General features: G+C 47.4%; 2 protein-coding genes across 3 annotated transcripts; one reads left to right on the plus strand and one right to left on the minus strand.

Moving 5' to 3' along the window:
- The first annotated feature begins 5,226 nt into the window (after window positions 1–5,226).
- LOC143770651 (guanylate cyclase activator 2B-like) lies at window positions 5,227–18,022 on the plus strand. 2 transcript variants are annotated; one of them, XM_077260500.1, is made up of 3 exons: window positions 5,227–5,446; window positions 5,569–5,743; window positions 16,968–18,022. In XM_077260500.1, exons 1-3 carry the CDS (start codon window positions 5,258–5,260, stop codon window positions 17,024–17,026), a joined length of 423 nt encoding a protein of 140 aa, XP_077116615.1. In that variant the 5' UTR covers window positions 5,227–5,257; the 3' UTR covers window positions 17,027–18,022. The 2 variants fall into 2 exon arrangements, with proteins under 2 accessions (XP_077116615.1, XP_077116614.1); XM_077260499.1 differs by having other exon boundaries at window positions 5,239–5,446; window positions 16,965–18,019.
- A 7,678-nt stretch (window positions 18,023–25,700) lies between these two features.
- Window positions 25,701–43,124, minus strand: GUCA2A (guanylate cyclase activator 2A). Its single transcript, XM_077257417.1, has 3 exons — window positions 43,017–43,124; window positions 38,583–38,784; window positions 25,701–25,853 (listed from the first exon to the last, which is right to left on the minus strand). The coding sequence occupies exons 1-3, from the start codon at window positions 43,077–43,079 to the stop codon at window positions 25,789–25,791; spliced, it is 330 nt and encodes a 109-aa protein (XP_077113532.1). The 5' UTR covers window positions 43,080–43,124; the 3' UTR covers window positions 25,701–25,788.
- Between the last annotated feature and the right edge of the window lie 28,965 nt (window positions 43,125–72,089).

The following is a 72,089-nucleotide window of genomic DNA, read 5'->3' on the forward strand; positions in this document are numbered from 1 at the left end:
TACTTTGCACTTCCTAATCACCATGACCTTGACTAGACGAGATAGTGAACACCATGTGCTCTATGTATAACACAACATATGTCACACACCGGGAATGTGGAGCGTTCAGGAGACTAATCATGCTATAAAACTAATGATGGTATGCAGTGCCGTAGTATACGGAACAACATGTCAGTGACCCATGTGCCCCTGTTCCTGAATGCTGGAAAGGGCATCAACAAGCCTTTCTGTCTGGGCCAGAATTTGTAGATAGGGGCTAGGGAATTAAAACTGAAAGTTAATCCTAAGTCAAAGAAAGTCAGTCATTTTGTCTTGACCACCTATAACCATGTACAGATCTAAAGATTCGCTTCTATTCATCTAACTGCACACTTTAGTGAGATCGCTAGTAATGAAGTGATGGAGGACAGGGCAGGACAAATCAAGGAAAGCTAGACAAGTCATCTACACCCGGAATTAGATACAGGAAGTAATATTTTCAGGTGCAACCAATTGCTGGATCTAATGAATAACCTGCAGACATTGGGTGGCCCACGATTAGAAACGTTTTTGCAGATACACAGGAATCATGTGGCTGCAGAGTCAGAGAGCCAACTGTCAGGATCACTACAGTCTATGATGCCGATTGCACATTTGAGAGCCGTGCATGCAACACATGAGCAAGCAGTGCCACATACTACTCCAGTCTTGGCGATAATGTGATTGTTAGATAATGCTGGGCCCTATCATAGCTATATAAGCGCTGCAAAATATATAAAAAATACATATATAATATACATGATAAGGTACCCCATTTTGGCAGAGTTTCCAAAACTTTTTAGCTATATTTCAATATATTACCTCCGGGCTTTCCTCTTCCAATCTATCAAAAGCACAACACATAGTATCTACACATCACTGCTGGATTCAAGTCTTTAGTTGTTTTTTTTTTTATACTAAGGCCTGACTATTGATGAGGATAGCACTGCAGCCTTGCAGCACTGGAGTCCTGGGTCCTAACCCACCTTGGACAACATCTGCAAGGAGTTTGTATGTTCTCCCTGTGTTTGCGTGGGTTTCCTCCGGGTTCTCCGGTTTCCTCCCACATTTCAAAGACATACTGATAGGGAATTTAGATTGTGCGTCCCATCGGGGACAGCAAAGATAATGTGTGCAAACTGTAAAGCGCTGCGGAATGTTAGCGCTATATAAATAGATTATTATTATTATTGAAATATATACATTCAATTTCTCAATAGAAGCCCTTAAATATAACACCACAGTGCCGACCCAAACTTCATGAATATAACATGAAGCCACAGTGTCACATGCCCTCCCTTGACATAATGTGAAGCCACAATGTACACACCCAAATGACATGAAGCCACTGAGCTCCATCATTATAGTATGACACCACTGTGCCCCCAGAGTATAACATGAAGCCACAGCATGTCCCTACTGTAGTTAACATGAAAACCACAGTGCTGTCATGCAGTGTGGGAAGACTAAGTGCAACATGAGGGGAAGGAAGCCCAAACGCTAGGGAAAGGGAAATGGAGACCCCTAATAGCACCCTTCCTCCCCTACTGTCCCTAAATTGGTTCCACACCAATCGCCGAGCAGGAACCTAAGCCCTGTATATCCCTAGAGCTAGACTCTGAATAGGGAAGGTGGGTGAGCACTGGTCAGTCCCGAATATACACTAAAAAGTCAGGAGACAAACAAGGAGGCAACGTATCTTGAGCAGACTCAGACAGTTGACACCAAATGTCCTCCAAAAGCACCAGAGAGGAAGTAAGCCGCGACTGCTATAGCTCCAAGCCTTCACAAGGGAAAATGTGAATATCACCGGCATCTCCCTGAAGCAGACTGGGAGTCTATAAACACCCAGGGCCATGTATGTCAATTAGAGCCGAAGGGAGGTTGCCAATGGGTCCAAAAGTCAGGATTAAGAAGGCGTCTGCAATGCCAAATGCAGAGACCTTCTGCAGCCAGATGCAGAGTTACTGTCTGTAGCATTTTACACACCCGTGACAGTACCCCCCCTTCTACGAGTGGCCTCTGGACACTCAGGACCAGGTTTCTCAGGGTAGGAGGTGTAGAATGAACGAACCAGCCTGGGGGCATTCACCTCTGATGCTGAAACCCACATCCTTTCCTCTGGCTCATAACCCTTCCAGTGCACCAAGTATTGTAGGAAATGAAGTTGGAGGCAATAATCTACAATCCTCGAAATCTGAAACTCTAGATTTCCATCAACCATTATTGGGGGCGGTGGTAGGGGTGAGGACTCAAGATGTTCCACATATTTCTTGAGCAGAGACCTGTGAAAGACTTTGTGGATCTAAGGGGCCTGGGGTAGCTCAAGACAAAATGCTGCTGGGTTAATGATGGCGGTTATATTACAGAGGCCAATAAATCTAGGACCCAACTTCCAGGAAGGAACCCTCAAGCATCATAAGACCCTGGTACAATATACATAACCACTTAGGATAGTGATGAGATACTGATAGAAGTGTACACAGCCATTATACATATAATATACATAACGACTGAGGATAGCGATGAAATACCGGTAGACGTGTGCATGACCATTATACATATAATATACATAACGACTGAGGATAGCGATGAGATACCGGTAGATGTGTACATGACCATTATACATGTAATATACATAACGACTGAGGATAGCGATGAGATACTGTTAGACGTGTACATGACCATTATACATATAATATACATAACGACTGAGGATAGCGATGAGATACTGGTAGACGTGTGCATGACCATTATACATATAATATACATAACGACTGAGGATAGCGATGAGATACCGGTAGACATGTACACGGCCATTATACATATAATATACATAACGACTGAGGATAGTGATGAGATACCAGTAGACGAGTGCATGACCATTATACATATAATATACATAACGACTAAGGATAGCGATGAGATACCGGTAGATGTGTACACGGCCATTATACATATAATATACATAACGACTGAGGATAGCGATGAGATACCGGTAGACGTGTTCACGGCCATTATACATATAATATACATAACGACTGAGGATAGCGATGAGATTCCGGTAGACGTGTACATGGCCATTATACATATAATATACATAACGACTGAGGATAGCGATGAGATACCGGTAGACGTGTGCACGGCCATTATACATATAATATACATAACGACTGAGGATAGTGATGAGATAACGGTAGACGTGTGCATGACCATTATACATATAATATACATAACGACTAAGGATAGCGATGAGATACCGGTAGACGTATGCACGGCCATTATACATATAATATACATAACGACTGAGGATAGCGATGAGATACTGGGAGACGTGTACACGGCCATTACACATATAATATACATAACGACTGAGGATAGAGATGAGATACCGGTAGATGTGTACACGTCCATTATACATATAATATACATAACGACTGAGGATAGCGATGAGATACCGGCAGATGTGTACATGGCCATTATACATATAATATACATAACGACTGAGGATAGCGATGAGATACCGGTAGACATGTGCACGGCCATTATACATATAATATACATAACGACTGAGGATAGCGATAAGATACCGGTAGATGTGTACACGGCCATTATACATATAATATACATAACGACTGAGGATAGCGATGAGATACCGGTAGACGTGTGCATGACCATTATTCATATAATATACATAACGACTGAGGATAGCGATAAGATACCGGTAGATGTGTACACGGCCATTATACATATAATATACATAACGACTGAGGATAGCGATGAGATACCGGTAGACGTGTGCATGACCATTATACATATAATATACATAACGACTAAGGATAGCAATGAGATACCGGTAGACGTGTACATGACCATTATACATATAATATACATAACAACTGAGGATAGCGATGAGATACCGGTAGATGTGTACACGGCCATTATACATATAATATACATAACGACTGAGGATAGTGATGAGATACCGGTAGACGTGTACATGACCATTATACATATAATATACATAACGACTGAGGATAGTGATGAGCTACTGGTAGACGTGTACATGACCATTATACATATAATATACATAACGACTGAGGATAGCGATGAGATACCGGTAGACGTGTACACGGCCATTATACATATAATATACATAATGACTGAGGATAGCGATGAGATACTGGGAGACGTGTACACAGGCATTATACATATAATATACATAACGACTGAGGATAGTGATGAGATACCGGTAGATGTGTACACGGCCATTATACATATAATATACATAACGACTGAGGATAGCGATGAGATACCGGTAGATGTGTGCATGGCCATTATACATATAATATACATAACGACTGAGGATAGCGATGAGATACCGGTAGATGTGTACACGGCCATTATACATATAATATACATAACGACTGAGGATAGCGATGAGATACCGGTAGATGTGTGCATGGCCATTATACATATAATATACATAACGACTGAGGATAGTGATGAGATACCGGTAGACGTGTACATGACCATTATACATATAATATACATAACGACTGAGGATAGTGATGAGCTACTGGTAGACGTGTACATGACCATTATACATATAATATACATAACGACTGAGGATAGCGATGAGATACCGGTAGACGTGTACACGGCCATTATACATATAATATACATAATGACTGAGGATAGCGATGAGATACTGGGAGACGTGTACACAGGCATTATACATATAATATACATAACGACTGAGGATAGTGATGAGATACCGGTAGATGTGTACACGGCCATTATACATATAATATACATAACGACTGAGGATAGCGATGAGATACCGGTAGATGTGTGCATGGCCATTATACATATAATATACATAACGACTGAGGATAGCGATGAGATACCGGTAGATGTGTACACGTCCATTATACATATAATATACATAACGACTGAGGATAGCGATGAGATACTGGTAGACGTGTGCATGACCATTATACAAGCCTCACCAATGCCTGCTGTAAATATGTGGAGAAATAAGACCGATGAGGCGATGACACATGCAGGACTGAGAAATCTCTCAGGAAATTAGTTGGGAAACGAAGCTGTCACAGATGGCGACCTTTGCCATCTTCTGCCTGTTACTTGGATTGTGATTATAGGAAGGTGGAGTGGCAGTGACAGAGAAGACTCTTATCAGCACCTAATAGACTCATCCTCATCTGTGTGACATGTAATGGCTTTCCAGCCCACTGGGCAAAGACATGTTAAACAGTTTATAAGTAACTTTCATCAGAGTGATCTGAGCAGCGCAGACACAAGGTATTATAGGCAGAGAGCACACACACCGGCCAACATGAGGTCCGTACTGCTGCTGTGCGCCCTTCTTCTCCTGGTCCCTGGATCTCCAGCACGACAGATACAGGTCAGTATTTCGCTGCACACCATTATAAACACAGAGTGGGGAGCCAGAGCTCTTATACATAGATGTAACACACACACCTTGGATATTATAGCATGACATAGTAGACACTTGTTGCTTTTCAGGTCGGAGAGTTCACATTTATGTTGGATTCAGTGCTGAAGTTGAAGCATTTCCTGGACGGATTCGGGAAGGACATGGAGGCAGCAGCCAAAGAAGCCTGCCATAGTCCAGTACTCCCAGAGGAATTTCGTCAGGTGTGCGCCGAGGACAATCCTGCAGACATCTTCATCAGTCTCAGTAAGCACTATTCTGTATAACACTGCTCACAGTATGCAATCATGGACACTGCACAATGGTGTCATACCTTGTAACAATGTCAGCAGCATAATTATAACCATGAACCCCATAACGGAGTCAGACACAGTCATAAAGAGAGCACTGTATACGGTGTCAGCTACTTCGGTCTCCTCAGCGTCTTCTGACTCTCTGTGGGGTCTCAGTGCAGAGGGAGAGATGACATCACTACAGCGCCCCCTCTGTGCACAGTCAGAAGGCGCTGAGGACGCCAGAGGAGTGAAGACCAAAGTGTCTATTGGATTATCTTTTTATGAATGGAGCATTATATGGGGCCCATTATACTGTATGGAGTAATATACGTGGCCCATTATACTGTATGGAGTAATATACGGGGCCCATTATACTGTATGGAGTAATATACGGGGCCCATTATACTGTATGGAGTAATATACGGGGCCCATTATACTGTATGGAGTAATATACGGGGCCCATTCTACTGTATGGAGTAATATACGGGGCCCATTCTACTGTATGGAGTAATATACGGGGCCCATTATACTGTATGGAGTAATATACGGGGCCCATTATACTGTATGGAGTAATATACAGGGCCCATTATACTATGTGGACTAATATATGGGGCCCATTATACTGTATAAACTAATATACGGGCCTCGTTATACTGTATGGAGTAATGAATGGGTCCCATTATACTGTATACTTACATGTATTATATCATACAGTACAATAATTACCTCAGAATAGTAATATCACATGTACCCCAATATAATACCTGATACCCCTCACATATATTATATCATGCAGTACAATAATTACTTCAGAATAGTAATATCTCATGCACCCCTATATAATACCTGATACTCTCACATGCATTATATCATACAGTATAATTACCTCAGAATAGTAATATCACATGTACCCCTATATAATACCTGATACCCCTCACATATATTATATCATACAATATAATTACCTCAGAATAGTAATATCACATGTACCCCTATATAATACCTGGTACCCCTCACATATATTATATCATACAGTATAATTACCTCATAATAGTAATATCACATGTACCCCTATATAATACCTGGTACCCCGGCCCTCACATATATTATATCATAGAGTATAATTACCTCATAATAGTAATATCACATGTACCCCTATATAATACCTGATACCCCTCACATATATTATATCATACAATATAATTACCTCAGAATAGTAATATCACATGTACGCCTATATAATACCTGATACCCCTCACATATATTATATCATACAGTATAATTACCTCATAATAGTAATATCACATGTACCCCTATATAATACCTGGTACCCCGGCCCTCACATATATTATATCATACAGTATAATTACCTCAGAATAGTAATATCACATGTACCCCTATATAATACCTGATACCCCTCACATATATTATATCATACAGTACAATAATTACCTCAGAATAGTAATATCACATGTACCCCTATATAATACCTGATACTCTCACATGTATTATATCCTACAGTATAATAATTACCTCAGAATAGTAATATCACATGTACCCCTATATAATACCTGATACCCTCACATGTATTATATCATACAGTTCAATAATTACCTCAGAATAGTAATATCACATGTACCCCTATATAATACCTGATACTCTCACATGTATTATATCCTACAGTATAATAATTACCTCAGAATAGTAATATCACATGTACCACTATATAATACCTGATACTCTCACATGTATTAGATCATACAATACAATAATTACCTCAGAATAGTAATATCACATGTACCGCTATATAATACCTGATACTCTCACATGTATATTATACAGTATAATAATTACCTCAGAATAGTAATATCACATGTACGCCTATATAATACCTGATACCCTCACATGTATTATATTATACAGTACAATAATTACCTCAGAATAGTAATATCACATGTACCACTATATAATACCTGATACCCTCACATGTTTTATATTATACAGTACAATAATTACCTGAGAATATTAATATCACATGTACCACTATATAATACCTGATACTCTCACATGTATTATATTATACAGTATAACAATTACCTCAGAATAGTAATATCACATGTACCCCTATATAATACCTGATACTTTCACATGTAGTATATCCTACAGTACAATAATTACCTCAGAATAGTAATATCACATGTACCCCTATATAATACCTGATACCCTCATATATCATACAGAACGCAACTAGTAATGTCACACGATAATCCTCACCTACCTTATACAACAGACACGTAGAGCGCATGGGGATCACCTTGTGACGTATACAGTGATGACGTTTTCAGATCATCCATGACGTATAATACACAGTGATGACGTATCAGTTCACTCGCGCTGTCATACTTCCCGCCTTCGCCGGATTGATGTCATGCGCACTCACTCCGTTCTATGCTTTAGACTCTGATATGCGCAGACTCAGCCCCATGCGGCTCTCGCGCATCACATTGTCACGCACACCTCACTTTTGTCCCTGGAGCTCATTGGTCGGCTGGCCACTTTTGCAAGTCGTGATTGGCTGAAGTTGGCGCCAGATTCTGCGCGTTATGTCTCGACTCTCTGCAGTGGCGTCTGCACTTCAGAGTTTATGCGATGTGCGGTCAGCGGAGCAACTCATCAGCCTGTCCTGTCCGACACCGACCCGTGCAGGTGAGGAGAGCCGGGACTGCCACGTGTTCCTGTACCCTCAACGTCCCCTCACAGCACAGCCCCCCAATGTCCCCTCACATCACAGCCCCCCAATGTCCCCCCACATCACAGCCCCCAATGTCCCCCCACATCCCGGCCCCCAACGTGCCCTCACATCACAGCCCCCCAACGTGCTCTGACATCACAGCCCCCAATGTCCCCCCACATCGCAGCCCCCCAACGTCCCCTAACATCACAGCCCCCCTAACGTCCCCTGACATCACAGCCCCCCAACGCCCCCTGACATCACAGCCCCCCAACGTCCCCTGATATCACAGCCCCCCAACGTCCCCTGACATCACAGCCCCCCAACGTCCCCTGACATCACAGCCCCCCAACGTCCCCCGACATCACAGCCCCCCAACGTCCCCTTGCATCACAGCCCCCCAACGTCCCCTGACATCACAGCCCCCCAACGTACCCCCGACATCACAGCCCCCCAATGTCCCCCGACATCACAGCCCCCCAACGTCCCCCGACATCACAGCCCCCCAACGTCCCCTGACATCACAGCCCCCCAACGTCCCCCGACATCACAGCCCCCCAACGTCCCCTGACATCACAGCCCCCCAACGTCCCCTGACATCACAGCCCCCCAACGTACCCCCGACATCACAGCCCCCAACGTCCCCCGACATCACAGCCCCCCAACGTCCCCCGACATCACAGACCCCCAACGTCCCCCGACATCACAGCCCCCCAACGTCCCCCGACATCACAGCCCCCCAACGTCCCCCGACATCACAGCCCCCCAACGTCCCCCGACATCACAGCCCCCCAACGTCCCCCGACATCACAGCCCTCCAACGTCCCCCGACATCACAGCCCCCCAACGTCCCCCGACATCACAGCCCCCCAACGTCCCCCGACATCACAGCCCCCCAACGTCCCCTGACATCACAGCCCCCCCAACGTCCCCCAAGCAAGTATTTATGACATGTAAAGGTAAAGGACATGATGCCAGGTTTTCTGTATATTTAAAAGCATGAAAATTGTGAGATGCATTTGTATTTAACCCGAGTCAATACTGTGTTGGACCACCTTTCACTGCAATTACTGCTGCAGTCTTTTGGGGTCTGTCTCTTGCACATCTAGGTGACATTTTGCCCCTTCTTCTTTGCACTCTCGCTCAGTGAGATTGGATGGAGACGTCTGTGATCAGTCATTTTCACGTCTTGTCACAGATTCTCTGGGATTTCAGTCTGGACGGTGACTGCGCTGTTCACACACAGGAAGATTCTCTTATCTACACCCTCCATTGTAGCTCTGGCAGGATGTTGAGGGTCGTTGTCCTGCTGGAAGGTGAATCTATGCCACAGTCTCAAGCCTTTTGCAACCTTTCTCAGGTTTTCCTCCAGGATTGACCTGTAGCTTCATCCATCTTCCCATCACCTCTGACCAGCTTCCCTACCCCTGCTGAAGGTAAGCCCCCACAGCAGGATGCTGTCACCACATGTGAAGGTGGGGATGGTGTTTTCAGGGTGATGTGCAGTGTTAGTTTTTCACCCCATATCGTTTTGCATTTACTTAAAAAGTTCTCCTTTAGGGTTCGCTAACATCAGCCTGTAAAAAAAAAAATTGCTCCGAATCTTATCCTGAAAAGTTGGACGAGTGTCCTACGTATGTCACTTTATATGTCATGTGAGTGTGCAATTTTTTTTTCTCGCCTATCATCCAAATGCAATGCATTTTTAACATTTTACATACAGTAACTCTATATAACTTAAAATGTGTTTACAAAACTAATAAAGCAATATTATCTAAGATATAGATAGATGATAGAATAAATAAGTAGATACCGTATATACTCGAGTATACAAGCCGACCTGAGTATAAGCCGAGGCACCTAATTTTGCCACGGAAAACTGGGTAAGTTTATTGACTCGAGTATAAGCCAGGTATGTATTGTCCCTGTTCTGGTATGTTTTGCTCCCCCTGTTGTGTGCGTGGCCCCTCTGTCCTCCCCCTGTTGTGTGTGTGGCTCCTCCGTCCTCCCCTTGTTGTGTGCATGACCCCTCCGTCCTCCCCCTGTTGTGTGCGTGGCCCCTCTATCCTCCCCCTGTTGTGGGCGTGTCTCCTCTGTCCTCCCCCTGCTGTGTGCGTGGCTCCTCTGTCCTCCCCCTGTTGTGTGCGTGGCTCCCCTCGTCCTCCCCATGTTGTGTGAGTGGGTCACCCCGTCCTCCCCATGTTGTGTGAGTGGGTCACCCCGTCCTCCCCATGTTGTGTGCGTGGCTCCCCCGTCCTCCCCATGTTGTGTGCGTGTGGCTCCTCCGTTCTCCCTCTGTTATGGGCATGGCTCCTTCGTCCTCCTCCTGTTGTGGGCGTGACTCCTCCGTCCTCCCCTGTTGTGGGCGTGGCTCATTCGACCTTCCCCTGTTGTGGGCGTGGCTCCTCCGTCCTCCCCCTGTTGTGGGCGCAGCTCCTCCATCCTTCCCCTGTTATAGGCGTGGCTCCTCCATCCTCCCCCTGTTGTGGGCAGGGCTCCTCCATCCTCCCCCTGTTGTGGGCGTGGCTCCTCCGTCCTCCCTCTGTTGTTGGCGTGGCTCCTCCGTCCTCCCCCTGTTGTGTGGGCGTGGCTCCTCCGTACTCCCCCTGTTGTGTGGGTGTTGCTCCTCCGTCCTCCCCCTGTTGTGTGGGCGTGGCTCCTCTGTCCTCCCCCTGTTGTGGGCGTGGCTCCCCTCACACCCCCCCCTCCTCACCCTGCTCGCGCTGTAGCTGCACGTCCCTGCATCTCCGTTGTCCCAGGACCAGCAGCTTCTTCCTGTGTTCAGTGGTCACATGGTACCGCTCGGTAAAGTAATGAATATGCACTCCCCGCCTATGAGAGTAGAGACGCGTCCATATTCATTACTTTAATGAGCGGTACCACGTGAGCGCTGAACACAGGAAGAAGCTGCCTCGCCGGGACAACAGTGATGCAGGGAAGACTTGCAGCGATCGTGTGAGGAGTGGGTGAGTGTGATGTGACAGCCGCCGGCTCCTGTCGCTCCCCCGCCAACCCCCTAGGACAATGACTCGTGTATAACCCGAGGAGTTTTCAGCACAAAAAAGTGCTGAAAACCTCTGCTTATACATGAGTATATACGGTATATAATTTTACAAGGCCCCTATATATAATAAACTTCCTTCCTTTAATGCCTTTCATGTGGCGCCATAGGGTGGTTATCCTTGTTTAACCTAATAAATAATTAAAAAAAAAATACGTTGTGTCCCTTGTGTTTTATGAAACCAGCAAAGGTAAAGCAGACAACTGTGAGCTGACATTACCAGGCTGGGAAGGTCCATGGTTGTAGAACAGCCTGCAGCTGCCCCAGAAGTGGCCCATCGCATTAAATTTCCTGCTCCTTCCGATTGCCCTGGTATGATGGCAATCAGAGTAATGGTATTTGGAGCTGATAACAGCTGTGACTTATCAAAAATCACACCTGGCATCAAGCTCTGTTACTAATGGAGAGGTGGTATCATGATCGACACAGGATATACCAACAACGGGATGGAATAGGGTCTTCCCTCCCTAACAGTAGGGAGCAAGGGATGGGACACCTCCTGACCCAACCTGACCCTTTCCCTAAGCTCCCCTAACACCCTATGTGGGTCCTCCTCCCCCCCCTTGTCGCTGTCACGTTCCTAGTCCCTAATTGTCACTTCACTATTCCCTGGCTGGTGCACTAACTGGTATCAATACAGGGAAAGGAAGAATGACAAGACAGAACCAGGGAAGTTAAACTTAACTACAGCAGGGGATACGGCACCAGGACCACAAACTCCACAAAAACAGCAGATTCACCACTGGTATTTTTAGACTGAGAAGCACTCAATGGCCATGGGTCTTCCGAACTCGATAATATCAGCTGTCTGCTTTAGCTTTGCTGGTCGTCAAAAATGGGGAACCATGTCATTTTTTTCAATAATTTATTTAATTTAGGCGAAAGAAGCTTAAAAAGCTGGACTATAAAGTAAACATACACAGCAATAAAGGGTGCCATTTTAGAATATATGGGGTGTTGTGAAGTTATATAACTGCCAGATATCTACAGTCATGGGCAAAAGTGTTGGCTCACTTAGAATAAATCCAGCAAATAAAGTATTTCTCCAAAAAAATGATTGCAGTTACACATTTTGCTATAGACGTGTTTATTTCCTTTGTGTCTGTATTGAAACAACACAAAAAAAACAAAATTGTTGGCACTTTTCCAAAATTGTGGGCAAACAGTTTTGTTTCAAGCAAGTCATGCTCGTTCCAACTCATCTGCTGCAAGTAACAGCTTTGGGCAATATGAAAGTCACACCGGAAACCAGATAAAAAGGGAAGAAGTTGACTCAATCTTTGCATTGTGTGTCTGTGTGTGACACACTAAGCAGGGAGAACAGATGGAGAAGAGAATGGTCTGAGCATTTGGGAACCAAAATTGTTGAACAATCTGAAGTTTAGAAGTCCATCTCCAGAGATCTTGATGTTCCTTTGTCCATAGTGTGCCACATAATCAGGAAGTTTACAGCTAGGGTTGATCGAATAGCTTTGGATACGAGGTTATCCGAGTAGCTGTAGTGCTTACTGAATAGCTGCATCGGATACCTGGAGTGCTCCTGATAATCAGTTGTTCAGCGCTTCAGCTGCATGTGGCGGCTGTGTGACAGTCACAACACATCCATGGAGATCCTGATTGTTGGACTCCCCCGGAAGAAGGCACTTCAGCCGAAACACTCGTAGGGGTAGTGGCACCACAGGTCTCAAGTAATGACATAACCATCTACATGTTCCCTCTGCCATCTCTTTTTTGCATGTGTTCATGTTCACTGGTGGTTTTAGATTCTTCTTTATTATATCAGGTACTTAAACCATATACGTATGTTAACTATTACTCTTCACATAGGCATTTTGAACTTACCTTTGCACCTCTGATCTTCGGTTCCACATTCTATGGTTACCCCTGTTTTATTATCTTTTTTTTCCTCTGTATAACCCCCGTTCTTAAAAAAAAGAATTTAATAAACTTACTTCTTATTAGTTCATTTTTGTTTGTTCTTTCTTCGTATGTTTCACAAAGAACACACTACCTACAGTCAAATATGGTAGTCGGTTTAAAGATGTTTTGAGGATGGTTTGCTGCCCCTGGTGCCGGCTGCCTTGACTGTGTTCAAGACATCATGAAATCTGTAGATTACCAAAGGATTTTTGGTTACAATCTTATTCCCCATGTCAGAAAGCTGGATTTACGTTCTAGATCATGGGTCTTCCAGCAGGACAATAACGCCAGACATGCATCAAGAAGCCCCAGAAATGGATGGAAACAAAGCGCTGAAGAGTTCTGAAGTGGCAGCAATGAGTCCATTCCATTGATCACCTGTGGAGAGATCTTACAATCGCTGTTGGAAGAAGGTGCCTTCACACATGAGACTGGAAGCATAGAGTGTACGGACAGCACGAGGAGAACGGACTGACAGCAAGTGTTACGTGGGGAAAAAAGTATTTGATCCCTTGCTGATTTTGTAAGTTTACCCACTGACAAAGACATGAATAGTCTATAATTTTAAGGGTTTAGAAGACTTAATACTGGGTGGTAAAACCCTTGATGGCAAGCACAGCAGTCAGACGTTTTTTGATGTTGAGGTTTGCGCACATGTCAGGAGGAATCTTGCTGCACTCCTCTTTGCAGATCATCTCTAAATCATTAACAATTTGAGGCTGTAACTTGGAGCTTCAACTCCCTCCATAAGTTTTCTATGGGATTAAGGTCTGGAGACTGGCTAGGCCACACCATGACCTTATTGTGGTTCTTTTTGTGCCACTCCTTTGTTGCCTTGGCTGTATGTTTTGGGTCATTGTCTTGCTGGAAGATCCAGCCACGACCCATTTTTAATGTCCTAGCTGTCATGATCCAGGTCGGGGTTTGCTTTCTGCTCCCCGATCTGGTCAGGCAGGAGTTAACCACCTCTGGATCCCCTCCTGGCGGACCCCAGCGCTAGTTGGAATGCATCCTTACCTTGCAATTGTAAAATAAATTTTGAAAAGTATTTTTATTTGAGTTATTCTGTGTTATTTGCACACAGGCCTAAAAGGCCCCAGGTGTGTGAATGTGTAGATTTCTATGGGTATGCGTTCTAGGGTTAATTTATATAATTTATACAATGTGATTTTTCTGGATTTTATTTTTGATATTCTATCTCTCAATGTTAAAATTAACCCACCCTTAAAATTATAGACTGTTCATGTCTTTGTCAGTGGGCGAACCTACAAAATCAGCAAGGGATCACATACTTATTTCCCCCACGGCAAAGTACACGAATGACCAGTAATGAAAAAAAAAAAAAATCATCCCCCCTCTCCTGGATGTGAATGGGACTGATAACACTGGTCTACAAAAAAAAAAAAAATTCTGGCATGGACTTTAAACCCCTTTCTGACCTCGGACGGGATAGTACGTCCGAGGTCAGAACCCCCACTTTGATGCGGGCTCCGGGCAGTGAGCCCACAGCTGACATGTGCCCGCAACAGCGGCGGGTGAATGGCGGGTGAAATCGCGATTCACCCGCCACTATTAACTAGTTAAATGCCACTGTCAAACGCTGACAGCGGCATTTAACCTGCGCTTCCGGCCAGGCGGCTGGAAATGAGCACATCGCTGACCCCAGTCACATGATCGGGGGTCAGCGATGCTTCTGCAGAGTAACCATAGAGGTCCTTGAGACCTCTATGGTTACTGATCGCCGGTAGCTGTGAGCGCCACCCTGTGGTCGGCGCTCATAGCACACCTGCATTTCTGCTGCATAGCAGCGATCTGATGATCGCTGCTATGTAGAAGAGGTGATCGAGTTGTGCCAGCTTCTAGTCTCCCATGGAGGCTATTGAAGCATGGCAAAAGTAAAAAAAAAAGTTAAAAAAAAGTGAAAAAAATAAAAAAAATATAAAAGTTTAAATCACCCCCCTTTCGCCCCATTCAAAATAAATCAATAAAAAAATCAAACCTACACATATTTGGTATCATCGCGTTCAGAATCGCCCAATCTATCAATAAAAAAAAGCATTAACCTAATTGCTAAACAGCGTAGCGAGAAAAAAATTAGAAACGCCAGAATTACGTTTTTTTTGGTCGCCGTGACATTGCATTAAAATGCAATAACGGGCGATCAAAACAACATATCTGCACCGAATTGGAATCATTAAAAATGCCAGCTTGGCACGCAAAAAATAAGCCCTCAACCGACCCCAGATCATGAAAAATGGAGACGCTACGAGTATCGGAAAATGGCGCAATATTTTTTTTTTGTTTGTTAGCAAAGCTTGGAATTTTTTTTCACCACTTAGATAAAAAATAACCTAGTCATGTTAGGTGTCTATGAACTCGTAATGACCTGGAGAATCATACTGGCATGTCAGTTTTAGCATTTAGTGAACCTAGCAAAAAAGCCAAGCAAAAAACAAGTGTGGGATTGCACTTTTTTTGCAATTTCACCGCACTTGGAATTTTTTTCCCATTTTCTAGTACATGACATGGTAAAACCAATGATGTCGTTCAAAAGTACAACTTGTCCCACAAAAAATAAGCCCTCACATGGCCAAATTGACTGAAAAATAAAAAAGTTATGGCTCTGGGAATGAGGGGAGTGAAAAACGAATACGGAAAAACGGAAAATCCAACGGTCATGAAGGGATTAATCTCATCTGACCAGAGCCCCTTCTTCCACATAAAAGCCGGATTTGTGGAGTATACAACGAATAGTTGTCTTGTGGACAGATTCTGGCCCCTGAGTTTTGGATCTCTGTGGCTCCTCCAGTGACCATGCACCTGTCGGCTGCTTCTCTCATTAGTGCTCTCTTTGCTTGGGATGTCAGGTTAGGTGGACGCCCATGTCTTGGGAGGTTTGCAGTTGGGCCATACTCCTTCCATTTTTGGATGATAGATTGAATAGTGCTCGTGAGATGTTCAGAGCTTGGGCTATTTTTTATAACCTAACCCTGCTTTACTCCTCTCTACAACTTTATCCCTGACCTGTCTGGTGGGCTCCTCGGTTTTTGTGACTCACACAAACTTCTGAGGCCTTCACAGAACAGCTGTAGATATACTGAGGAGAAATCACACACCGGTGGACGCAGTGTACTAATGTGACTTCTGGAGATGACTGGTCTATCAGGATTTTATTTAGGGGCATCAGACTATAGGGGGCTGAATACAAATGCACCTCACAACTGTCAAATTTGTATTTTTTAAATATTTAGAAAAACTCTTCCTTTACATGTCACAAATACTTGCTACTTTGTGTTGGTATCACATAAAATTCTGCTGAAATACATTTAAGTTTCTGGGTGTACCGTGAAAAAATGTGGAAAAGTCCACAGGGCATGAAGACTTGCTGCACAGTGTCCTATGGCACAGTTTAGGTATACCTCAGGAAATCGTCTTCTGATGTCTGCTTATGTGTAACTCACATCTCATACTTTCCTACAGTAGAAGCTGCCATGGACGAATGTGAACTCTGCGCCCACCCGGCCTGTCCTGGCTGTGTATAACCCCACATTATCGTACCCTATCTGAAGAACTGTGTGCAAGGTTTCTGTGGACCGTTCTGGACTGTGACGTGGACGCAATCTAATGTGGGCTGTTATTGTGGAATCTCATCAGAGCCGTAACGTAGAACCTTCCTATGTGGACTGACCAATCTCATGTGGATCACCAGCTGTAGCCACTTCCCAAAGCTAAATCCTCTGTCAGAAGCACATTCACGGCTGTATCCTCGGCTTCCTCTGTAGCTGTACACTCGGCCTCCTCTGTAGCTGTATCTGCTTCCTCTGTAGCTGTATCCTCTGCCTCCTCTGTCACTATATCCTCGGCTTCATCTGCAGCTGTATCTTTTGCCTCCTCTTAGCTATACCCTCGGCCTCTTCCGCAGCCGTGTCTTTGACCTTCCTATGCAGCTGTGTCCTCGGCCTCTTCTGCAGATGAATATTATATTAACATTCTTCTACACGATTTGTATGTACAGTGATACCAGGCACAATTATGCCCACAGATGTATTTACAGCCTATAAATATAGTGCCCAGCATAAATGAGTACACCCCTATATTATCCGTACAGTAGATACAGCTCTGGCCAAAATGAAGACCACTGCAAAATGTTCAGTTTCTCTGATTTTTCTCTTTATATTTTTGAGTAAAATGTAAATTGTTACTGACAACATGTCTCCGAAGTTCCAAGCAATACATTTTGTATTTATTTTCTGAAAAGGAGAAATGGTCAAAATAACTAAAAAATGCATTGCTTGCAGACCTCAAATAATGCAAAAAAACAAGTTCATAATTGGTGATGAGCGAGTATACTCATTGCTCGGGTGGTCTCCGAGTATTTGTTAGTGCTCGCAGATTTAGTTTTCCTTGCCGCAGCTGCATGATTCACGGCTGCTAGACAGGCTGAATACATGTGAGGACTGCCTGTTTGTTAGGGAATTCCCACATGTGTTCAGGCTGTCCAGAAGCTGTAAATCATACATATGAGGCCACAAAAACTAAATCTCCAAGCACTAACAAATACTCGGAGATCACCCGAGCAATCAGTATACTTGCTCATCACTGTTAATAATCATTTAGAAATAACAGTACTAATGTTTTACCTCAGAAAGAGTTCAGAAATCAATATTTTGTGGAATAACCATGATTGTTAATCCCAGCTTTCCTGCGTCTTGGCAGCTTTCCACCAGTCTCTCACACTGCTCCTGGGTGACCTTATTCCACTCCTGGTACAATAATGTCAGCCGTTCTTCTTGGTTTGATGGCTTGTGACTCTCCATCTTCCTCCTGATTACATTCCAGAGGTTTCCAATGGGGTTCAGGTCTGGAGATTGGGCTGGCCATGACAGAGATGCGAAGTGGCGGTCCTTCATCCACAACTTGATTGACCCAGCTGTGTGGCATGGCGCATTGTCCTGCTGGAAAAACCAGTCCTCAGAGTTGGGGAACATTGCCTGAGCAGATTGAATCAACTGTTTTTCCAGGATAACCTTGTATGCGGCTTGATTCATAAGTCCTTCGCAAAGAACAACCTGCCCAATTCTAGCCTTGCTGAAGCCTCCCCAAATCATCACCGATCCTCCACCAAATTTCACAGTTAGTGCAAGACTCTCCAGGTCTCCGTCTAACCAATAGACGACCAGGTATTGATACGAAGTTATCCTGGAAAAACAGTTGACTCCTTCTGCTCAGGCAATGTTCCCCAACTCTGAGGACTGGTTTTTCCAGCAGGGCAATGCACCATGCCGCACAGCTAGGTCAATCAAGGTGTGGATGAAGGACCACCACATTAAATCTCTGTCATGGCCGCCCAATCTCCAGACCTGAACCCCATTGGAAACCTCTGGAATATAATCAAGAGGATGATGGACAGTCACAAGCCATCAAACAAAGAAGAACTGCTGACATTATTGTACCAGGAGTGGCATAAGGTCACCCAGGAGCAGTGTGAGAGACTGGTGGAAAGCTGCCAAGACGCATGAAAGCTGGGATTAACAATCATGATTATTCCACAAAATATTGATTTCTGAACTCTTCCTGAGGTAAAACATTAGTATTGTTGTTTCTAAATGATTATGAATTTGGTTTTTGCATTATTTGAGGTCTGCAAGCAATGCATTTTGTTTTGTTATTGGAACTTCTGAGACATGTTGTCAGCAGTTTATAGAATAAAAGAAGAACTTACATTTTATTGAAAAATATAAAGAGGAAAATCAGAGAAACTGAACATTGTGCAGTGGTCTCTTCATTTTTCCCAGAGCTGTATATAGAGTTCCCAGCATAAATGAGTACACCCCCTGTATGCTCAGTGCATTATATATAGAGTTCTCAGTATAAGTGAGTACACCCCTGTATTATCAGTGCATTATATTTACAGTGCTTGATATAAATATGTAGAGCAAGGAACAAGGTGGTGACACATTACAGCGTCCATCTGTCTCCATCTGCAGAGCCTGGAAGCTGGAGGAAGAGTGCTGACAACTTGTCTCCAGTACATAGGGGTCCGGTTGTCGGATCAGGAGACACTTGTCCACTGGGGTTAAAAAATGTTCTACTGTATGTAACTCAGTCTTGTAAAAAATGTGGAAATTGTTTTTCTGTTCCATGAGATATTGATTAAAATCTTACTTTTCAAAGTGGTGTACTAATTTATGCTAAGCATTGTTTAGATAATGCACTGATAATACAGGGGTGTACTCACTTATACTGAGCTCTGTATATAATGTACTGATAATACAGGGGTGTACTGATTTATGCTGAGCTCTGTGTATATAGTGTACTGAATACAGGGGTGTACTGATTTATGCTGAGCTCTGTATATATAATGTGATAACACAGGGGGTGTACTCACTTATGCTGAGCTCTGTGTATATAATGTAATAATAGTACAGGGGTGTACTGATTTATATTGAGCGCTGTATATATAATGTACTGATAGTACAGGGGTGTACTCACTTATGCTGAGCTCTGTATAACCACGTCCACAGACAGATACCCAAACATTTGCATAGAGATCACCTTAGCCGGGGGTGAAGTCTCCGCCATATACATGGCATTATACTTAGGAGCATGCACACAGCCTTGCTTGCGCCATGCCTGCATGGCTTTTCCTCGGAGGTCCGCTCCATTAGGACGCGTCATCGGCCCGTTATCCTTGACTGTGTAATGAAGGCCCAGTGCTTGATATGTTCACATGAAATAAAAAAGAACTCTGGCTTTCCACTGCCCTGTGTACTCTTCTCATGTATTTATTATTATTATTATTTATTATTATAGCGCCATTTATTCCATGGCGCTTTACATGTGAGGAGGGGTATACATAATAAAAACAAGTACAATAATCTTGAACAATACATGTCACAGCTGGTACAGGAAGAGAGAGGACCCTGCCAGCAAGGGCTCACAATCTACAAGGGATGGGTGAGGATACAGTAGGCGAGAGTAGAGCTGGTCGTGCAGTGGTTTGGTCGATCGGTGGTTACTGCAGGTTGTAGGCTTGTCGGAAGAGGTAGGTCTTCAGGTTCTTCTTGAAGGTTTTGATGGTAGGTGAGAGTCTGATATGTTGTGGTAGAGAGTTCCAGAGTAGGGGTGATGCGCGAGAGAAATCTTGTATGCGATTGTGGGAAGAGGAGATAAGAGGGGAGTAGAGAAGGAGATCTTGTGAGGATCGAAGGTTGCGTGCAGGAAAGTACCGGGAGACGAGGTCGCAGATATATGGAGGAGACAAGTTCTGGATGGCTTTGTATGTCATGGTTAGGCTTTTGTACTGGAGTCTCTGGGTAATGGGGAGCCAGTGATTGACAGAGGGGAGAAGCCGGGGAATAGCGGGGGGACAGGTGGATTAGTCGGGCAGCTGAGTTTAGAATAGATTGGAGGGGTGCGAGAGTGTTTGAGGGGAGGCCACAGAGCAGGAGGTTACAGTAGTCGCGGCGGGAGATGATGAGGGCATGGACTAGGGTTTTTGCAGACTCTTGGTTTAGGAATGTACAGATCCGTGAAATATTTTTGAGTTGAAGGCGGCAGGAAGTGGAAAGGGCTTGGATATGCGGTTTGAAGGAGAGATCAGTGTCAAGGATTACCCCGAGACCGCGAGCTTGTGGGAGCTGTGTGGGCAGCCGTTTACTGTAATGGATAGGTTCGTTGGGGGGGTCGCTTGAGATGGGGGAAAGACGATGAATTCTGTTTTGTCCTTGTTAAGTTTTAGAAATGTAGTGGAGAAGAAGGATGAAATAGCGGACAGACATTGAGGGATTCTGGTTAGTAGGGTGGTGATATCTGGTCCAGAGATGTAGATCTCTGTGTCGTCAGCATACAGATGATACTGAAAACCGTAAGATTCTATGAGCTGTCCCAGGTTGCAGATGAAGAGCAGGGGCCCTAGAACTGAACCTTGTGGGACTCCAACAGATAGGGTGCGAGGTGAGGAGGTGGTGTGTGAGTGGGAGATGCTGAATGTCCGGTCTGTTAGGTATTACGAGATCCAGGATAGGGCCAAGTCTGTGATGCCAAGGGATGAGAGGGTCTGTAGTAATAGGGAGTGATCCACTGTGTCAAAGGCAGAGGACAGGTCCAGGAGGAGGAGGACAAACTAGTGTTGCTTGCTCTTGGCGGTTAATAGGTCATTGGTGACCTTAGTTAGGGCAGTTTCAGTGGAGTGGTGTGACCGGAAGCCAGATTGTAAGCGGTCGCAGAGGGAGCAGGAAGATAGATGGGAGGACAGTTCAAGATGGAGGTGTTGTTCCAGTAGTTTTGAGGCATAGGGGAGAAGGGATATAGGGCGATAGCTAGATACAGAGGATGGGTCAAGAGAGGGCTTTTTGAGGGTAGATGTTATTGAGGCATGTTTAAAGCTTGAGGGGAAAACACCAGTTGTTAGTGATAGGTTGAAGAGATGGGTTAGGGTTGGGCTGAAGACTGTGGCGAGGTTTGGGATGAAGTGGGATGGGATCGGGTCAAGTGCACAGGTGGTGATATGCGATCTTGAGAGTAGAGTGGAGAGTCGATCTTCTGTAATGGTGGTGAAGCTTGTTTTGGAGGAGGAGGGCTGGGCAGTTGGAAGGGCTCTGGAGGTTGTCGACTAACTCTCTGATGTTCTCAATCTTCTGCTTGAAAATGAGGCAAGGTCTTCAGCTGAGATGAGTGGGGAGGGAGGAGGTGCTGAGGACGGAGGAGACAATTGAAGGTGTTGAATAACTGTTTAGGGTTGTGAGACAGGGAGGATATGAGAGATGAGAAGTAGGTTTGTTTTGCTGTGGCGAGTGTGGTCTTGAAAGTAGTGAGAGACTGTTTAAATGCGATGAAGTGCTCGTTGGAGTGGGATCTTTTCCATCTCCGCTCAGCAGCCCTGGAATCTCGCCTCAGTTCTTTGGTCAGGCTGGTGTGCCACGGCAGTCTGTTGACTTTGGTATGTGTGAGAGGGGCAAGAGATTCCAAAGCTACAGCTATTGTGGTGTTATATAGAGCGGCAGCGTCATCCGCATTGTGTAGGGAACTTATATCTGTGAGAGGGAGGAGGGATTCAGTGAGTGAGTGTAGATCAAGGTATTTAAGATAACCAGGGTCGACGTCAGCGTTATCCTGCGTCCTGTCCTGTATGGGCGGCCTGCAGCAGGAGGCGCCTGGTCCTGTGTTTGGCGTTATCCTGCGCCCTGTCCCGTATGTGGCGGCCTGCAGCAGCAGGCGCCCAGTCCGTGTTTGGCATTATCCTGCACCCTGTACCATATCGCGGCCTGCAGCAGGAGGTGCCCGGTCCCGTGTGTGGCGTTATCCTGCTCCCTGTCCCATGTGTGGCATTATCTTGCACCCTGTCCCATGTGTGGCGTTATCCTGCACCCTGTCCCATGTGTGGCGGCCTGCAGCAGGAGGCGCCCTGTCCCATATGTGTTGTTATCCTGTGCCCTGTCCCATGTGTGGGGTTACCCTGCACCCTGTCCCATGTGTGGCGTAACCCTGCACCCTCTCCCGTGTTTGGTGTTATCCTGCATCCTGTCACATGTGTGGGGTTACCCTGCACCCTGTCCCATGTGTGACGTTATCCTGCGCCCTGTCCCGTGTTTGGCGTTATCCTGCACCCTGTCCCGTATGTGGCGTTATCCTACACCCTGTCCCATGTTTGGCGTTATCATGCACCCTTTCCCATGTGTGGCGTTATCCTGCACCCTGTCCCATGTGTGGCGTTATCCTGCGCCCTGTCCCATGTTTGGCGTTATCCTGCACCCTGTCCCGTGTTTGGCATTATCCCGCACCCTGTCCCGTGTTTGGCATTATCCCGCACCCTGTCCCATATGTGGCATTATCCTGCACCCTGTCCCATGTGTGGCGTTATCCTGCACCCTGTCCCGTGTTTGGCATTATCCCGCACCCTGTCCCATATGTGGCATTATCCTGCACCCTCTCCCATGTGTGGCGTTATCCTGCACCCTGTCCCATGTGTGGCGTTATCCTGCACCCTGTCCCATGTGTGGCGTTATCCTGCGCCCTGTCCCATGTTTGGCGTTATCCTGCGCCCTGTCCCGTGTGTGGTGGCCTGCAGCAGAGGCGCCCGGTCCCATGTTTGGCGTTATCCTGCGCCCTGCCCTGTATGTGGAGGCATGCAGCAGGAGGTGCCTGGTCCCGTGTTTGGCGTTATCCTGCGCCCTGTCCCGTGTGTGGCGACCTGTAGCAGGAGGCGCCCGGTCCGTGTTTGGCATTACCCTGCACCCTCTCCCGTGTGGCAGCCTGCAGAAGGAGGCGCCGGTCTGTGTTTGGCGTTATCCTGCACCCTGTCCCATATGTGGCGTTATCCTATACCCTGTCCCATGTTTGGCGTTATCCTGCACCCTGTCCAATGTGTGACGTTATGATGCACCCTGTTCCGTGTTTGGCGTTATCCTTCACCCTGTCCCATATGTGGCATTATCCTACACCCTGTCCCATGTTTGGCGTTATCCTGCACCCTTTCCCATGTGTGGCGTTATCCTGCACCCTGTCCCATGTGTGGCGTTATCCTGCACCCTGTCCCATGTTTGGCGTTATCCTGCGCCCTGTCCCGTGTGTGGTGGCCTGCAGCAGAGGCGCCCGGTCCCATGTTTGGCGTTATCCTGTGCCCTGTCCTGTATGTGGCAGCCTGCAGCAGGAGGCGCCTGGTCCCGTGTTTGGCGTTATCCTGCGCGCTGTCCCGTGTGTGGCGACCTGTAGCAGGAGGCGCCCGGTCCGTGTTTGGCATTACCCTGCACCCTCTCCCGTGTGGCAGCCTGCAGAAGGAGGCCCTGGTCCGTGTTTGGCGTTATCCTGTGCCCTGTACCATGTGGCGGCCTGCAGCAGGAGGCGCCCAGTCCCGTGTGTGGCATTATCCTGCTCCCTGTCCCGTGTGTGGCGTTATCCTGCATCCTGTCCCGTGTGTGGCGTTATCCTGCATCCTGTCCCGTGTGTGGCGTTACCCTGCACCCTGTCCCATGTGTTGCGTTATCCTGCACCCTGTCCCGTGTTTGGCGTTATCCTGCGCCCTGTCCCGTGTGTGGCGGCCTGCAGCAGGAGGCGCCCAGTCCCATGTGTGGCGTTATCCTGCGCCCTGTCCCGTGTTTGGCATTATCCTGCACCCTGTCCCATGTGTGGCGTTACCCTGTGCCCTATCCCATGAGTGGCGTTACCCTGCACCCTGTCCCATGTTTGGCTTTATCCTGCACCCTGTCCCATGTGTGGCGTTATCATGCACCCTGTCCCGTGTTTGGCGTTATCCTGCGCCCTGTCTCGTGTTTGGCGTTACCCTGCACCCTGTCCCATGTTTGACGTTATCCTGCACCCTGTTCCGTGTGGCAGCCTGCAGCAGGAGGCGCCCGGTCCCATGTGTGGCGTTATCCTGCACCCTGTCCCATGTGTGGCGTTATCCTGCACCCTGTCCTGTGTTTGGCACTATCCTGCACCCTGTCCCGTGTGTGGCGGCCTGCAGCAGGAGGTGCCCAGTCCCATGCGTGGCGTTATCCTGCACCCTGTCCCGTGTTTGGCGTTATCCTGCGCCCTGTCCCGTGTGTGGCGTTATCCTGCGCCCTGTCCCGTGTGTGGTGTTATCCTGCGCCCTGTCCCGTGTGTGGCGTTATCCTGCGCCCTGTCCCGTGTGTGGCGTTATCCTGCGCCCTGTCCCGTGTGTGGCGTTATCCTGCGCCCTGTCCCGTGTGTGGCGTTATCCTGCGCCCTGTCCCGTGTGTGGCGTTATCCTGCACCCTGTCCCATGTGTGGCGTTACCCTGCACCCTGTCCCGTGTGTGGCGTTATCCTGCACCCTGTCCCGTGTGTGGCATTATCCTGCGCCCTGTCCCGTGTTTGGCGTTATCCTGCACCCTGTCCCATGTGTGGTGCCCTGCAGCATGAGGCGCCCGGTCCCTTGTGTGGCGTTACCCTGCACCCTGTCCCGTGTGTGGCTTTATCCTGCGCCCTGTCCCATGTGTGGTGCCCTGCAGCATGAGGCGCCCGGTCCCGTGTTTGGCGTTACCCTGCACCCTGTCCCGTGTGTGGCGTTACCCTGCACCCTGTCCCGTGTGTGGCGTTACCCTGCACCCTGTCCCGTGTGTGGCGTTACCCTGCACCCTGTCCCGTGTGTGGCGTTATCCTGCGCCCTGTCCTGTGTGGCGGCCTGCAGCAGGAGGACATTTATTTGCTGTTCTTTCTCAGTGTCGGTGATCAGTACAGACAGGATAGGAAGAGATCTCGGCACCATCTTTATTAATGTGTCACATGGCACAGAAAATTTCCCGTAACCAGAGGAGAAGATCCGCGGCGACGGCGGCAGTTGATTAGCAGCCACTGCATGCTGCAAATGCGCAAACTTCACATGCATCCATGTTATCTGCGACCCGTCCTGGAGGGAAACATACGATCATTAGACACGTATATAAAGGATCCCACAAACATTACATCTGTGCACACAGTACACACCCAACACTGACATCACAACCCCAAGAAGGGAAAGTGCTGGAATGATGGAAACGTAGTGACGGGAAACAGAAGCCAAATATTTAAGACCTTGTGATGTCCCCAGTCTGGAGGCTGAGCATCGTGCAGAAATCCCCCGAATGAGGAAGGTTCTACAAATAATCAGGAACTGCTGCCAGCAGCTCCTGTGTAATCACCGACCAATGAAGTGCTCGATGTGCTCAATAAAGACGCTGCCGGCAGCTCCTGTGTAATCACCGACCGACCAATGACGTGCTCAATAAAGACGCTGCCGGCAGCTCCTGTGTAATCACCGACCGACCAATGACGTCCCCAATGTGCTCAATGGAGACAAGTCCGGAGACGCTGAAGCCACAGGAGCAGGTTTAGGCCACACAGGCTGCTCACAGTAGTGCGAGGAACATGCTGCCTGGGTTGTGCAGAGAAATGGCTCCTGTAACACTTTGAAAAAATGTCGGTAGCACCATATTTTCAAATCAGTATCAAGTTTATCCAGTGATTTCCAGACTTCCGTGACTTTTCTGTCTTGGTGTTACAATGTCAGTGTAGAGGATAGTACAGTATATACAGTATAAAATTCCACTATAGAGCACACCGTACAGTTTATGCTGTTATATTATAAATGGCACCATAATGCAGTGTTCTGTTTTTTTGCACTTATTGAAATTTACATATTGTTAATTCAGACTGAAGATGGTAAAACTACAAAGGAAGACATGGAAGCAAGAAGTAAAGAAACGTGACAATCCAGAATGTGTGCTACACCTCAGATTCTTCACAGTACCTCGTGCCACACTGATGACACGTTTACACACCTTTGGCTTCTCCAGGTCTTACTGGGAATGGCAACCAAGGAATAGGTTGTCTCATCAAGATGTCGTTAGTGGAATCATGGGAATTCAGAAAGTGTTTTGCAGGTGCAGTGATGGTGCACAGCTCCAGACAGAGCTGAGCCTATTCCACAGCTGTCCTGGACCAGAACAACCACTCAACTCGATAAAGAGAAACAACCATCCAACATCACTAAGACCTGAGATCAATCCAGAAAATTGCTACAACCTGGAAGGTATCCTCAAGTCAGTAATAAGATGAAACTGGCTCATGAGTGTCGCCCCAGAAAGGAAAACCAAGAATGACCTTTGCTGCAGAGGATAAGTTCATCAGTTACACCAGCTTCAGAATCCGCAAAGTGACAGCAGCTAACAGCCTCCATAAACAGTGCACAGACAGTAACATCCTAACATTAACTGTCCATGTGCAAAAACTGTCAACCATTACAGAGGGGGAGCAGAGCCATGGACACAAGCTGTGTTGTCACTGTGTATGGCGTGCAGCCCTGTGCCATGGATTACCATGCTGTGTATACATTTCAATGCTGTATATTGAGCATGCTGTGTGTGCAGCCCCAGCTGTATGTGGGTGTGAGGGACGACGGAGAGGTCTCTCCACTCCCGAAATGTGCCCCACCCTTGGGATTCCACAGGATCATTGTTTTCCTTTAATTAAACTCCAGGAACAAGCCGTTTGAAGCTCTGTGACTAGCAATTGGCCAAAGGGTGTGAGCTGTAGTGCAGCTACAGCCAAACTGGATTTCTTTGTCTAACTCAAGCACTACAGGCCACAGCAAGGCTCTGGGATGTTAAATCTGGAAAATGACCTATAGTATCAGAATGCAAGATCTCTGAGCCTAGCCAAGCACATTCTCAGAACCGGCATTCCTTCCTCCACACACCCGTGCCTGGCAGCCATCTGTAAACCCCTGTGTTATGAAGTTATTAAGCATAGCTACCAGGAATTACATATGGTAGGCATATTTGGTCTCCCTGCGCAGATAAAATCCAGCAGAATCCAGTGGCACTGCTGCCGTCCCATTCAGAGCTTCGGGAGGAAAGTTATGAGCCGCCACAGTTTTGGACAGAAAATCATACTTTCAGATATGGGAGGAGAGAGGCTGCACAGCCCAAGGATGGACACAGTGTGGGAGGGAGCAACCTAGGAGGCCAGAGGTAACTCCTCATTTTGAGCTGAGTTTTCAGCTAGCAGGAGGATCCGTTACCTGACGCGGCCAGGAAAGCCCGTAACTAAGATTTGGGCCTGTGATTCATCAGCGCCTCCCTGTGGCCACATGCTACATAACATGGTAATTGTAATCTATCTGTATCCTACCCTTGTACTACACTCCTGACTATACTTGTATACTGTTCTTGTATATACAGCTCTGGCAAAAATTAAGAGACCACTGCAAAATTTTCAGTTTGTCTGATTTTTCTCTTTATCGGTATATTTGAGTAAAATGTAAATTGTTCTTTTATTTTATAAACTACTGACAACATGTCTCCGAAGTTCTAAGCAATACATTTTGTATTTATTTTATGAAAATGAGAAAAGGTCAAAATAACAAAAATATGCATTGTTGCAGACCTCAAATAATGCAAAAACCAAGTTCATAATCATTTAGAAACAACAATACTAATGTTTTACCTCAGGAAGAGTTCAGAAATCAATATTTGGTGAAATAACCATGATTTTTAATCCCAGCTTTCATGCGTCTTGGCAGTTTTCCACCAGTCTGTCAAACTACTTTTGGGTGACCCAGGGCCGGCTCCAGGTTTTAGAGGGCCCCGGGCGAAAGAGTCTCAGTGGGCCCCCCCTTTAACACATAGCACGATTCATGATGCACAGATACAGCAGAGAAATATAGCATAGCCACATAGCATATAACACAGCCCACGTAGCATATAGCACAGCCACGTAGTGGATAACACAGCCCACGCAGTATATAACACAGCCCACGTAGCGTATAGCACAGCCATGTAGTATATAACACAGCCACGTAGTATATAACACAGCCACGTAGTATATTGCACAGCCCACATAGCATATAACACAGCCACGTAGTATATAACACAGCCATGTAGTATATTGCACAGCCCACGTAGCATATTGGCCAGCCACGTAGCATATTGGCCAGCCACGTAGTATATTGGCCAGCCATGTAGTATATTGGCCAGCCACGTAGTATATTGGCCAGCCACGTAGTATATTGCCCAGCCACGTAGTATATTGCCCAGCGACGGAGTATATTGCCCAGTGACGGAGTATACAGCACAGAGTCACATAGTATACAGACTTAAAATAAAAAATAAACATATACTCACCCTCCGATGAAGTTCTGGCCCTGTACCGCACGCGACAGCTTCCGGTCCCAGGGCTGGTATGAGCGCAGGACCTGTGATGACGTTGCGGTCACATGACCGTGACGTCATGGCAGGTCCTTCTCGCATACCATCCTTGGCACCGGAAGCTGCCGCTTGCATGGAGCGGTCACTGGAGTGTTGCGAGGAGCGGGAAAGGCGACGGATGGTGAGTATAGCAGGTTTTTTGTTTTTTTATTATTTTTAACATGACATATTTTTACTATTGATGCTGCATAGGCAGCATCAATAGTAAATAGTTGGGGACACACAGGGTTAATAGCAGCAGTAACGGAGTGCGTTACACCGTGGCCCGTTACCGCTGCCATTAACCCTGTGTGAGTGGTGACTGGAGGGGATTATGGAGCGGGCACTGAATGTGGGGAGGAAGGAGTGGGCGCCGGGCACTGACTGCAGGGGAGGGACTAATCGGACTGTGCCCGTCGCTGATTGGTTGCGGCAGCCATGACAGGCAGCTGCCGAGACCAATCAGCGACGACAGAGGCCGCGACCAATGAATATCCGTGACAGAAAGAAAGACAGAAGGACAGACAGAAAGACGGAAGTGTGACCCTTAGACAATTATATACATATATATATATATATATATATATATATATATACTTCTCACCTGTGTCTTGCCTCTCTGTTGTGTTTTCTGTCTCTCTTCTTACATCTTTTCTGTCTCCCGCTCTGATTTTTATATTTCCTTAATCCTTTCTGCCTTCTTCTCCCTGCTTGTCTGTGGCTCCACCCCCGACATTTAGTCCCGCCCCTCCATGGCTCTTCACAGTGTGAGAGCTGTGACGCTGCTGGAGGGGAGGGATCCTGTGCTTCTGCTGCTGACTGCAGGTGCGGTGAGTAGTGTCACAGCGTGTGTGACTGACTGTGTGCCCCTGCTACACTGCAGCCAGCAACTCTCTGCACGTCCGCGCGCACTGCCAGCGCTCTGCTCCAGTCCTCACTATGCAGAGAGGAAGGAGCAGAGAATGAGTGCGCGCAGCTGCGCTGATACCCGGTGTTCCAGCACGCCGGCTGTACCAGGAGTGGAGAGCAGAAGTGAGGGGCCGCTCGGGCCCCTCTCTGCTCACCGGGCGGGCACCATACGCCAGTAAGGGTAGGGCTGTAATGCCCTGATGGCGGCCCTGCAGGGGGGGATGAAGTCCGGCTTCGGGGCCCCCCCAGGAGCGCATGATGCGCATTAGTGTCGGCAGAAGTGTCTTACCGTTATAGGCCCCCTCCGTCTCGTCAGGGCCCCGGCACTTGCCCGGGTACGCCGGGTTCTGACGCCGGCCCTGGGGTGACCTTATGCCACTCCTGGTACAATAATGTCAGCAGTTCTTCTTTGATGGCTTGTGACTGTCCATCTTCCTCTTGATTATATTCCAGAGGTTTCCAATGGGGTTCAGGTCTGGAGATTGGACAGGGATGTGATGACCTAGCTGTGTGGCATGGCGCATTGTTCTGCTGGAAAAACCAGTCCTCAGAGTTGGGGAACATTGCCTGAGCAGAAGGAATCAGCTGTTTTTCCAAGATAACCTTGTATGCCGCTTGAGTCAAACGTCTTTCGTAAACAACAACCTGCCCAATTCCAGCCTTGCTGTAGCCTCCCCAGATCATCACCGATCCTCCACCAAATTTCACAGTGGGTGCAAAACACTGTGGCTTGTATGCCTCTCCAGGTCTCCGTCTAACCATTAGCCGACCAGGTGTTGGGTAAAGCTGAAAATTAGACTCATCAGAGAAGATTACCTTACTCCAGTCCTCTATGGTCCAATCCTTGTGGTGTTTGGCAAACTTCAGTCTGGCTCTCCTTTGCTTCTCATTGATGAAAGGCTTTTTTCTAGCTTTACATGACTTGAGCCTGCCTCTAGGAGCCTGTTACGAACTGTTCTTGCCATGCACTTCACCCCAGCTGCCATTTGCCATTCCTTTTGTAGGTCACTTGATGTCATTCTGCGGTTGCTGCGTGACATTCGAATAAGATGATTGTCATCCCAGTCAGTGGAGAGTCGTTTTCATCCTCTGCCGGTCTGTAGCTTTGTTGTCCCCAATGTCTGCTGCTTGACCTTGTTGTAATGGACTGCCGTCTTAGAAATTTTAAGAATGGAGGCAACATGACACTCACTGTGTCCCTCTACTAGTAAAGCCAGAATTGAGCCCTTCTTTTCCTCACTCAAGACTTTTCAACTCCTTTGGCATGGCTAAAAGTCATTTTTTAATTCCTATTAGGCTGGTTTCACATTTGCATCTGTGTACGCAGCGTTTCATCCGCATACTACTGCATGCGTCCTGCATACATATCTTTAATATGGTGTACTCAGGGACATGCGTTTGCATGTGGTCGCCTGCGGATGCATACGAATGCGTAGTTTCTTGGTGTGCGGCGGAGTCCTGCAAATGCAACATGTTGCATTTTTTGAAGGATAAAAAATTTGTCAAATATGCGCAGGCATGCATATGCGGATGAGTGCTTTAAAAATCGCATTACTGTCTATGGGAACGCATGCATACGCATGTCCTTGCATACACATGCGTTGGATGCGCTTCCGTACTTCGGACTGCGCATGTCCAGGAACCGATTGCGACACACCTTCCTGGAATTATCGAACGCATGCGCATTAAAAACGCAAACGCAGGCAAAAAACGCATACAAACTCATGCACACGCAGCGTTTTTTTGACATCATGCGCAAGCTGAAAAAACTGCTGCGTTAGCATGCGCTTTTGCATGCGTTGGCGGATGATACACTGCGCACATAGACGCAAATGTGAATCTAGCCTTTTGGGATATTCCTAGCACTTGTTTTGCTGTTCAGCTTGTCCTAATGCAGGAGGATTGTGAACACCACAGCAGGGTTTTTATACTTTACTTTATTAAATAAGATTTGGTTCAGGTGATCACCCAATCAGAAGCACAGTAAGTAGAATGAGGCGTCCTCTGGTGGGAATTCACCTGACACTGGAATGGAATGGCTGTCAGACATGGAGAGAAGCCGATTTTCATACAACTGTGCAGTGGGCTCTTCATTTTTGCCAGAGCTGTATATACCTGTATCTTTCTTGTGCGCCTTTTAGTGATTAATTATAAAATTAATCTTGAGCTGCTCTTTTATCTCTATTCACGAATCCAAACGTCAGCACACTCGGTTGGTTATTATACGCTACCCCGAGGTTGGTTTCTGACCCGATATAAGCCTGCTGTTGGATATATATATATATATATATATATATATATATATATATATATATATATATATATATTATACCCAGCCTGGACCGGTGATGTATATCCCCCCTCACTGGGAGCGCCTCAATAGCTCGTAGCTATAAGGGAAGCCTTTCTGGCAACTATTTGCCCTTGGTGCAGTTCACTGGCTGACCTGGGGTAAGTGGTGGTGCCAGAGAGCAGATCCCTGCTGGGTCCTTCTCTCCCCTCCCCAGAGATGAGTGAAGTCGACACACCCCTTCCCCTGTGCGATCCATCACAGTGGGTTACTCTCCTCACCGTCCTGGTGGTGCTAATTGTCATTACAGTAATTTGCTTATCTACAATGGCTACGATGGTGCATAGTGCAGCGGGTCATGGGTGCGGTGCTCAGCATGGAGTCTCAGCACATGCAGCTGGGATTGAATGAGACAAATACTGAACCCTCATATCACATATCTTACTATTCATTACTGGCTTTATTATGGGGTGTTTCCTATACTGGTATCTCTGGAGTATTTCCCACACCGGTATCTCTGGGGTGTTTCCCATACTGGTATCTCTGGGGTGTTTCCCATACCGGTATCTGTGGGGTGTTTCCCATACCGGTATCTCTGGGGGGGTTTCCCATACCGGTATCTCTGGGGGGGTTTCCCATACCGGTATCTCTGGGGGGGTTTCCCATACCGGTATCTCTGGGGTGTTTCCCATACCGGTATCTCTGGGGTGTTTCCCATACCGGTATCTCTGGGTTGCTTCCCATACCGGTATCTCTGGGGTGTTTCCCATACCGGTATCTCTGGGGTGTTTCCCATACCGGTATCTCTGGGGTGTTTCCCATACCGGTATCTCTGGGGTGTTTCCCATACCGGTATCTCTGGGGTGTTTCCCATACCGGTATCTCTGGGGTGTTTCCCATACCGGTATCTCTGGGGTGTTTCCCATACCGGTATCTCTGGGGTGTTTCCCATACTGGTATCTCTGAGGTGTTTCCCATATTGGTATCTCTGGGGTGTTTCCCATTCCGGTATCTCTGGGGAGTTTCCCATATTGGTATCTCTGGGGTGTTTCCCATACTGGTATCTCTGGGGTGTTTCCCATATTGGTATCTCTGGGGTGTTTCCCATACTGGTATCTCTGGGGTGTTTCCCATATTGGTATTTCTGGGGTGTTTCCCATATTGGTATCTCTGGGGTGTTTCCAATACTGGTATCTCTGGGGTGTTTCCCATACTAGTATCTCTGGGGTGTTTCCCATTCCGGTATCTCTGGGGAGTTTCCCATACTGGAATCTCTGGGGTGTTTCCCACACTGGTATCTCTGGGGTGTTTCCCATTCCGGTATCTCTGGGGTGTTTCCCATATTGGTATCTCTTGGGCGTTTCCCATACTGGTATCTCTGGGGTGTTTCCCATATTGGTATCTCTGGGGTGTTTCCCATACCGGTATCTCTGGGGTGTTTCTCATATTGGCATCTCTGGGGTGTTTCCCATACCGGTATCTCTGGGGAGTTTCTCATATTGGTATCTCTGGGGTGTTTCTCATATTGGTATCTCTGGGGTGTTTCCCATACCGGTATCTCTGGGGTGTTTCCCATACTGGTATCTCTGGGGTGTTTCCCATACTGGTATCTCTGAGGTGTTTCCCATATTGGTATCTCTGGGGTGTTTGGAGGGGGGCCCCTGCAGGACGGCAGACACTGAGGGCAATTCCTGCAGCTCCGCTGCCTACAAGAGAGAATGGCAGTGGAGCCAAGCTGCACGGATCTGGATCGCCCCACCAGGGCCTAGGGGTACTCGGTACCAGGTCTGGTGGTCATTAAAGGGAAAGTCACAGTGGCAGCGACCCGGTCCATGGCCCTGGTAGTCCAAATTGAAGGAAATATCTTTAAAGGGTTTATTGAAATAAGGGTATTCGTGACGCCACTTGTGGTATTCGGTCAGGGGTGACCGACGCTGCTTAAAGGGGTCCTCTGGGGAGTTGTGGCACTGCAGCAAGGATGGTATGGCTTCGCACAGGTGAAGCTGGGTCCCCAGGGCTCCCGGTGTATTTGACAAGGATGGTGTGGTGCCAGAAATAAACAGAGGACACAAGGTTGCAGTCTTTTTACCTGGTTTACTGGTGGTTTATGGCCACAGTCCAGGGTACCAGCAACAGGTGACGGTGGAGTCCAGGCAGCCTGAAAACGAGTTGAACTCCCCTTGTCAGGTCAGATTGGGGGCCTTCCACTATGCGCTCAATAATAGTCCCTTGCTGCCTATGGCTTCTTCCAAGGTCCTCTCTCACTCTCTGTCCTGAGACCGTTCCTGCTATCTACGGTGACTCCGGGCTTTGCATGTCACTGTACCTCAGGGTTTAGATGTGGGCAAGTTACTTTCAATATCCTGCCCTCTGGTTTCTGTTGTGGGGCATACACTCCCACAAAGCCTCAGACTCCCGGTGTCTGGTCCCTGCACTTCAGCTTGGAAAGGAGCCCAGTCACAGCTCCCTTCCAGCTCCTCAATTCTCCTGTGCTCCTTCCTCTGTTTCTACAGACTAAACTAACTCCTCCAAACCAGAATTTATATAGGGAAGTTCCCCTGAAACCGGGTCTGAAGCTCCCCCTTCTGGCCTTGAGTCAGAACGTGTTGAAAGTACAGATTACCTGTCATAGTGATCCTCCTCATTTCCAGGCATGGCATCACCCTCCCCAAGAGGAAGGCAGTACCACTGTGGTACCCGAACTCCTGGGATGCCAAAGATCTGTCCTGCTTCCTGCCCGCACTTCCTGTCTGATACAGCAGTGTGGCTGGATGATGCCGGCATTCAGCGCACGGCTATGCCAGTGAAAAAGCTACCAGCGATGAAGATGCTGCGGCTGCCAGGGATTGTGTGTGTGTGTGTGTGTCTGCGGGGAACGTGCAGAGAGGTGACTGGTGAGGGTGTGTAGAGGGCAATGATGGAGGTGATGGAGAGGACAATGATGGAGGTTGGGGAGAGGACAATGATGGGTGTGGGGGATTGGGATGGGAGGAAGGGGGACTTATAATGGACTTAGGAGGAGGGGGAGGATGACGTTCGATTTGGATGTAAAATGAATTGGGTGGTGGAGGAGGGTGTCAAGCCACTGATAGCGTCCTCCCCCATCTCACAATTCATTATGATGCTATTGGTGACTTAAAATTTATTGAGTGGGAGAGGAGGCGATAAGGTGCATAAGACCATTTATAATGAACTGAAAGGTGGGAGAAGACGCTGTCAGGGACTTGTCATGAATTGGGAGATGGCGGAGGAGGCTCAGTACCTGATAATGTCTCCTCCCACCCCCAAATTCATTATGATGCTATCAAGGACTTATAATGAACATAGGACAGGCACTAAGGCTATGTTCACACACTCAGGATTTGCAGAAGAAAAATCTGCTGCTTGTCCTAAAGTGTTGACAGGGAGAAAGTTGCCTAAAATACATTTTTTTCCCAAATTTTTTACATGTTTTTGTTGCGTATTTTCCCACAGTCATTAGTACAGGTGAAATACACTGCAGGAACTGACATTATAAAGATTTTAATCTGCTGCAAATCTGCAAGGAAAAAATAAGCAACGTGTGCAGGAGACATCGGTGATCTCATTCACTTTTCCTGTACTGTAAAACCTTCCATATTCTCTATGTGCACATAGCCTTACAGGTCATTGGGGAGACTCACAGAGAATGAATAGTTTATATTATTATAGTTAATGGGGGGCACAGTGCTGCTTATCACTTTATATTTATATTGGTGCGTGGCTAATAATATATTAATGGTGGGGTACATATCTGTATTCAGGGGGGAGACATGTAGGTATACAATGTATGTGATCTTGTTATTTTCAGGGCTGCGACGATCATCGTGACAAGATGAGTCATGGCTGGGAGATGTCGACATGAAGATCTGACCAGATGGAGAAGAAACAGGAGAAAGCGGCTCTAATCAGACGACACGTCAGCGGTAAGTGTCTGGATGTAGATATTATTCTGTATCTGCACTGTGTGACGTGGAGTGATAATGTTATCTGTAAAATCCCTTATTCTACATTCTCACATGTATGTGAAATCTCCGTGTGTTGCCAGATATTTTTTATCAGACGGCACAAGGACTCATAGAGTTTTATAGGTCCATTCAGACATACCTGAAAATCACAGATCTGAGAATGAGATCCGTGAGGGTCAGAGAAAGTCCTGTTCTGATCTGATTTTGATGATCAGAATAGGACATGCTCAATGCATCTGTAAAAGCGGGCAGCACACCGACACAACACATGGATACAAGAACTTAGCCTTATAATCTATAGCACAGTAGTGTACTCACTGTGCAGCACAGTCCCTTAGTATATAATATACTCACTTATTGTTTATATCACAGTCCCTTAACCCTTTCACGACATGCGCAGTAATAGTACGGTGCATGTCGTGTCTCCCCCTTTGATGTGGGCTCCGGCGGTGAGCCCGCATCAAAGTCGCGACATGTCAGCTGTTTTGTACAGCTGACATGTGCGCGCAATAGCGGCGGGTGAAATCGCTATTCACCCTCCGCTATTAACCTGTTAAATACCGCTGTCAAATGCAGACAGCGGCATTTAACTACCGCTTACGGCCGGGCGGCCGGTAATGACCTCATCGCCGATCCCCGTCACATGATCGGGGGTCGGCGATGCATCAGGATGGTAACCATAGAGGTCCTTGAGACCTCTATGGTTACTGATGCCGGCCTGCTGTGAGCGCCCCCCTGTGGTCGGCGCTCACAGCACACCTGCATTTCAGCTACATAGCAGCGATCTGATGATCGCTGCTATGTAGCAGAACCGATCAGGCTATGCCAGCTTCTAGCCTCCCATGGAGGCTATTGAGGCATGGCACAAGTAAAAAAAAAATGTTTTTAAAAATCTGAAAAAAATATAAAAAATATAAAAGTTTAAATCACCCCCCTTTCGCCCCATCCTAAATAAAACAATTAAAAAAAATCAAACCTACACGTATTTGGTATCGCCGCTTTCAGAATCGCCCGATCTATCAATAAAAAAAGCATTAAGCTGATTGCTAGCGAGAAAAAAATCCGAAATGCCAGAATTACGGTTTTTTGGTCGCCGCGACATTGCATTAAAATGCAATAACGGGCGATCAAAAGAACGTATCTGCACCGAAATGGTATCATTAATGCCGCAATGCATTACTGGGAACAGAGCGTCACGAGGAGCATCGCTAAAGGCCTGGGCTAGATCCGGGGGCTGCCGGAAGGTGAGAATATAACTATTTTTTATTTTAATTCTTTTTTTAACAGGGATATGGTGCCCACATTGCTATATACTACGTGGCTGTGTTATATACTACGTGGGCTGTGTTATATACTACGTGGGCTGTGTTATATACTGCGTGGGCTGTGTAATATACTGCATGGGCTGTGTTATATACTACGTGGGCTGTGTTATATACTATGTGGGCTGTGCCATATCCTACGTGGCTGTGCAATATACTACGTGGCCTTGCTATATACTATGTGGCTCTGCAATATACTACGTAGCTGTGCTATATACTACGTGGGCTGTGCTATATACTACATGGCTGTGTTATATACTACGTGGCCTGTGCTCTATACTACGTGGGCAGTGTTATATACTATGTGGGCTGTGCTATATACTACGTGGGCTGTGCTATATACTACATAGCTGTGCTATATACTACGCGGCCGGCCGCGAACAATCAGCGACAGGCGCAGTCCGGCCGTGAATTGCCACAGGATTTGAGCCACGCTTCACTAATTGGTCGCGCCCAGCCGGCCGAATCCTGTGTATTCATTGCATTATTCTGAAATCTTCATAAATAAAGTACATACGTATTCTAGAATACCCGATGCGTTAGAATTGGGCCACCATCTAGTTAGATATAAGCCCGCTCCGTTAATAAGCTTATATGGGGTCAGAAACCAACCCCAGGTAGCGTATAAGTACTAGCCAAACTCACGGATGTGGGAAATCGGGTTTAGAGATAAAAAAGCAGCCCAAAATTAGTAGCAGAGATACTATGATCAATCCATGGTTAATGGGAGATTGTAGATGTTTTTCCTGTGTAATTATAAAATTGTTGTTATTATTTATTATTATAGCGCCATTTATTCCATGGCAGTTTACATGTGAGGAGTGGTATACATGATGAAAACAAATGCAATAATCTTGGACAATACAAGTCACAACTGGCACAGGAGGAAATGGTGGCATTCATTACCGAGTCCGCGCAGTGTCTCTGCAATCAGCGCTGTTTGCTCAGAGTCGCACAGATCCCGCAGTTCTGGGAAAACGTGGCTGCTGCAGATCTTCTCATACACAGGGATATTGTCGGCCTGTGCACGGTCCTCAGCCAGCGTCCTGCCATCCACAACTTCCTTCAGCTTCTTCACAGACTCAAGAGGAAAAGTGAGGTCTCCGACCTGAAAAATGGAACAAGACAGGAAATCCAAAACTATAGGTGTGAAACCAGGCTAAAAAGTGTATGCATCACCATCTTACCAAGTCACTAACAAGAAGGTCTAAACTCACATGAAGGGAGTGGAGCTGCAGCCCAGACACCAGTCCCTACGTATAAGAGGAGTCCGGATTACACCCAGCCGCTGTCAATCACTTCACTATGATGGCAGGGATGAAATACACATCTGTAGCAACTTGTGATCCCTCCTAGCTCCTATGTTCGACACTAAAAGTGGTGGTGGGAGTGTTGATTAAAGGTTTCTCCTGCATACAAGTGGACAGACCAGAATTTGGGGAACTGTCTCGGGAGTTTGGGAGTGTCCTCATGACAAAAATACAGTTGAATACAATATAAGAACCATCAGATGCCTGCTTTACATTCTGACTTCAGGCTGAAGGAAATGCTAAGGTCAACTGGCAGAGCAGAAGAGACCAGATTAGTAGCAGAGGAGAAGTGTGAAGGATGACATCAGAAAGATCATGGAGAATCCCACCACAGGTGAAGAACCTATGCCTCGCCATCCCACCTGACGTCACTATTCTGTCAGACGGATCACGTAATGCGGTCTCCCCACTGATACAAACATGACGTTCTGCACCCCCTGGGGACATGAAAGGTGACCTTGGCGCAGTTTTGCACAGATGCCCCTGTCCACACTGGCCCAGGGAGGCACTAGGAGTGAGAGGATGTGTCCCACACAGTCGCTGACGTGGCACCACACTCACTCACAATCCTGACAGGTTCCTTTCACTAGCAGCAGTGAAACAGAGCGCTGCCAACCTGGTAGGATTACCACCAGTTCCTCGTTAGATATAAGCTGTTAGCAGGATTATATCGAGCCAGAAACCAGCTGCGGTAGCATAGAAAGTTAAACCAAGAAAAAGATGTGTGGATTCATAGATCGGGATAAAAGAGCAGTTCAAGGTTAATTTATACAGTAGGGAAAATAAAGTATTTAGTCAAAAAGATGAGAGAGGCCTGTAATTGACATCATAGGTAGACCCCAACTATGAGAGTCAACATGGGAAAACAAACCCAGAAAATCACCTTGTCTGATTTGTCAAGATTTATTTTGCGAATTATGGTGGAAAATAAGTATTTGGTCACCTAAAAACATGCAAGATTTCTGGCTCTCACAGACCGGTATCTTCCTCTTTAAGAGGCTCCTCTGTCCTCCACTCATTACCTGTAGTAATGGCGCCTGTTTGATCTTGTTATCAGTATAAAAGACACCTGTCCACAATCTCAAACAGTCACACTCCAAACTCCACTATGGTGAAGACCAAAGCGCTGTCGGAGGACACCAGAAACAAAATTGTAGCCCTGCACCAGGCTGGGAAGACTGAATCTGCAATAGGCAGTGGAGACTTCATGCTGTATGGGGGGAATGTGCTGTGGAGACTTTAAGCTGTGTGGGGGAATGTGCTGCAGAGACTTTATGCTGTGTGGGGGAATGTGCTGCAGAGACTTCATGCTGTGTGGGGGAATGTGCTGCAGAGACTTTATGCTGCGTGGGGGCAATGTGCTGCGGAGACTTCATGCTGTGTGGGGGAATGTGCTGCAGAGACTTTATGCTGTGTGGGGGAATGTGCTGCAGAGACTTTATGCTGTGTGGGGGAATGTGCTGCGGAGACTTCATGCTGTGTGGGGGAATGTGCTGCAGAGACTTTATGCTGTGTGGGGGAATGTGCTGCGGAGACTTTATGCTGTGTGGCGGAATGTGCTGCAGAGACTTTATGCTGTGTGGGGGAATGTGCTGAAGAGACTTTATGCTGTGTGGGGGCAATGTGCTGCGGTGACTTCATGCTGTGTGGGGGAATGTGCTGCAGAGACTTCATGCTGTGTGGGGGAATGTGCTGCAGAGACTTTATGCTGTGTGGGGCAATGTGCTGCAGAGACTTCATGCTGTGTGGGGGAATGTGCTGCAGAGACTTTATGCTGTGTGGGGGAATGTGCTGCGGAGACTTTATGCTGTGTGGGGGAATGTGCTGTGGAGACTTCATGCTGTGTGGGGGAATGTGCTGCGGAGACTTTATGCTGTGTGGGGGAATGTGCTGCGGAGACTTTATGCTGTGTGGGGGAATGTGCTGAGGAGACTTTATGCTGTGTGGCGGAATGTGCTGCAGAGACTTCATGCTGTGTGGGGGGAATGTGCTGCGGTGACTTCATGCTGTGTGGGGGAATGTGCTGCAGAGACTTTATGCTGTGTGGGGGAATGTGCTGCGGTGACTTCATGCTGTGTGGGGGAATGTGCTGCAGAGACTTTATGCTGTGTGGGGGGAATGTGCTGCGGTGACTTCATGCTGTGTGGGGGAATGTGCTGCGGTGACTTCATGCTGTGTGGGGGAATGTGCTGCAGAGACTTTATGTTGTTTGTGGGAATGTGCTGCAGAGACTTTATGCTGTGTGGGGGAATGTGCTGCAGAGACTTCATGCTGTATGGGGGAATGTGCTGCGGAGACTTTATGCTGTGTGGGGGGAATGTGCTGCGGAGACTTCTTGCTGTGTGCGGATGGAATATACTTTGATGCAGAAGCCCTTTACAGCAACACTGGGTATAACCTGGGGTCTACTGCCGTCACGCACTACTTGTCCTGACAGACCAGTAGAGACAGAAAACATGATTCATTTATCATCCACCTGTTATGATTTGACCTTCACCAGTTACTTTACCTTTGATCGGGCCTTCTACAGCCCAGTGTCTGGTACAGCAATGGGGGCTGGATGTGCACCATCGTGCAGCAACCTGTTTATGGGTACGAGACATCTTGGCATTGAAAACACAAGTGCTGCAATGTATCGTTATCTCTCTTTTTCTATGGACAGGTATGGTGGAGGACTGTAACTTATTTATGGACCTTCTTAATAACAACGCTTTGAACATAACACCCCCAGCATCTCTGATGGTTGATTTTCTAGACCCCAAGATACTGAAAAATGGCGAACACATTCCAACCACATTGCATCAGAAGAAGACAAGGGCCAACAGTGCATGAGACCATTCACTCACCCATCAGTGAAATGTATCCCTGAGGGACAGTTCTTACGTCTCAGGAGGAACTGTAGCTATTTGAGGAATTCTGTGCTCAATCAAGTGATCGAACAGATTCAAGGCAAGGAACTGGCCATGGAGAGTTATCTCGAGAGATTAGGAACATTCCTGATATTGTGATTGCCCTGATGCCTTTAAATCTAAAAGGGCCACACCATCGCACACCATTAGCTTAATAACCACAAATAACAATCAGTGGAGAGATGGCTGAGATTTTTGGGGAAAATTGGGGCATTTTGCTCAGTGAACCAAAACTTTTACCCTTTAGTTCCCCAAATCCTTAAAGACCATCTGACCAATAGCCACTTATAGGCTGAACATGGGCAAGAGACTCTCTGGGTCCTTCCCTTGCGTAGGCTGCTCTGTAGGCCCCTTCATCATTTCTATTCCAAACTCCTCTATGCAAGTAGGACCACAGGGGTTTTCCAGCTGGTGGTCCCGCAATATCCTAGTGTATGTGGCCAAACCACCCAGGAGCTATGACTGAGGATGCAGGAGAGCATCTCCAGAATCTCAACGGCAAAAAAAGAGGAATCTAAGGGCAAGAAGCTGTCCTCGGTGGCTGCACACCTCCTGGAAGATGGCGCTGGATCCACCAACAGCCTCCGAGCTGTGGGCAGCGAGACGTAATATGGGGCGACGTCGTCAGCCCTTGGTCTGGGGTGAACTCTATGGGTTTGATGGACCCTGGCACCTTCTGGTTCCATGCTGGGTTGATGTTGCCTGCACTTCTCGTTGTTTCCTTCCATTTATAGACACCTGTAATTTATGGGTCTTACAATTATTGGGACACTCGGCCATTGGTCTGGGATACACCATATTGTATCACCCTTGTGTCACACTGCCCTGTTCTTGGCAGTTTACGTCTTCCCTATCTCCTTGTATTCTATGTACACATTTCCTTGTAGCCCCTGCAGACAGCTTTCTCTGCCCATGAGGGCTGTCACCCCACTTTCAGACGCCCAGAAATCCCGCAATCTCCAAGCTCACCCATTTCCTATTCATGGCTATGATTCATGAACCAGGAGACTCTGGGTGAACCCCTCACATACAGGCCAGCGACCATGAATGCTATATATCAGGACAGTTTCTTATGGTGCTCAGCCAGATCTGTCTGGTGCAGGCCGGTGGCTGGTTCTTACCTTCACTATGACTCCTGCGCTGAGGTGAATGAGGGCGAGGAGGCACAGCACCCGGGGCCACATGTTGAGGATTCACTGGTTCTGCCCGGGGCCCGGCTCCCACAGGCTTTTATGGCTGCGCTTATCTCTTGGGGACGGGGCTTGGCAGCCGATCCTGGCGTTACTGGGAACACTTACGGCTTTCAAGTGATCACCTGATGTTTATAGGCCGATATTGCAGGATATAAAAAGTGATCCGATGGGAGTTATAGTGATATGAGGGTCAATAAAACCAGATGGAATTACATGAATACAGCCGGCACTGGGCGAGCGGGAACGAATAGGGTGGTATATAAACAGCACTGAGTGGCGGTATATACTGTATGTAGTGTACAGCACTGAGTGGCAGTATATACTGTATGTAGTGTACAGCACTGAGTGGCGGTATATACTGTATGTAGGGTACAGCACTGAGTGGTGGTATATACTGTATGTAGTGGACAGCACTGAGTGGCCCTATATATACTGTATGTAGTGGACAGCACTGAGTGGCGGTATATACTATATACCGTGTACAGCACTGAGTGGCGGTATATACTATATACCGTGTACAGCACTGAGTGGTAGTATATACTATATGTAGTGTACAGCACTGAGTGGCGGTATATACTGTATGTAGTGTACAGCACTGAGTGGCGGTATATACTGAATGCCATGTACAACACTGAGTGGCGATATATACTGTATGCCATGTACAGCACTGAGTGGCGATATGTACTGTATGCCGTGTACAGCACTGAGTGGCTATATATTCTGTATGTAGTGTACAGAACTGAGTGGCGGTATATACTGTATGTAGTGTACAGCCCTGTGTGGCGGTATATACTGTATATTGTTGTGGAGACACGGGGTTCGGTGGGCGCCTTGGTCTGCCAGGGATCCTCCTGCTCAATGCCCACTCAGACAACACAGGGTGAGGGTAAACAGTGTGGCAATGCTTTTGTGGCACATGTAGCTGCATCCTCAGGTAGGCGCAGGAACACTTGCACCGTGTAACACCTGCTGGTTTATTAAAGTCCACATAGACCAAGGCAGAGTTCAGAAAACAAAAACCGAACCTTCCTGGCTTAATAGAAAACAAAACAAACAAAGTTCAGCAGAGTCCTTTCTCTACAGGTTCCACCTGCAGACACTACACATTGTCCTCAGCTCCTCTGGGAGCTATGTGGGAGTTCCTCCTCTCCCAAGACACAACCACCCACTGACTCTCATGGCCAGGTAGTTAACACCCATGTGATGGTCACATGATCATGACATCTGTCACAGTTCACACCGTGACTGTCAACAGTACGTCACGATCGGGGTGACCTTTGGCCAGCCCACGGCTATCACATGTGCGGGTAGGGGGCTTATCTTAGTTATCTCTCCACTGCTCCAATGTGATGAAAACACAAGGCTGTTGACCTTTCAATTTACCGCATGGGGCTTATTTTAGTTATCCCACTGCTGCTACAATATCACGAACTGCAGGGATTTATGTATATCCCGCTTTACAGTTCCGCTTGAAAACTTGCAGCTCTCTGGCGCCCCCTTACCCTCAGGACGGATTAGGTACTGCACCTAGGATAATTAGTCGCCAGAAAGGCTGCCTGCTATGTACTGGCTATTGGGCATGCTGCAGCAAGGTGATATAACTACTCCCACTCAGGCAGGAACAATAATTATCAATGCCACCGTCTCTACACAGATTCCCAATTGCACAGGACAAGGTATGCCGCCACCTGCTCCGATTAACGGGTCCGAAGCTAACCCAAAACAGAAGCGTAATTCCCTTCAGAAGTCTTAGGGTACATTTTAGAGCAGAACGAAACTAGCAATTTAAATATTTTACTCCATAAAAAAAAACAGGCAGTGTTTATAAAAGGTATATAAAGATGTTACAATATGAGACAAAGTAAAGTATGTACAAAGCAATTATAAAATAACATGGATTAAAGAAGAAAGATAAAACCCACATGTGCTCAGATCATTTCAGGCAAAACCATGCTGGTAGGGGGAGCCAAATATCCCAATTCATGAGATAGTCTTTCTATAGTGAGATCCCAGGCAAAACTGAATGCTGGGTGAAGTGCAGGAACTTATAACTGCAGCCTTGTGACATCACTAAAGAGGCTGGTTTCCCTGGACTCTCCCCTCTCCTCAGATTTACCAATTCTCACCACAATTCTTATAATTCTCGTATCTTCGCTCGGGGACATGTCAGAATCCTAACACACACCTCATTCATCTGGTATTAAAATTGGCTCTCTATTGAATCCACACGTGATCTGGCTATTCCGCTTTGTTTGGGAGAAATCCATTTCTCAGGCTCTGTTGGAGTTAGACTCCGTCAGGAGGCCCCGTTGTGAAGCTCTATTAAATCACATTCTGAATATGCATCCATATTTTTCCTATCATTGATGGGGCCCGAATTATGCCCTTTTTACAATCTCCCATATCTACAAAGGAAAGCACATGTTTCTTGTGAACAAAGCCAGCTCCGGGCTAATTAACATTCCGATGGGAGGGGGGAAGGAAAGGAGTGAAGGAGCTAGAGGGAAACGTTTGTTGCCAGGGGGAAGGACAGCGTCAGTGCAGCTTTGAAAGTGTAGAAAGTTCTAGAAGGCATGTGAATTTAATAAGGCAATTTTTTTGTCAGTTTTACATTATCATCACTCCTCCCCCTTTTGGACTGTGCTACGGAGGCAGAACCCCTAGGTATGCCTCCATGCGCACCTCAGTAGGTTCACCCTGGTGGGACAGTCCATCCGCATTGCCATGCTCCCTGCCTGTTTTGTGTGTGTGTTTCTGTTTAATGGTGAAGTCAAACTGCTGGAGGGCAAGGCTCCAGCGTAGCAACCTTCCGTTGGTTCCACACATGGCGTTCAACACAGTGAAGGCACGGCCGTACAAATAGGGCTGCAAGCGTTGCAGGGCCCAGACTATGGCCAGGCACGCCTTCTCGACAGTGGAGTAGGCCACTTCCCTCGGCAGAAGTTTCCGGCTCAGGTATAACACGGGGTGCTCTTGGTCCTCTGAGTCAACCTGGCTGAGCACAGTACCAAGGCCAAACTCGCTGGTGTTGGTCTGTACCAAGAACGGTCAACTGCTGTCGACTGCTTTCAACACAGGGGTGTTGCACAGTGCTGTTTTCAACGCCTGGAAGGCCCCCTCGCAGCCATCGGTCCAGTTGATGATGTGGGGTAGCTTCTTCCTGGTGAGGTCCGTTAAGTGTTTTGCCAGGCTACTATAGTGCTGTACGAAGCGCCTATAGTACCCTGCAGTGCCCAGGAAGGACATCACCTGTTTCTTGGTCCTCGGGATGGGACAATTCACGATCGCTCCCAATTTCTCAGGCTCTGGCTTTAGGGTGCCCCCGCCTACCCGGTACCCCAGGTAGTGGACCTTACTCATGTCCATCTGGCACTTTCCCGGCTTAATAGTCAGTCCGGCTTGGTGAATTCGCCTGAGCACCTCCTCGAGATGCTGCAGGTGTTCCTCCCAGGAGGAACTGAAGATGGCAATGTCATCCAAGTACGCCACCATGTACTTCTCCAGTCCCTGAAGCAGGAGGTTGTCCTTCCGTTGGAAAGTGGCAGGGGCATTCTTCATGCCAAAGGGCATGACCGTGGACTCGTACAGTCTGAAGGGTGTGATAAAGGTGGACTTCTCCTGCGTCTTGGGGCTCAGGGGAATCTGCCAGTATCCTCGACTCAGATCATTATGGTCAGGTAGTTTGCGCCAGCTAACCTCTCAAGCAACTCCTGGATGTGCGGCATTGGGTGCGCATCAGAGGCTGTGATGGCGTTGAGCCCCCTGTAGTCCACACAGAACCGGGTGGTCCGATCCTTTGGCACGAGAACTACAGGTGAGGCCCACGCACTCTTTGACCAGGGAATCACCCCCAGCTGTAACATCTCATCGATCTCCTGGCGCATAACCTGCTGCACCTGGTCGGAGATTCGATAGGGTGTTCACCGTAGTGGGGCATGATTTCCGGTGTCCAACTCATGGACTGCTATCTCAGTCCTTCCAGGTCGGTTGGCGAACATGGCCCGGAAGGATTCCAGCATAGTTTGCAACTGCAACCGCTGGGGTTCGGTTAGTGAGGCGCTTACCTCCACTTCCTCAATGGACCCACAGGCCTTGGCTTGGGCCAGCATGTCCAGGAGGGTGTCTTCCTCCCCGTATTCGGGCAGGCTGCAGAGCGGTAGAACGAAAGGTTCACGTTCGTGATGAGCCTTCATCATGTTGACGTGAAAGGCCTTTCGCCTACCCCGAGCGTAGTCAAGTGTGACCACGTAGGTGACCGGTTTGAGCTGTTAGTGGACGACGTATGGGCCCTTCCAGGCTGCCTGAAGCTTATCCTTTGGTACGGGGACCAACACCCACACCTTTTGACCCACGTGGTAGGTCCGCTCCCGGGCGTTCTGGTCGTACCAGTGCTTCTGGTCAGCCTGAGCCTGCGTCATGTTGTCATGCACCAACTGTGTCAAGGTCTGCATCTTGTCACGGAAGCGCATGACATACTCCACTATTACCACTTCAGAAGGGTTCGGCTCCTCTTCCCAGGATTCCCTTACCAACCAAGGGGTCCCCGGACTCGCCTGCCATATAGGTGCTCGAAGGGGGAGAACCCCGTCGAGGTCTGTGGAACCTCTCGGTAAGCGAATAGCAGGTGTGGGAGGTACCGCTCCCAGTCGTGCCCTTGGGTCTCAACCAGCATGCGTAGCATCTATTTGAGGGTACCATTGAAGCGTTCACACAAGCCATTGGTCTATGGGTGATACGCACTCGATACCAGGTGCTTCACCTGCATTCTCTTAGAGAGAGCCTCCATTAGGAGAGACATGAATTGGGTACCTTGATCAGTAAGCATCTCTCTGGGAAATCCTACACGTGAAAAGATAGCCAACAGGGCATCCGCCACCTTATCTGCCCTAGTTGACGACAGAGCTACTGCCTCTGGGTACCGGGTAGCATAGACTACCACAGTAAGGATGTATTGCTTTCCTAAGCTTCTGGGGACGGCCAGCGGGCCCACAATGTCCACCGTGATCCTCTGGAAAGGCTCCTCTATCACTGGCAAAGGGATCAGGGGAGCCTTAACAGCAGGCCCCACTGTTTGACAGGCGACACAGGAGCGGCAGTAGTTTGACACATCTGTCCCCATCTTAGGCCAATAGAAGTGCTGAGACAGCCGGGTCTTAGTTTTGGGATCCCCAAGTGTCCAGCGAGCGGGATCTCATGGGCAATCCGCAACAACTCACTCCGGAATTGCTGTGGGACGGCCAGCTGTCTTTCCCTCAAGCAATCCTTTTGCGATTTTCCAGGTACTGTCTCCCGGTACAACCTTCCTCGTTCCTGGAACACCCTCTCCTTATCAGTCACGGAGGTGGGCATCTCGGCGAGGTACCTCAAATTCTCCAGGCTTGCATCTGTGTACAGAGTGGCCTGAAACTCCTGGCTAGGAGAAGCCAGAAGCGACGTCCGGGTCCCTTCCCTACGGGAACCCTCTGGGACCTGCTCTGGGTCCATCTCTGGTTCAGTCACAATGATGACTGGGGAGGGTCCGGGAGGCAGACAGTTATCTGCGTTCCGGGCACTTTGACTGCGGGTGACAGCAGCTACGTAGGCTGTCTCCCCGGGGATTTTCGCAGACCCATCAGCCAACGCTGCTATGGGTACTACCTCCCCATCCACCCCCATTACTTCAGTAGCAGTCCTACTTTTGGGCCAGTTACCTTCCTCATTGGCACTGGTCAATTGCATGGTATAACATTCCTCATGGTTCCCATGTATCTCCTCATTCCTGTAGCACCGACACTTGCCTCTGCTAGGGGTTCCTCAGAGCGAATTGGCTGAGCACTCCTGTACCTCCTGTTACCTGTATCAACGTTTGCATAAAAATGGTTATCAGGTTCCGTTGGCACATTTACAACATTTTCATCATCAATCCTAGGGAAAAAATGGTTATCAGATGCATCATTACTGGATAAAGCATGGTCAGGTAACACATGCGATCTCCCATCATCATCATCCTCAGGGTGAATGTTACCCTTATTATCAGATTGGGGAGGAGTGTCAGGGACGTAGTATGCAACCACAACCATCCTCCCCAAATCAGTCCCCAACAAAACATCAGTGGGCAAATTATCAGACAGCCCCACTCCCTTCACCCCGCTCCCGGCACCCCAATCAATATAAACCCAAGCCATTGGCAAGGGACAGCTGAAGCCTCCCATCCCTGTGACAGGGTTTTCCCCAGAATGATCTCTTCAGGGGCCGCCAGTTCGGGTCGGATGAGGGACCGTTCAGCCTTAGTGTCCTTGAGGCCTGTAGCTACATGGGCTCCCACGGTGACATGCTGTACGTTGTCCCACACCCAGCCACCCCACCCACCAAAACAACTGCTGCGATGGGCCCTGGGGCCTTTGCTCGGGGGTTCTGCTTGTCTGGACAGTGGGGACTGATATGACCAGTCCGCTTGCAGAAGAAACACTGGCGAGGGACGGTGGTAGGTCTGGTGCTGTTGGCCACGGGGACAGGACCTCTGGTGTGTTGGCTGGCAGGGGTATTGGCGTTGGTTGCAGGCTTACCCCCTCTCCAGCTGGTGGTGACTGGCTTCCGCACTTCCGATCTACGGTTGGCCTCATAGGCATCGGCAATCTGCGCTGCTTTTGTTACGTCTTTGGGTTCTCTGTCCATCACGAACTGTCGCACTTCAGCTGGGCAAAGAAGTAAGAACTGGTCTTTGATCATCAGGTCACCCAGCTGCTCAAAGTTGGTTACTGACAATCCTTGGATCCACTGGTTAAAGTGGGTCCTGAGTCCATGCACCACATCGCCGTAGCTGTTGTGTGGGTGACACTGGAGGTTCCAGAACTTTCTACGGTAAACCTCAGTTGTAAGCTGGAACTTTGTTATCAGGGCCTGCTTGATGGCCTCATAGTCACCATCTTGTTCTTGAGGGAGGGCAGCAAATGCCTCCAGAGCTTTGCCTCTCTGCCCTGGGGTCAGGTATCGTGCCCATTGGTCCCCAGGCAGCTGGTACTGTCTGCAGGCTTTCTCAAAGGCCTGCAGAAAAGTATCCAACTCCCCATCCTTTCCCATCACAGGAAAGTGCTCAGGCCGGGGCTTCGGTATCTGAGCGCTGTTGGGGTCACGGCTCCGGGCAATGGAGGGCATCCCCCCTGCCGGACCATCTCCAGTTCGTGGACTCGCTGAGCTTGGTGCTCTCAGCCTCCCGCTCGGCTCGCTGGGCCTCTCGCTCGGCTCTATATTGCTGGATCAGCTGCAGACGTCCATCACGGTCATCGGCGGGGAGTAGTCCCAAGACCGCCAGCAGATTGGGGTCCAATCCGCCCTGGTTGCTAGTAGGGCCCGTATTCAGTGGTTGGACCTCTGCTGCAGCACCATGTTCGCTTGTGCTGGTTTTTGCGGCCACTGGGCTCTGATATTGATAAAGTGTCAGTGCATACACAGGACTAGGTATAGGTTATAGTAACCATATAGTTATATATATAAAAAGCGTGCAAGTGCATTGCATAAATTGTAAACGAGAACCTATGCACAATAATTAAAGGGACAGAGAAGAGTTATAGACAGAGCATTGAATACCATATGACTACCTGCTGATGAGGGGACTGCCTTGGGGAGGATAACCCCGACGTGCGTTTCGCAACGTAGCTTCTTCCTGGGGGTCGTGGAGACCGCTTTTTATATATATAACTATATGGTTACTATAACCTATACCTAGTCCTGTGTATGCACTGACACTTTATCAATATCCCCCTTATGTTAAGTGTGGCTATATATTAAGAGTCCCTAGCACAATTTATTATATTCATGCGCTTTACTCTCTATGGGACTATTGACTTATATGTCTCTATGAGTTATATTAATATTTACAGTGCCTACAAGTAGTATTCAACCCCCTGCAGATTTAGCAGGTTTAATAAGATGCAAATAAGTTAGAGCCTTCAAACTTCAAACAAGAGCAGGATTTATTAACACATGCATAAATCTTACAAACCAAAAAGTTTTGTTGCTCAGTTAAATTTTTATAAATTTTAAACATAAAAGTGTGGGTCAATTATTATTCAACCCCTAGGTTTAATATTTTGTGGCATAACCTTTGTTTGCAATTACAGCTAATAATCATCTTTTATAAGACCTGATCAGGCCGGCACAGGTCTCTGGAGTTATCTTGGCCCACTCCTCCATGCAGATCTTCTCCAAGTTATCTAGGTTCTTTGGGTGTCTCATGTGGACTTTAATCTTGAGCTCCTTCCACAAGTTTTCAATTGGGTTAAGGTCAGGAGACTGACTAGGCCACTGCAACACCTTGATTTTTTGCCTCTTGAACCAGGCCTTGGTTTTCTTGGCTGTGTGCTTTGGGTCATTGTCTTGTTGGAAGATGAAATGACGACCCATCTTAAGATCCTTGATGGAGGAGCGGAGGTTCTTGGCCAAAATCTCCAGGTAGGCCGTGCTATCCATCTTCCCATGGATGCGGACCAGATGGCCAGGCCCCTTGGCTGAGAAACAGCCCCACAGCATGATGCTGCCACCACCATGCTTGACTGTAGGGATGGTATTCTTGGGGTCATATGCAGTGCCATCCAGTCTCCAAACGTCACGTGTGTGGTTGGCACCAAAGATCTCGATCTTGGTCTCATCAGACCAGAGAACCTTGAACCAGTCAGTCTCAGAGTCCTCCAAGTGATCATCAGCAAACTAGACGAGCCTTGACATGACGCTTTGAAAGTAAAGGTACCTTACGGGCTCGTCTGGAACGGAGACCATTGCGGTGGAGTACGTTACTTATGGTATTGACTGAAACCAATGTCCCCACTGCCATGAGATCTTCCCGGAGCTCCTTCCTTGTTGTCCTTGGGTTAGCCTTGACTCTTCGGACAAGCCTGGCCTCGGCACGGGAGGAAACTTTCAAAGGCTGTCCAGGCCGTGGAAGGCTAACAGTAGTTCCATAAGCCTTCCACTTCCGGATGATGCTCCCAACAGTGGAGACAGGTAGGCCCAACTCCTTGGAAAGGGTTTTGTACCCCTTGCCAGCCTTGTGACCCTCCACGATCTTGTCTCTGATGGCCTTGGAATGCTCCTTTGTCTTTCCCATGTTGACCATGTATGAGTGCAGTTCACATGTTTGGGGAGGGTCTTAAATAGTCAGAAAAGGCTGGAAAAAGAGATAATTAATCCAAACATGTGAAGCTCATTGTTCTTTGTGGCTGAACTACTTCTTAATACTTTAGGGGAACCAAACAGAATTCTGGTGGGTTGAGGGGTTGAATAATAAATGACCCTCTGAAAAGACTTTTCACAATTTAAAAAAAAAATAAACAAAGAAATAACATTCTTTTTTGCTGCAGTGCATTTCACACTTCCAGGCTGATCTACAGTCCAAATGTCACAATGCCAAGTTAATTCCAAATGTGTAAACCTGCTAAATCTGCAGGGGGTTGAATACTACTTGTAGGCACTGTATATATACATAAATCTTTTGACACTATCTGTGTTTATATTGACATATGTCATTACAATTCCTGAGCCTGCTGTTGCATGTAGTCTTACCATCCATTAAATATAACTATTTTTTATATACTTACTTGGTTGTTTAACCTATACATGTACTGCTGTAGGGTCACTCTGCCTTGTTTTCATTCCCTTTGTTTTGTATAAATTTTTAATTTTTTTGTTTTAATTGTTATCAATAAAATATTTTATATTTTATTATTGAGTGTTTATAAAAGGTATATAAAGATGTTACAATATGAGACAAAGTAAAGTATGTACAAAGCAATTATAAAAAAACATGGATTAAAGAAGAAAGATAAAACTCACATGTGCTCAGATCATTTCAGGCAAAACCATGCTGGCAGGGGGAGCCAAATATCCCAATTCATGAGATAGTCTTTCTATAGTGAGATCCCAGGCAAAAGTGAAGGCTGGGTGAAGTGCAGGAACTTATAACTGCAGCCTTGTGACATCACTAAAGAGGCTGGTTTCCCTGGACCCTCCCCTCTCCTCAGATTTACCAATTCTAACCACAATTCTTATAATTCTCGTATCTTTGCTCGGGGACATGTCAGAATCCTAACACACACCTCATTCATCTGGTATTAAAATTGGCTCTCTATTGAATCCAAACGTGATCTGGCAATTCCCCTTTGTTTGGGAGATATCCATTTCTCAGGTTCTGTTGGAGTTAGACTCCAGCAGGAGGCCCCATTGTGAAGCTCTATTAAATCACATTCTGAATATGCATCCATATTTTTCCTATCATTGATGGGGCCCGAATTATGCCCTTTTTACTATCTCCCATATCTACAAAGGAAAGCACATGTGTCTTGTGAACAAAGCCAGCTCTGGGCTAATTAACATTCCGACAGGAGGGGGGAAGGAAAGGAGTGAAGGAGCTAGGGGGAAACATTTGTTGCCAGGGGGAAGGGCAGCCTCAGTGCAGCTTTGACAGTGTAGAAAGTTCTAGAAGGCATGTGAATTTAAAACGGCAAATCATTTGTCAGTTTTACATTATCGTCACAACATCACACAGGTCCTGCTCTATGAAGGTCCACTAAAACCAGCACATAACATAGGTTCCTATAAACCCTCTCAGCACTTAGCGTGCTGGAGGCAAAAAAACACTCTGGTTTTACATCACTGACCGCAGTACGTGCAGCGACACTTATCTCCCTTCACACACTATTCCAGTGACTCTGTCACAACACGTAGAACAGTCCCAGCACAGTATTCAAGATGGTGCACATTATTGTCTCAACATTCCGCTGACCCACCAGGATAATGGCAGATGTTGCTTCAGAGCTCACAGGGTCGGCTATCCCACCTATGGCACACAGAGAGGAGGCAACGACAAGTGTAGGAAGATGACAGTCCATCGAATCCATACAAGGTACAAGGCTAGTTGACACCAAAGTCACAACCTGGCTTTTTCGACCATCTCCATGTAGTCAGGCCACCAGAGGGTCCCAATTTTGGCTTTCTCCAAACATATCCATGGTCACCCCTAGAGTTGAGCGACTTTTACTTTTTTCGGATCGAGTCGGGTTTCGCGAAACCCGACTTTGTCAAAAGTCAGGTCGGGTGAAATCGGCCGATTATTGCGAAAAGTCGGGGGCCGACTGAAACACGAAACCCAATGCAAGTCAATGGGGAATCAAAGTCGGCAGTGAGTGGAGGACAGGAAAACACCTACAGCGCCCATTTTAATGCCAAAAACATCAATTCTTATTACTGAAGCTTGTCAATCTTAATTTACTTTATAATAATAGTTAGGCATTGAAAACTGTGGGGTCATTTGGCTAAAGTTGTGGGGGGGTAGGGCTGGCTCAAGATTTTCGTGGGCCCAGGAAACGCGGAATACGTCACGGCGGTGGAGCAGGGAGAGGTAAGTATTTCAACTTTGCAAGTGCTGTGATCCTGAGCAAGCAGGGGGGGGGCACTTGTTGGCATTGGCACTGGCACAGGGCCCCTCAAAGTACGGCGGTGTGTTTGACGGCGGGTGGCGCCTCCCACCGGCAGAGACACTTTTGCGTACTATGAGGGGCCCTGTGTCAGTGACGTCGCCAACGAGTATGCCCCCCACCTGATGAAGGAACCTGCACTTTCATCTTCACCTTCCTCTTTGTCCCCGTGTAAGGTGGTATATTAGGCGGGAAGGGGAACCTGACTTTCAGCAGGGTCAGATTCTGGCTGTGTAGAGTGCAAGGGGAATGTAGTGGTCTGGGTCAATGTACCAGCAGACTCATCTAGCAGTGGCTGGGCAATGGGCAGGATGAGGAGGAAACACAGATATAGGCCAAAATAATAAAGTAGGCTAAATGCAGTTCAAAATTGGTATCAGGACTAAACAGGCGGCATTGCTTTGTTCAGTGGAGGAAAACTGTAATGTGTGGCAGACACAGTTAGTAGGCCCAAATATTACAGTAGGCTAAATGCAGTTCAAAACTGGTAACAGGACTAAACAGGTGGCATTGCTTTGCTCAGTGGAGGACAACTGTAATGTGTGTCAGACACAGTTAGTAGGCCCAAATATTACAGTAGGCTAAATGCAGTTCAAAACTGGTAACAGGACTAAATAGGCGGCATTGCTTTGTTCAGTGGAGGACAACTGTAATGAGTGGCAGACACAGTTAGTAGGCCCAAATATTATAGTAGGCTAAATGCAGTTCAAAACTGGTAACAGGACTAAACAGGCGGCATTGCTTTGTTCAGTGGAGGACAACTGTAATGAGTGGCAGACACAGTTAGTAGGCCCAAATATTATAGTAGGCTAAATGCAGTTCAAAACTGGTAACAGGACTAAACAGGCGGCATTGCTTTGTTCAGTGGAGGACAACTGTAATGAGTGGCAGACAGTTAGTAGGCCCAAATATTACAGTAGGCTAAATGCAGTTCAAAACTGGTAACAGGACTAAACAGGCGGCATTGCTTTGTTCAGTGGAGGACAACTGTAATGAGTGGCAGACAGTTAGTAGGCCCAAATATTACAGTAGGCTAAATGCAGTTCAAAACTGGTAACAGGACTAAACAGGCGGCATTGCTTTGTTCAGTGGAGGACAACTGTAATGAGTGGCAGACACAGTTAGTAGGCCCAAATAATAAAGTGGGCTAAATGTCTGCCAAAAAATTGTTCATAAATAAACAGGTGGCATAGGGGTGGGCTCCTCTGCTGAGTAGCAGACAGTGGTAGTAGGCGCAAAGTATTAACTGGTCTAAATGGAGGCCATGGCCTCTGTATATTTTAACTATCATCTATCATTTCAACAAATTTGTATTGGCAGTGCCATTGAAGGATTTAACAGCACAGACTACACAGTGGTGGAGCAGGGAGAGGTAAGTATTGCAAGTGGTAGAGCACTGTTCGAGCTGGGGGGGAACACTCTCTCGTGGGCGGCGGTACTGGCACAGGGCCCCTCATTTTACGACGGTGTGTCTGACGTTGGTTGTGCACCACCACCGCCAGAGACACTTCATTGTACTATGAGAGACCCTGTGCCAGTGCCGTCACCCAAGAGTGGGCACACCCACCTGTCCAGGCAAACGGCACTCGCACTGGTGCTTGCGCCAGGTGGTGACCACGGCCCTGTGGGGGGAGTCAGCCCATTTAAGGAGGTATAAAAATGGCCTATGGTGGACATTCAGCAGCTGCAAATGGAGGAATTGGAGAAGTCAGTAAGAGGAGGCCAAAAGCAAGACATTTTTCAGGTAAGCTACGTGTCAGCAGGGGAAGGTGGGGCCAAATAATTTGAAATCCATGATTGGTTCATTTTAATGAAGGTCAGATCATCAACATTTCGGGTAGCCAGACGTGTCCTTTTTTCGGTCAGTATTGAACCAGCAGTACTGAAGACTCTTTCTGATAGCACACTAGCAGCAGGGCAAGCGAGCTCATGTAATGCATATTCTGCCAATTCAGGCCAGGTGTCTATTTTAGATGCCCAGTAATCAAAAGGGAATGACCTGTGAGGGAGAACATGGATAAGGGAGGAAAAGTAGTTCGTAACCATACTGGACAAATGCTGTCTCCTGTCACTTTGAATCGATGCAGCAGTACCTGTCAGCGGTCATTGCGAAATCACTCCACAACCTGGTCATAAAACCCTTCTGTCCAACGCCACTTCTGATTTGTGCACCTCTAACACCTCTGCCATGTTGCCCCCTACGGCTCGTGTGAGGACCATCACCGCCGCTGTGTGCTGGAAATGAATGAAACCAAACGGGCTACAAGAGTTGCTTGTTTGGTAGCCAATATTTGCTCAAGGTTCTCATGTGGCATGATATTTTGTAATTTTCCTTTATATCGTGGATCCAGGAGGCAGGCCAACCAGTAATCGTCATCGGTCATCATTTTGATAATGCGGGGGTCCCTTTTTAGGATACGCAAGGCATACTCAGCCTTGTGGGCCAATGTTCCAGGTGTCAATTCACTGCTTGTGCTGGGTTGAGGAGCACTTTCTTACAAATCAACATCACTTGTGTCCCGCAAAAAACCTGTACCTGACCTTGCAACGCCACCAGTTACTATTGCCCCCTGAGAAGCATCCTCCTCCCACAAATATTCATCCCTATCATCCTCCTCCTCCTCCTCTTCATCCGCCACCTCGTCCAGGAGAGTTCCCTGAGCAGACAATGGCTGACTGTCATCAAGGCTTCCCTCCTCCTCGGCTGCAGACGCCTGCTCCTTAATGTGCGTCAAACTTTGCATCAGCAGACGCATTAGTGGGATGCTCATGCTTATGATGGTGTCGTCTGCACTTACCAGCCATGTGCATTCCTCAAAACACTGAACGACTTGACCGAGGTCTTATAGCTTCGACAACTGCACACCAGACAACTCCATGTCTGTCATCCAAGTGCCTGCCCATGTATGTGTATCCTCCCACAAATTAACTACATCACGCCTCTGTTCGCACAGCCTCTGAACTATGTGCAGTGTGGAGTTCCACCTTGTTGCAACGTCGATTATTAGGCGGTGCTGGGGAAGATTCAGCGATCGCTGATGGTTCAGCACACGGCTGGAGTGTACGGGCGACCGGCAGATGTGCGAGCAAAGTCTTCGCACCTTCAGGAGCAGGGCTGGTAATTTTTCAGGAAGCCCTGCACCACCAGGTTTAAGGTGTGAGTCAGGCAAGGTATGTGTTTCAGTTCTGAAAGGGCTATGGCAGCCATAAAATTCCTTCCGTTATCACAGACTACCTTGCCTGCCTGTCACGGGAGACCTAGGCAGAAAAGAGCTAATAACCCGGGCCCCTGCGATTTCCCTCAGACTAGGGAAACCCTGACTGACCCTCTCCCAGAGTTTACACTGATGGTGTGCATGTCTGGGCCTCCACCCTCGCCCTATCTCCTGTTTCAACCCTAGGCTGAAACCACAACCCACCACCCAGTGAAGAGTCCACACTCCAATACCCACAGTTAGCACAGACAAGGATAACGGAAAAATAAGCACCACGCCGCAGTCACTCAGGAATACACTATAAATGCAAAGGGCAAAACAAATACAAATATAGGAAGGAGCAAATAAGACAAAGGGAAATACACCACCAGCAACGAAACTCCACCACTCCAGACCGAGATAACATGCACAAGACTGAAGCTATAATCGGCGACGCCCAATGTTCAGGAGAACTATTTAAAGGCAGTGGGCATGGCCCAGCTTCCAATCTGAGCACCAAGTAATTTAACCCTGGACCAGCTAGATAAAATCTAGCCAACGCCAATGTGAGTGCATAGTGGACAAAAGCGGAATTACCACTGTCTGTCGGACGACCTGGTCTGAATAGCGTCCGACATGACAGTACCCCGCCTTCTACGAGGGACCCCAGGGCCCTCACAGCTTATAGGACCCGGCTTGTCCGGATGGTGGCGGTGAAAAAACCTGACCAGCCGATCCGCATGAACGTCCGAGGCTGGTACCCAGGACCTCTCCTCAGGCCCATAACCACGCCAGTGTACCAAGTACTGTAGAGTGCGGCGCACTACACGAGAGTCAACCACCTTGGAGACTTCAAATTCCAAATTACCATCCACCAAGACTGGAGGTGTCATAGGCGCCACGTCCACGGAACCCACCACCTTCTTTAAAAGAGACCTGTGGAACACGTTTTGTATCTTATACACCGTAGGAAGCTCCAACCGGTAAGCTACTGGGTTAATGACGGCGGTGACCCTAAATGGACCAATAAACCATGGACCCAATTTAAGGGATGGTATCTTGAGTCTTATGTTTTTTGTGGACAACCACACCCAGTCATCCACACTCAGGTCCGGACCTGGCACACACCTACTGTCAGCCACACTTTTGTACCTAGCACCCACACTCAACAGGCGCTGTTTAACTCTCCTCCAGACTGATGACAATTGTGCTCCTAACTGGTCTTCCTCCAGAACGCCGGAAGAGCCCCTCTGACTCAAAGTACAAAATTGAGGATGTAGCCCGTAAACACAAAAAAACGGAGACTCCCCAGAAGACTCCTGGCGGTGATTATTGATGGCAAACTCAGCCAAAGGAAAGAACGTCGACCACTCCTCCTGGTTATCTGAAACAAAGCAGCGTAAGTACTGCTCCAAATTTTGATTCATACGCTCGGTTTGACCATTTGACTGAGGATGAAACGCCGAAGAATGAGACAACTTGATCCCCAGCCGTGAACATAATGCTTTCCAAAATTTTGCCACAAACTGAGACCCCCTATCAGAAACGATGTCAGACGGAACCCCGTGAAGTCTGACCACTTCCTGCACAAATACCTGAGCCAGAGTCTTAGCGTTAGGCAACGAAGGCAAAGACACAAAGTGCGACATTTTTGAGAACCGATCAACAATCACCAAGATGACCGTGTTCCCAGCTGAGGAGGGCAAGTCAGTGATAAAATCCATAGAGATTTCCGTCCATGGCTTACTGTTATGGTTCCCAATGGCAGGGGAACATCAGAAACATAGAAAAACGGACAAGCTCTCGGGTGATGGAAACTAGAGCTGACCGCGATGCTAAACCTATACACACAACTAATAGTAGCCAGGGAACATGCCTACGTTTTCGCTAGACGTCTCGCACCAGCCAGAGGACTAACTACCCCTAATAGATGAAACACAGTCCTGGCTTGCCTCCAGAGGAAAATTCCCCACAGGAGATAGTAGCCCCCCACATATAATAACGGTGAGTTAAGGTGAAAAGACAAACGTAGTATGAAAACAGATTTAGCACAGCGAGGCCCACTAACTAGATAGCAGAAGGATACAATAGTGGACTTCGCAGTCAGCTACAAAACCCTATCAAAAACCATCCTGAAATTACCTTAAACTCATGTGCCAACTCATGGCACCGGAGTGGCAATTTCAGCCCACAAGAGCTTCCAGCTGCAGAGAATCACATAACTGCAAACTGGACAAAACATACAAAAATAGACTAAGGACAGAAATGTCCAACTTAGCTGGTCAGCAGACTGGGAGCAGGTACATGCAACAGAAAGACTCTGGTTACATTGATGGCCGGCATTGGAATGACTGAGGAACAAGGCTAAATAGGAAACTCCCACATCCTGATAGAAACAGGTGAAAAGCTCACAAGACACCAGTACCACAAGCGACCACTGGGGGAGCCAAATAACCGAATCACAACAGTACCCCCCCCTTAAGGAGGGGGCACCGAACCCTCACAAGAACCACCAGGGCGATCTGGATGAGCCCTATGAAAGGCACAGACCAAATCAGAGGCATGAACATCTGAAGCTGAAACCCAAGAATTATCCTCCTGACCGTAGCCCTTCCACTTAACCAGATATTGAAGTCTCCGTCTGGAAACACGGGAGTCCAGGATCTTCTCCACCACGTACTCCAATTCACCCTCAACCAGCACAGGAGCAGGAGGCTCAACAGAAGGCACAACTGGCACCTCATACCTCCGCAATAACGACCGATGGAAAACATTATGGATAGCAAAGGATGCTGGGAGGTCCAAACGAAAAGACACAGGGTTAAGAATTTCCAAAATCCTATAAGGACCGATGAACCGAGGCTTAAACTTAGGAGAAGAGACCCTCATAGGGACAAAACGGGAAGACAACCACACCAAGTCCCCAACACGAAGACGAGGACCAACACGACGATGGCGATTAGCAAAATGCTGAGTCCTCTCCTGGGACAACTTTAAATTGTCCACCACCTGACCCCAAATACGATGCAACCTGTCCACCATAGTATCCACTCCAGGACAATCCGAAGATTCCACCTGACCAGATGAAAAACGAGGATGGAACCCCGAATTGCAAAAGAAAGGGGAAACCAAAGTGGCAGAACTGGCCCGATTATTAAGGGCAAACTCTGCCAACGGCAAAAAGGTGACCCAGTCATCCTGATCAGCAGACACAAAACACCTCAAATAAGTCTCCAAGGTCTGATTAGTACGCTCCGTCTGGCCATTCGTCTGAGGATGAAATGCAGACGAAAAAGACAAATCAATGCCCATCCTGGCACAAAACGCCCGCCAAAATCTGGACACAAACTGAGATCCCCTGTCAGAAACTATATTCTCCGGGATACCATGCAACCGAACCACATTCTGAAAAAACAGAGTCACCAACTCAGATGAGGAAGGCAACTTGGGCAAAGGTACCAAATGAACCATCTTAGAAAAACGGTCACACACCACCCAGATGACAGACATTTTCTGAGAAACAGGGAGATCAGAAATAAAATCCATAGAGATGTGTGTCCAAGGCCTCTTAGGAATAGGCAAGGACAACAACAATCCACTAGCCCGAGAACAGCAAGGCTTGGCCCGAGCACAAACATCACAAGACTGCACAAAAGTACGCACGTCCCGAGACAGGGAAGGCCACCAGAAGGACCTAGCCACCAAATCCCTGGTACCAAAAATTCCCGGATGACCTGCCAACGCAGAAGAATGAACCTCCGAGATGACTCTACTGGTCCACTCATCCGGCACAAACAATCTACCAGGCGGACAACGATCAGGCCGATCCGCCTGAAACTCTTGTAAAGCACGTCGCAGGTCAGGGGAGACAGCAGACAATATCACCCCATCCTTAAGGATACCCGTAGGTTTGGAATCACCAGGGAAATCAGGTTCAAAACTCCTAGAAAGGGCATCAGCCTTCACATTTTTAGAACCTGGCAGATACGAGACCACAAAATTAAACCGAGAGAAAAACAACGACCAGCGCGCCTGTCTAGGATTCAGACGTCTGGCCGACTCAAGATAAATCAAATTCTTGTGATCAGTCAAGACCACCACCTGATGTCTAGCACCCTCAAGCCAATGACGCCACTCCTCGAATGCCCATTTCATCACCAAAAGCTCCCGATTACCAACATCATAGTTTCGCTCGGCGGGCGAAAATTTTCGAGAAAAGAACGCACAAGGTCTCATCACTGAACCATCTGAACTTTTCTGTGACAAAACCGCCCCCACTCCAATCTCGGAAGCATCAACTTCCACCTGAAAAGGAAGTGAAACATCAGGCTGGCGCAACACAGGGGCAGAAGAAAAGCGGCGCTTAAGCTCTCGAAAGGCCTCCAGAGCAGCAGGAGACCAATCGGCAACATCAGCACCTTTTTTAGTCAAATCAGTCAAAGGCTTGACCACGCTAGAAAAACCAGTTATGAATCGACGATAAAAATTAGCAAAGCCCAAAAATTTCTGAAGGCTCTTAAGAGAAGTCGGCTGCGTCCAGTCACAAATTGCCCGAACCTTAACAGGATCCATCTCAATAGAAGAAGGGGAAAAAATGTACCCCAGAAAAGAAATCTTCTGAACCCCAAAAACACACTTTGCACCTTTTACAAACAGAGAATTGGTCCGCAAAACCTGAAAAACCTTCCTAACCTGTTGAACATGAGACTCCCAGTCATCCGAAAAAATCAAAACATCATCCAGATACACAACCATGAATTTATCCAGATATTCACGGAAAATATTGTGCATAAAAGACTGAAAGACCGAAGGGGCATTTGACAAACCAAAAGGCATTACCAAATACTCAAAATGGCCCTCGGGCGTATTAAATGCGGTTTTCCACTCATCCCCCTGCTTAATTCGCACCAAATTATACGCACCGCGAAGATCAATCTTAGAGAACCACTTAGCTCCCTTAATGCGAGCAAATAAATCTGTCAGCAATGGCAAAGAATACTGATATTTGACTGTGATCTTATTTAAGAGTCTATAATCAATACAAGGTCTCAAAGAACCATCTCTTTTGGCCACAAAAAAGAACCCTGCTCCTAAAGGAGACGAAGAAGGACGAATATGTCCTTTTTCCAAGGACTCCCTAATATACTCTCGCATAGCAGCATGTTCAGGTACAGACAGATTGAATAAACGACCCTTAGGAAATTTACTGCCAGGAATCAAATCTATGGCGCAATCACAATCTCTGTGAGGGGGAAGAGAATTAAGAGTAGACTCCTCAAAAACATCACAATAATCAGACAAAAAAGCCGGGATCTCAGAGGGAATAGATGAAGCAATGGAAACCAAAGGTGCGCCCCCATGATTTCCCTGACATCCCCAGCTTAGTACAGACATTGTTTTCCAGTCAAGGACTGGGTTATGGGTTTGCAACCATGGCAATCCCAGCACTAATACATCATGTAGATTAAACAACACAAGGAAGCGAATCACCTCCTGATGGTCTGGAGTCATACGCATAGTCACTTGTGTCCAGTATTGTGGTTTATTACTAGCCAATGGTGTAGAATCAATACCCTTTAAAGGTATAGGGACTTCCAGAGGCTCTAGATCAAACCCACAGCGCCTGGCAAAGGACCAATCCATAAGACTCAAAGCGGCACCAGAATCCACATAAGCATCCGCGACAATAGAAGATAACGAACAAATTAAAGTCACAGACAAAATAAACTTGGACTGCAACGTGCCAATAGCAGAGGATTTAGCAACTTTGTTCGTTTTGAGCATGCTGATATAACATGAGTTGAATTCCCACAATAGAAGCACAACTTATTTTTGCGCCTATAATTCTGTCGTTCGCTTCTGGACAGAAAACTATCACATTGCATACTCTCTGGTACCCTCTCAGAAGACACCGCCAAATGGTGCACAGGTTTGCGTTCCCGTAAACGCCGATCAATCTGAATAGCCATTGTCATGGACTCATTCAGACCCGTAGGCGTAGGAAACCCCACCATGACGTCTTTTACGGCATCAGAGAGACCTTCTCTGAAATTTGCCGCCAGAGCGCACTCATTCCACTGAGTAAGCACAGACCATTTTCGAAATTTTTGGCAATATATTTCGGCTTCATCTTGCCCCTGAGAGAGGGCTATCAAGGCCTTTTCAGCCTGTATCTCTAAATTAGGTTCCTCATAAAGCAACCCTAAGGCCAGAAAAAACGCATCCACATTGAGCAACGCAGGATCCCCTGGCGCCAATGAAAATGCCCAATTTTGAGGGTCACCCCGCAATAATGAAATCACTATTTTAACCTGCTGTGCAGGATCTCCAGCAGAGTGAGATCTCAGAGAAAGAAACAATTTACAATTGTATTTAAAATTCAGAAAACAAGATCGATCTCCGGAGAAAAACTCTGGTAAAGGAATTTTAGGTTCAGACCGAGGAGCATGTATAACAAAATCTTGTATATTCTGAACTTTAGCAGCAAGATTATTCAAATTTGTAGCCAGACTCTGGAGATCCATATTTCAACAGATAAAATCTGAGCCATTCAGGGGTTAAGAGGAGAGGAAAGCAGGAGACTGCAATTAGAGCTGGAGTGCAACTTCAGAGAAAAAAAAAAAAAAAAAAAAAAATTCCACACAGTTCCTTTTTCTCTCCTGCTTCAGCCCATAGATTAAACATGTAGGCCGGCCATACTGTTATGGTTCCCAATGGCAGGGGAACATCAGAAACATAGAAAAACGGACAAGCTCTCGGGTGATGGAAACTAGAGCTGACCGCGATGCTAAACCTATACACACAACTAATAGTAGCCAGGGAACGTGCCTACGTTTTCGCTAGACGTCTCGCACCAGCCGGAGGACTAACTACCCCTAATAGATGAAACACAGTCCTGGCTTGCCTCCAGAGGAAAATTCCCCACAGGAGATAGTAGCCCCCCACATATAATAACGGTGAGTTAAGGTGAAAAGACAAACGTAGTATGAAAACAGATTTAGCACAGCGAGGCCCACTAACTAGAAAGCAGAAGGATACAATAGTGGACTTCGCAGTCAGCTACAAAACCCTATCAAAAACCATTCTGAAATTACCTTAAACTCATGTGCCAACTCATGGCACCGGAGTGGCAATTTCAGCCCACAAGAGCTTCCAGCTGCAGAGAATCACATAACTGCAAACTGGACAAAACATACAAAAATAGACTAAGGACAGAAATGTCCAACTTAGCTGGTCAGCAGACTGGGAGCAGGTACATGCAACAGAAAGACTCTGGTTACATTGATGGCCGGCATTGGAATGACTGAGGAACAAGGCTAAATAGGAAACTCCCACATCCTGATAGAAACAGGTGAAAAGCTCACAAGACACCAGTACCACAAGCGACCACTGGGGGAGCCAAATAACCGAATCACAACAGCTTACTAGGTACCTCGAGAGGAAGTAGTGTGCCAACAGGACGGGAACGGGGCGTCTTAGTCCTAGCGCACGTGGTGCAAGCTGACACGTATGAGACCACGTCCTGTCGGATTTTGGGCCACCAAAACCGACGTGACACCAACTCCAAGGTACCCCTAACCCCTGGATGGCCAGCCAGGACAGCATCATGATGCTCCGCCAAAACCTTTAAGCGGAGATGAAGGGGTACAAACGTTTTGTTGACTGGAAGCTCAGATGGTACCTCCTCCTGGGCCTCGGCAATCTCAGCCTCAACCTCGGTAGTGAGAGCCGAAACCACAACACCCTTTTGGAGGATGGGTACTGGATCTTCCCGAGGCTCTCCCCCAGGGAAACACCTGGACAAAGCATCCGCCTTAGTGTTTTTAGAACCAGGTCTGTAAGTGACCACAAAGTCGAACCGTGTGAAAAACAATGCCCAGCGAGCCAGCCTGGGAGACAGACGCTTGGCAGACTCCAAATAAAGCAAATTCTCATGGTCGGTAATAGCAGTAACCTGATGAACCGACCCCTCCAAGAAGTGTCGCCATTCCTCAAAGGCCAATTTGATTGCCAACAACTCTCTGTTGCCGATATCGTAGTTACGTTCGGCGGGCGACAGTTTCTTGGAAAAATAGGCGCACGGACGCAAACCGCTCAAGGAGGAGCCTTGTGACAAGACCGCCCTCACACCAACCTCAGACGCATCAACCTCTACAACAAAAGGTTTCGATACATCTGGTTGCACCAGAATGGGAGCCGAAACAAACCTGTTTTTAAGAGATTCAAATGCGCACACAGCAGCCTCAGGCCAAACGGAGAAATCGGTACCCTTTTTAGTCATGTCAGTTAGCGGTTTAGCAATGACAGAAAAATCCTTGATAAACTTCCTATAGTAGTTAGAAAACCCAAGGAACCGCTGAAGTGCTTTTAGGTTATCAGGCCATTCCCAATGCAACACCGCTTGCACCTTGGTGGCGTCCATTTTAAAACCAGAAGCAGACACAATATAGCCCAAGAAAGGCAACTCCTGTACCGAAAATACACATTTCTCCAATTTTGCATACAGCCTATTCTCTCTGAGGAGCTGTAACACCTGCCTGACATGATCTAAATGAGTATCACGGTCGCAAGAAAATATGAGGATGTCATCTAGGTACACAATAACGAATTTCCCCAAAACATGCGAGAACACATCATTTATGAAATGTTGAAACACTGCAGGTGCGTTTGTCAACCCAAAAGGCATCACCAAATTTTCAAAATGACCCTCAGGGGTATTAAAAGCCGACTTCCACTCATCACCTTGACGGACTCTTATGAGGTTGTACGCCCCCCTGAAGTCAAGCTTGGTAAACCACTTAGCACCTGCCACCTGGTTGAACAAATCCGGTATCATTGGCATGGGATATGGATCACGAATGGTAATCTGGTTCAACTCCCTGAAATCCAGACACGGCCGTAGTCCACCATCTTTCTTTTTAACGAAGAAGAACCCTGCTGCCACTGGTGAGGACGAAGGCCTGATGTGCCCTTTGCTCAAACTTTCAGCAATGTAATCCTTTAGCGCTTGTCTCTCCGGACCGGAGATGTTAAACATCCTTGCTTTAGGCAACTTGGCCGCTGGTTTAAACCTGATAGAACAGTCATAGGAGCGATGTGGTGGCAACTCTGAACAACCCTTCTCAGAGAACACATCCACAAAATCCAAAAGTGACTCAGGAACGCTTGGAGTGATAGCAGAAACACATGTGGCCAAGCAATTCTCCTGATAGAAATCACTCCAATGAATTATGTCCTGAGTTTTCCAGTCAATAACCGGGTTGTGTGTAGACAACCATGGAAAACCCAGAACCAATTGTGCCGGAAGACTCTTGAGCACCTTACATGTAACCTGCTCGAAATGAAGAACCCCAATGTGGAGTTTAACCTCAGCCACAAACTCAGTAATCTCCCCCTGTGGGAAAGGAGCAGAATTGATGGTGATCACGCGGATAGGATGAGGCAGTTTTTCGATCCTAAAACCAGCAGTGCGCGCAAACTCCTCATCAATGAGATTTGTGGCAGAACCACTATCCACAAAAACAGTGATTGGCAGCTCTCTGCCAGCGACAACAACTTTGGCAGGGAGCATGCACTGAGAAACCATCATGGAGGATATACATAAGCTCAGATTGGACTCCTCCACACCCTCTGAGCTTAACAGTTTTTCTGCCGTTGCGTTTTTCTTTGACAGCAGAGGACGGATATTAATAAAATGACCAGTTTTACCGCAGAAAAAACAGACTCCCTGCTTCCTGAGTACAGGGGCTCGATTCTTAACATGTGATACCCCTGCGATTTGCATAGGTTCCGTGGGCTCACCTGCAGCAACCTCACGTGAACCTAAACCTTCACCCACAGGCGGCGTCTTATGATCCCCCTGACGCAAACGGCGATCAATGCGGACAACAAGACTCATAGCAGAATCTAGTGAAGCAGGAGTCTCGTACATCAGGAGGGCTTTTTTAACCCTATTAGAAACTCCATGAATAAAGTGACTCCGCAGCGCAAACTCATTCCACTGTGTGTCGACCGCCCAGCGGCAAAATTTAGAACACTAATCCTCTGCAACACGCTCCCCCTGGCGAATAGTGCGTATCTTAGATTCTGCTAGAGCCATTCTATCAGGCTCATCGTAAATGTTTCCAAGAGAGGAAAAAAAACTCTCCACAGAGTCAAATGCAGCAGAATTAGATGGCAAAGAAAACGCCCATGCTTGGGGATCCCCGCTTAATAATGACAACACCAGGCCCACACGCTGAGCCTCATTACCGGAGGAGAACGGGCGCATACGGAAATACAGTTTGCAAGCTTCACGAAAAGAAACAAATTTACTGCGTTCCCCAGCAAATTTTTCAGGCAAAGGAAACTTAGGCTCAGCAACTTTACCTGTAACTCCGGCTTGCACATTAGACACTGCTAGTCCCTGTTGCTGCACTGCCCCCCTTAACTCAGTGACCTGTAGGGACAGCGCCTCCAACTGGCGGGTTATGGAAATCATGGGATCCATGGAAATAATGTTGGTTGATTATAATGTCACGGGAGACCTAGGCAGAAAAAAGCTAATAACCCGGGCCCCTGCGATTTCCCTCAGACTAGGGAAACCCTGACTGACCCTCTCCCAGAGTTTACACTGATGGTGTGCATGTCTGGGCCTCCACCCTCGCCCTATCTCCTGTTTCAACCCTAGGCTGAAACCACAACCCACCACCCAGTGAAGAGTCCACACTCCAATACCCACAGTTAGCACAGACAAGGATAACGGAAAAATAAGCACCACGCCGCAGTCACTCAGGAATACACTATAAATGCAAAGGGCAAAACAAATACAAATATAGGAAGGAGCAAATAAGACAAAGGGAAATACACCACCAGCAACGATACTCCAACTACTAGCTCACCACTCCAGACCGAGATAACATGCACAAGACTGAAGCTATAATCGGCGACGCCCAATGTTCAGGAGAACTATTTAAAGGCAGTGGGCATGGCCCAGCTTCCAATCCGAGCACCAAGTAATTTAACCCTGGACCAGCTAGATAAAATCTAGCCGACGCCAATGAGCGCATAGTGGTCAAAAGCGGAATTACCGCTGTCTGTCGAACGACCTGGTCTGAACAGCGTCCGACATGACACTGCCTCAAGATGTACACTGCCCAGCCATGACTGAGTTTCTTGCTGCCAGTACTTCCGCGGTGTGTCTGTTGTCGCCCAAACACTTCATTTGTAACACAGCCTGCTGACGTTTACCACTAGCTGTTCGATAATGGGACACCTCGTGTGCAACACTGGCAGCTGCGGATGGAGAGGTCGTGCGACTGCGCTCTGTGGACGAGCTTTCACTTCTGGAGGAGGAGGAGGAGGAGGGGTGGCGAACGCCTACAGCCAGCTGTTTCCTAAACCGTGGGCTAGGCAGAACTGTCCCACTATGGCTGTCCCCTGTGGACCCTGCATCCACCACATTAACCCAGTGCGCCGTGATGGACACGTAACGTCCCTGGCCATGCCTACTGGTCCATGCATCTGTTGTGAGGTGCACCTTTCCACTGACTGATTGCCTCAGTGCATGGACAATGCGGTCTTTGACATGCTGGTGGAGGGCTGGGATGGCTTTTCTCGCAAAGAAGTGCCGACTGGGTAGGTCATAGCGTGGTACTGCGTAGGCCATCAGGTCTTTGAAAGCTTCGCTTTCAACCAACCGGTAGGGCATCATCTCTAACGAGATTAGTAGAGCAATGTGGGCATTCAAACCCTGTGTACGCGGATGAGAGGATGAGTACTTTCTTTTCCTAACGAGAGTCTCTTGTGGGGTGAGCTGGACTGGAGAGCTGCATATGGTGGAACTAGCGGTGGTGGTGGTCGTGGACATGGCGGATTGAGAGAGGGTTGGTGATGGTATTCTTGATGTTGGCCTACATACAGTGTTTCCTACCAATAACCTTGTGATTCCCTGACTGCTTTGGCCTTGCGACGATATCTCCACATTTGCTGCTGGTGGTGTCCTAACCGGTGGGCTTACAGTGAGGGAAGCAATGTAGCGTTGCTGACCGAAATGAAAGAAAAAGAAGAGCACTCACCATCCGTGTGTTGAGTCCGGTCTTTATTAAAGTGGCTTTACAATAAAAAGCAGAGCATGGCAGGGAGATACAATGGAGGGACGACGGCCGTTTCGCGCTCCTGCGCTTCAATGGGTCCGATGGTGACTGCAGGTAGGTAATGCCTTTACTTATACACTTCCGCTCTGGGAGTGCAAACCCAGCTGGAGTCATCACCACTTACCATACTCCTACTAATGGATAAAAACAATTAAAAACAACATAAAATAGAGCAAGACAAAGATTGAATCCTTAATAAATATCCAATACAAAATACACCAATATTAATTATAAGAAATATATCCACTTTGTGAGAATTTGAATCTCCCTTTTTTTGGGGGGAGACTGAACCAAAACTCAGGCCCAGTGGATAAAACAACACAATGTAAGTGGCAGAAAGTGGCTGGCTGATATACGACAAACTAACAGGACTGACGTATATCCACTTTGTGAGAATTTGAATCTCCCTTTTTTGGGGGGAGAATGAACCAAAACTCAGGCCCAGTGAATAACACAACACAATGTAAGTGGCAGAAAGTGGCTGGCTGATATACGACAAACTAACAGGACTGATGTATATCCACTTTGTGAGAATTTGAATCTCCCTTTTTTGGGGGGGAGACTGAACCAAAACTCAGGCCCAGTGGATAAAACAACACAATGTAAGCGGCAGTAAAGTGGCTGGCTGATATACGACAAAGTAACAGGACTGACGTATATCCACTTTGTGAGAATTTGAATCTCCCTTTTTTTGGGGGAGAATGAACCAAAACTCAGGCCCAGTGTATAACACAACACAATGTAAGTGGCAGAAAGTGGCTGGAAGATATACGACAAACTAACAGGACTGACGTATATTCACTTTGTGAGAATTTGAATCTCCCTTTTTTATTTTGGAGACTGAACCAAAACTCAGGCCCAGTGGATAAAACAACACAATGTAAGTGGCAGAAAGTGGCTGGAAGATATATGAAAAAATACAAGGACTGTAGTACAATATCAATCTCCCTACAATGATCTCAGGACAAGTATGGCAGCAATAAAAAGGACTGCTGCACACAAAAGTGTGGACAAATAAACAAGATAACTGTGCAGAAAGGAGCAACAGGATTTTTTTTTGCTTTTAAAAAAGCAGTTTGTTTGCACAGCAGCCTGCAAACAACAATGCAGCTATCAGGGAGCCTTATAAGGCAGCCTAATAAGCTACAGAGCTGATGCACAAAAATATAGCCTCCACTGTCCCTGCAAAAAAAAGGTGGTGTTGGACAGTGGAAATCGCTACAGCACAAGCAGTTTCGGGGTTAATCTTCCCTCCCTAACTATATCCCTTCTTCTGATGAAGCTGCAGTAACCTCTCCCTATGCTAAGATCGGCAGAATTAAGATGGCGGTCGGCGTGCACGCCCCTTTATAGCCCCTGTGTCGCCGCAGAAAGCTGGCCAATCACGGTCATGCCCTTCTCTAAGATGGTGGGGACTGAGACCTATGTCATCACGCTGCCCACACTCTGCGTCCTCCTTCATTCGCTGAAAAATGGCGCTGAACGCGCCGACCTCATGGCCGATCCCACACTAGGATCAGGTCAGGTTTCATGAAACCCGACTTTGCCGAAAGTCGGCGATTTTTGAATTTGTCCTATCCGTTTCGCTCAACCCTAGTCACCACCTGAGCTCAAACATGAGTCTGTCCCTGCACTCCCCTAATGCCCTAAGCGGGTCCTTCCCACTGCCGCCTTCCTGTGGCTAGTGCACTGGCCACCAAGGAGCACTAGATAATACACACAGGGGGAAGTGACAAACACCAAAGGGACAAGGTGAAAATACAGCACTTAGCTTCCAGACACCATTGCCAAGCTCCACACCGCAGATAGCACAGCAACAGGACTCCAATCACCAGAAGTGGCTGACACCAGAGAGCTGCTCCTGCTAGGCTGGTCTCCAAAGATAAACTCTATCACCAACAGTCAGCTGATGCATCAGGTGACCATTCAAAGGATGGTGGGAGTGGTCACCACCACATCAGCTGACCCAGTAACACTGCAGTTACACCAGATAGCCAGCGGGGGAGAAAACTGACATTAACCCCCGATGGACTGAAAGGAAAACAGCTACATTTAAACAAAGTGGAACCAGAGCTGCCACAAATCCAAAAATGGATCGTAACCGTTGTAGGGAACAGAAGTACAGAGAACAGCATATTCCTCTGGGTTTGCTAATATTAGTCGTCTGGCTAATTAAGATATAATCTGGTTTCTTCACAATCATGTACAGCACTGAGTGGCGGTATA

This window comes from Ranitomeya variabilis, chromosome 4 (assembly GCF_051348905.1).
Source record: "Ranitomeya variabilis isolate aRanVar5 chromosome 4, aRanVar5.hap1, whole genome shotgun sequence".
Classification (NCBI taxonomy): Eukaryota; Metazoa; Chordata; class Amphibia; order Anura; family Dendrobatidae; genus Ranitomeya; species Ranitomeya variabilis.

Excerpts from the sequence above, each read along its gene's own strand:
- GUCA2A (XM_077257417.1), bottom strand. The coding sequence starts at position 43,079 with ATGTGGCCCCGGGTGCTGTGCCTCCTCGCCCTCATTCACCTCAGCGCA. Across the intron at positions 38,785-43,016 it reads GCGCAGGAGTCATAGTGAAG|GTCGGAGACCTCACTTTTCC; the intron begins GTAAGAACCAGC and ends TCCATTTTTCAG. Across the intron at positions 25,854-38,582 it reads AGAGACACTGCGCGGACTCG|GACGGGTCGCAGATAACATG; the intron begins GTAATGAATGCC and ends GTTTCCCTCCAG.
- LOC143770651 (XM_077260499.1), top strand. The coding sequence starts at position 5,258 with ATGGCTTTCCAGCCCACTGGGCAAAGACATGTTAAACAGTTTATAAGT. Across the intron at positions 5,447-5,568 it reads CTCCAGCACGACAGATACAG|GTCGGAGAGTTCACATTTAT; the intron begins GTCAGTATTTCG and ends GTTGCTTTTCAG. Across the intron at positions 5,744-16,964 it reads AGACATCTTCATCAGTCTCA|TAGAAGCTGCCATGGACGAA; the intron begins GTAAGCACTATT and ends ACTTTCCTACAG.